Raw genomic sequence first — 56,875 nt, forward strand, 5'->3', positions numbered from 1 at the left:
ACTAGAAGAAATATGACCTTTAATGTCGGTTGTAAAAAATGGAAACGGATCTTTAATGTCGCTTTTTAAAATACGGATGTTTAATGTCGGTTTTAAACCGACATCAAAGATGAAGGATTAATGTAGGTTTTAAACCGACATTAAAGATCTGTTTTTTTCAAACCGACATTATAGATATATTAATAATTTTGCAAAAGATATATTTAGGGTTTCAAACCCCAAATCACCACTGCCGCTTTCCATTTCTCTTGCCCTTTCCATTTCCCTTTCCCTTCCCCTTTCCTTCATCTTCTTCAGCCGAAGGAAGACCCAGCGCCGTTCCCTTCCCCTTTCCTTCATCTTCTTCAGCCGAAGGAAGACCCAGCGCCAACACTTCTCCTTGCCATCGAACATCCGTTCGTCGGTCGCCGTGTCTCCCAACTGCGCTCAATCTGACCACATCGTCGAATCTGGCCATTTTTCTTTTTATCTTCTATCCTCTATATTTTCATTCTTTTTCTCCTTTTTGTTTCGATCTAACCTTTTTTTTTATGGTTTTCAATTTTTTTCTCAGCAAATAAGAGATTGGAAAGATGGTAGAAAGGAATAACATAAATGAAGAGATTTAAGAAGAAAGCAGAAAAGGGGAATTTAGAATGGAGGTTGTGGGTTTTTTCAACGAGTCACGGTCTCAACTTCTTCCCATTTCTTCCACTCCATCGCCGCCCCACTTCTGACTTGCCGCTGCCGGTTAGTTTCAAATCGCTCTTCATGCTCGTCAAACCCTTCCATAAACTTAACCTTCTCTGTATTCTTATCTTTACTTCATAGGTTATTTGAGGGGAAAATCTGGTTGTTTTTCATTAGAATTTAAGCAATGACTCCGACAGCTTCCGTCGCTTCTGATGGAGAGGCCAAATGGGAATTCAGCTGGTTGTTCTCTCTCTCTAAGTCCATAAATGTATAATTATAAATTTTCCTTTTCTTATATGGCATATACTTTGAAATCGATTTATTCGTAGATGTTTCGTGTTAGCACTTGGGTTATAACTTCGCCTCTTTAGCTTTATCTTAAACCGATTCTCCTGTGATTAATCACTTAAGCTCTTTATTTGGTTCTTTAGTCCTGAAAGTTCAATTTTTTGTTGCTGAATTATCCGGAATTTGTGGTCAGAGTAGTGTCGTGAAAGCTTATTGTTTGAATGCACGAGTCTCTGTTTGTATTTATGTTATTTATAATTTTGACGCTAGGTTTATATGAGCGTGCTATATGTACAAACTCTCTACTTCTAGAAGTTGTAATTTGTAATTTGATAGTTATCTCTGATATAATAAAAGTGCTCTCCATCTCTTTTATTCAAATGAAGAATGCATTGAATGGTGATGAGCATGGAAGTTTTTCATTTGTATTATTTTTGTTTCTATCTCCGTCTTCGTTTTCTATTACATATCACCTCGACTGAGTGATTATGGATCATTCTTGCTGAAACAAACAGGCTTATTCTGTTTTGGCTCTTCAAAATGAAATTATATGATCAATTTTATTTTTCTTCGACAGTAAATTCGAACTATAGTTAATTGTGTGGTTGCATGACTGTCCATTCGGTATTCTTTGATTAATTGGGTGTTTCGATTCAATTGTATTTACTTGTTTTCCTTTCTCTACAATGATGAAATGAAGTTTCTTCAAATATCATGTTTTCCCATTTTTCCGAAGATATTATAATTTTGTCCTATATAACTCATCATTCTAAAGGCTAGGTTTCCCCATGTTAAACTTTTTGTCCTCAAATATATCCGTAACTGAATGCTCTTTCTAATTGTATTACTCCGTTGTCATTCACTCCATTCATGAATTTTTAAGCTTTTTGTTGTTATTACTAATTAGGCCTTATCTTACTTGATTGAAGGCACTTTTTGTGAGTTATCCACCGACAATAAAGATGAACCGACATTAAAGGCCTTCAATAACACCTTCAAAGATGTCGGTTTATAACCGACATTGAAGGCTTTTAATGTCGGTTTATAACCGACATTAAAGATGTCTTTAATGTCGGTTATAAACCGACATTGAAGCCCAACCGGCATTAAAGCCCTTTAATAACGCTCGCAAAGATGTCGGTTGCCAAGTGACATTAAAGGCCTTTAATGTCGATTTTAAACCGACATTAAAGGCCAGATTTCTTGTAGTGAAGGTAGAGCTGAAATGGAAGTATGAGGTGTCTTAAGAAAAATTAAAGGTGGATTAAGCAAGGTTTAGGTGTCAAATAATTTGCATGCAAGGTTTTCTATAAATAGGCAACTTCAAGGAATGATTTCTCGCAACTCACTCGTGAAAATTCTCTCAAACCACTTTTAAAAGTTCAGTAATTGAATCTACTTGATAGAAGAGGGCTATTGTGAAAATTAGAGGTAAGAAGCTAGGCATTTTGATCAAGAAAAGACGAGAAGGTCATTTTAGAAGAGAATCTAAGCAGGGTGCACTTCTAGAGGGCTACAGAGCACGTTCATTGGAATTTGGTTCTGAACTTTTGAGGTACAAAATTTAAGTCAATTTGGATAAACTTTATAGAAGGAACATTTCAAAAAAGAGTTATACATTTAAAGATATAAGCGTTTAAAATCAAGTTATTTTTTTGGGCAAAAACATTGTTCTGGGTAATGGCCGAGTGACATATATGTGCGGGTGAAATGGGTGCGACGTTTTAGTTATAGAGGTTAGTTCACATGTTGTAAGGCATGCGGCAAGGCCCTAGCACAACCAAATGACAAGGCATGCACTCAAGTTGCATATATGACCTTCCAAAAAGAGGTTTGCAGGAAAGATGGGCGCGCAGCATAACACGCGCAAGGGCACGCGATGAACGCTGGTATGCTGCCATGTGCCTGTGTTGCACCTCACTTTGAGGTTAGCACGCAAGGCTCCTAGGCCATGTGCAGGCGACAAGGCCCATCCACCATGTTAATGAGCTCGATGCCCGATGGGCTATTTTTGGGCTATTTTGGGTTGTTTTGATATTTTTAGAAATTTTAAAGGGAGTTTTGGATATTTTCATGATCAAGAGATTAATTGAGGATTAACCATGGATTTTTCATATCAAGAAGGCTGTGAAGGAAATTCACGACCAAGGATCCATTCAAGTAGAGTAAGTAACACATTGTTTTATAAGCTATTATTTAACCATGATTTCAAGCTATTTAATTTATTTCCAAGTTATTGACCAAAGAAATGCTTCATGATAAATGTTTATTGAACTAATTTCTCAAAGTTATGCTATGTTGAATGATTTATTGACATGTTATGAAAGCAAAATATATGTTTTTAATGTTTTCAAATGTTTTCTCTTAGTCGAACATTCTAAGAGGCCTATTGTATACATGTGATTAACTTTGTATTGATGGTAGGGTTGACGAGCCTATTGTTTATGAGCCATCAGAAAGGGTATATTTTTAAGCCTTAGAGGAGGAGGATTATAGGGAAAGTTGTTTCCTATCGATTGTTTCATCTTCAAACGAAGAGGTTTAATATTGCCTATGGCTATAGAACATTGTCTTATAAAAGCTATGCAAATGTTCAAGTACCATGTTATGAAATGAATGTTTACTGATAAATGTATTTCAAGCTTCAGTTTCACGTTAAAAAATTTATGAAAGCTTGTTTTATAAAACCATTGCTCACTAAGTCTTTCGACTTACCCTTTCCAAATGTTTTCCCTCTTTCCAGGTACAAATTGTGAACCCCCCATGTGCTGAACATACTGCTGCCAAGCCAATTTAGTTTTCAATCACGAAAGGAATAGATTTGTTAAAAGTATATCTGTGTTTATTTAGAGGTAAATTTTTCCATGTTTTATACATTTTACTTGATATTTATAAAAGGCATTTCAAATGGGTTACATTACGGTTTTAAAGTATTTTCAAGGTTTAAAGACTTCTACTAGCAAAATGTTTTAATGTTTTCATGTCAAGGGTTAACTAAGACTATTCCAGAGGTGGATGGTTACGATTGACATCACGCCACATTCCATGATCATGCCTTAGTATTTGCTTCAAATCTACTCTTAAAGTCTTCTCGTTTTCAATGCTCACATAAACGAGCCCAATCTGAATCCCATGCCACTCGTTTGTCATGGTTTTTTCGTGCGTGAGCTGGAGAGTCATATTTTTTGTAGCTTTTGTGTAGTGAACAACGGAAATCTCTATACAATACACTCATCTTGTGTTCAAGATAATCATGTACCAATGGTTTATTTAAGTCTATAATGAAGTAATTCTAGCATTAAGAAATAAAGCAAGTTTATACTTGGTCTAAAACAAATTACATAATATTTCCTTAAAAAAAACTTAAATAGCTTACCGAAAGTCTATCTACTATCTCTCTCTTCACCTCTTAAGATACATCTAACCAATGTTCACATTCAAGTGGTACTATCGCTCGTACCTCTTTTCCAATTTAAGAGTTTAACTTGGAGAAGTCCTTACAAATTGGTTTTCTATCTTTAAAGTCAATTCTAATTGGAATTGGACAATTTGCTTGAACATATTTCTCAAGTCCAACCCCTCTAACGCTCCTCGGCCTTTTGTTTTTGTACTAGAACCTAGATAAGAAATGTTAATATCAATACATCTAATGTTGTATGAAAACTAGAAGATTTAACATAGAAATTAATACATACTTTTAATGTCTGAATCTATGGACACCACTACTTGCTCACCAATACTATTTTGATTAGAATTGTTTGCTTGGTTCACATTTGAAGATGACCTACTATGATTTTCCGATCCAAAATTTCTTGACGGCATCCTACAAATGTTTTGATGCATAAATATAACTATAAACATTAAAGTAAATGAACAAATAATGTACAATTCAAATATATGCATAAATAAAACCATAGTTAGTTATGTATAACCTTGGTAGTAGGATTAAAAGTTAGTAGTTGTCACAATCTTCATCACTCATTGACTCATCACTAGAATTATCTGAATCAAAATCTTTTTTATCAGCCAATGTTTCATCGATTGAGGCTTCTTCATTACTTTGTGTTGTAATGTCTTCTTGGTCTCCAATTATTGAAGGTTCAACATCTTCTCTATTAAAAATTTGTGAGTCTAAGTTATGTTCAACTCTAAGATAACATGTGGATATGGTTTCATCCGATGTTACTTTTAGTTCATTACTTTCTATTTCTCGAATATCCCACACATGTCTTGGTTGAATTTGTTAAACTATTTTCCAATCTTGACCAAGTTAGTAATCATCTACGTAGAAGACTTGTGCTGCTTGACTTACAAGGACGAAAGGCTCATCTTTGTACCATCAGTTACGAGTATTTATTGATGTAAAGCCATAAACTATGTTAATTTTGTTCTTCCTCAAACTAGTATCATACTATTCACATTTAAAAAGCACAACTACTTTCATGCAAATGTATTGTAGCCTTTTAACTTCATGTATTTTGCCATAGAAACAGATTTGTCCTATTTCATCACCACATGGCACCATTACTCCACTAATATGAATGGTTCGTCAACTGTCACAATCTTTAGTGTGAAATCGAACTTCATTTGCTATACACCTACTATAAGAGCTAGGACAAACATTTCGACCACAGGCAAGGGCATACAAATCATCAGATATGGATTTATCACAATGCAATTTTTTGGCCTAATCACAAAGGCAATGCTTAATGTAATAAAAAATTGTATAACACAAGGTACGACCACAAAAAAGACATACCTTTTCCTTTGAACCAAATAGGGAATTCTAATTGTTTCCTCTTATACAAATCACCATGTCCATTCCTCGACTCAACGATTCTCATATACTCCCTATGTTTTCCAAGTTCGTACAACTTTTTAGTCATATTTAAAATATTAAAAGTAAGTATACGTACTGGAGATAAGGTTCCACTTCATCACAGTTGTTTAAAATATACCAATGTGATTTCTCTAACTTATAAGGGGTTAGTTGTTGAAATACGGAACCACCTAACCACCTTATACATTGAGAGAAAATTGATAAATCACAATTGTTGATCTCCTCATCTTCAATGTTATCATTATTTAAATCCCCACTGTTAAACCTTTTTCAATGCCACGTAAATACATAGAACAAAAGTTCAAGGATTCATTTATGACATAAGCTTCTACAATTGAACCCTCAAGTCGAGCTTTGTTTTTAACATATTGCTTCAAATACTGCAAACTTCTGAGACAACATGAACCAAATTACATGTGTCGGAATCTTACATCATAAAAGTAATAGCAACAAAGAATTCAGATACCTTTCGATTGGATACATCCAACTATATCCAACAAGTCTAACAATTCTTGCTTCCCACGATAAATGGACAGCTAAGTGGACCATCACGTCAAAAAGGGCAGGATGATCTTTTCTAACTTACATAAGATAAGTACTATATCATCTAGCATTTTGTCTAGTTCTAATATCCTTAAAGTTTTTTTACATAGAACATGGAAGAAATTTGACAACTTCGATATAGTAGTAGAAATGTCCTTATGTACATAAGGTCGAATGTCGATTGGGAGAAGTCTTTGTAATAAAACATGACAATCATGACTCTTTACACCATATATTTTACCTTCCTTCAAATTAACACAACGAGATATGTTGGATGCAAAACCATCTGGAAACTTCACAAACTTCAAGAACGTACAAAAGTCTACTTTTTCAATAGCAGTTAATGTGTAGGAAGCATGGATGTTTTACACGTTTATTTCCAATCTTTTGTATGCGAAGCTCCTTTCTTATTTTAAACTTAACTAGATCCTCACGAGCTTTAATAGTATCTTTCCATCGATGTTCAATATCCTACCCACCAAGTTATCCCAAATATTTTTCTCAATATGCATCATGTTGAGTTTATGACGTAGTTTATGGTTTTGCCAATAAGAAAGATTGAAAAAAAAAAAAGCTTTTTTTAGTCAAATTGTGCTCACTATTTATCCTTTTTCGTTTGACATCACATCTTCTAAGATTTTTGCTCAACATTGGAAAACTTATAGAATTCAATTGATTTATAATATATTGTCCATATAAGATATTCGGAGCTGCTCCGCATTTCTTGCTTTCCATCATGTTGCCTACTTTTAGACCATGCATGTGCTAAAGGTAGATATTGACGATGTCCCATATAACAAATTTTTCTCTTTAGTCCCATTGAGCTTGTATAAACATTGCAAATTGGGCATACTTTATAACATTTTGTCTTCCAACCAGATAAATCACCATAAGCTGAAAAATTATTTATTGTCCATAACAGTGCAGCAGGAAGTTGGAAGAAAGAAGCACAGAAACTATCATACGTTTGAATACCATCCACCCACAACTCATTTAACTATCTACCAATAGTTGTAAGTAAATATTAATTTCTTTACTAGGAGACCTTGGACCAAGGATGAGTAAAGATAGAAAAGTAAATGGTGCTTTCATACATTTCCAAGGAGGCAAGTTGTATGGAATGAGTATAACTGGCCACATGTTGTATAATGTGCTCATGTTTCCAAGTGGATTAAACCACTCAGAAGAAAGTGCTAATATGATATTTCGAGTGTCTGAAGCAAAACAAGAATATTGATCATCAAAATGTTTCCAACCCTCGGCCTCAAAAGGATGTCGAAGTATGCCTTTAATTTCGCACCTCTTATCTTTGTGCCACCTCATATCCTTTGCGGTATGTTTTAAAATAAATAATCTTTGTAATCTTGACTTTAGTGGAAAATATCTTAACACCTCATGTGAAATTTGTTTCCCCTTTTTATCATTCAACCTATATCTAGACTCTCCACAATGAGGACATTTGTCAAGTGATGTATAATCTTTCTAAAATAAAGCGCAATCAAATTTGCATACATAAATTTATTCGTATCCCATCCCTAGGTCATGTAGTATTTTCTTAGCTTTATAGTAGGAGGTAGGTAGCTTTACACCATCCAGAAAGACTTCATTTAATAATTCAAACAACATATCAAAGGATTTGTTGCTCTAACGATTAAACACCTTAATGTGCATAAGTTTCACTAAAAAATTAAACGATGTGAACTTTAGACATCCCGGATATAACTCGTCTTCTATTTCAAGAAACATTCCACTTATTCTATCGGACTCATCTTGCTCATTTGATTCTCTTCTAGTTTCTTCAAATATTGGTCCATGTAGATCATGAATCATCTCTACCATCTCATCATCCATAGTATCTCTAACTCCAATGTTTTCTCTAGATTTACATTCTCTTCTCTACATTCACTTACACTAAAAAATGTTGCACCTAGAAACCTCGAATTAGACCTTAAAAATGGAAAAAGATCAACAGTATCTCCATGGAATATCCATCGCCTATAAGTCAGAGACATGCCATATTTATACAAATGACATTCTACTACATCTAATTGATGGAAACGAACATTAGCAGCGAAAAAACGAATCGAATTTTACTATAATAGAACCTAAACATTTTAAAAGTTAACATGGTTTAAACATAACCCTAATTACACTAAATTAGAGTTCAAAGAAAACATACCTTTGTAGCTTCTCGAAATCTCAAAATCTTCTACCAAACTTGAATCGGACCACCACTAGAGTTGACCTGCTAATCTCCAGACTTAGAACCGAGTTGTGGGACCCATTAATCAAAGGAATTAGAGAGCGATGTGAAAATTTGGAGGGAATTAGGTTGAGATGAAATAGAGGAAAAATAAAAAAAGGCAAAAAGAAATCTTTTTCAATTTGAAAAGAGGACTATTTATAACCTAATTACATGCAAAATTGTTGCATGTAATTAGTTGGCCAAAATATCAACGCATAGCATTCCACTAACATTTAGTGGAATTAATCACCATTTCATTTTCTCTTAGTGGGCTTGGTGTCATCACCATAAGCTCCCACATAAATATGAATTTTCATAAATATCCTAAAATAAGATTTTTTTTTTACTCAATTAGGAATCCACATATTTGTAGGACAATTTTAACTTTATGATTAACATTAATTATTTAGGTAATTCGAAATTAAGAAGTATATTTTGTCTTATTTACATTATATTTATCATTGTTGAATAAGAAATTTTGGAACCAATCACAAATTGCCACATCATTTACTAAAATAATTATATTTGGGATTAACTAAAAATTGGCATGTGTCCCAAATTAAATTTAAAGACAAATTGGACAATTCTAATGATGTCACGTGTCTTCATTATGACAATTGGGTCAAATTAATTATTAAATATTATTTAGTTGGGCTAAAATTCAATTGAGCCCAAAAATAAGCTTAATTTAGCCTAAAATAAAATATGACCCAAATCCATGTGATTGAGCCCATGGGTATGGTCCATGGACCAGAACAGGCTCAAGTCCATAAAAGCCCACCAGGGAACTCTATAAATAGAGGAGTTCTCTTCATTTGTGGGGGTTGGAAATTTTTGACTCCATAAGGTCTAGAGAGGATTCTTCCAAGTGATAGGAGTCTTCTCAACTCCTAAAGTCAACCAACCTCGAAGATCAAAGTTCTTTGAAGATACAGACTTTCTTTCAAGACTCCAACTTCAAGAACACCCTCGAAGATTGAAGCTTCTTTGAAGATACAAACGTTCTTCCAAGACTCCAACTTCAAGAACACCCTTAAAGATTGAAGCTCCTTTGAAGATACAAACTTTCTTCCAAGTCTTCAACTTCAAGAACACCTTCGAAGATTGAAGCTCCTTTGAAGATCCAAGCTTTCTTCCAAGTCTTCAACTTCAAGAACACCCTCCAAGATTGAAGCTTCTTCGAAGATACAAGCTTTCTTCCAAGACTCCAACTTCAAGAACATCACGTGCTTCGCTTCCTCAAATCAAGCGTAAGCATCAAGACGAGAGAGAATCAGAGGATCACATTCTACAGATCGAACCACATCGCATCAAATCAAAATAAATACAACATCAACACAAGTTCAACTCCACGAATCAAATTTCTTCGAAAATCTCGTGTGAACAATCATTATTGTGTAAATTTTAACTTTCTTAATTATGATCTTAATTAATATAAAATCTTAATTATTAATGAAAAAACGTTACTTTATATAATTTATTTTAAATTATCATCAAATAATATATCTTTGAATATGGAAATAATTTTTAAAATTCTCTTTCTTAATTATTCATCAGCCGCATAATTCTTACATCCTTATCTCCGTCGTCAATAGTCATTCTTTTTTGTTACATTCGCCGCCTGCAATTTATTCAATTTCTCCACCAATTTCGGTACATCCTCCGTCGAAAAGTTATCGAATTTCTTCACCAATTCCATCCAATTCCATTCTTCATTTCCTTATATTTCGTCCATCACCGATTCCGATTCCGTTATTCTTTCAATTCCGGTACATCCAGTTTTCTTATTCACGTAATCTTATTTCCTCCATCACCAACTCCAGTTTTGTTCTTCATCGATTCTTAGTTTATTTATTTATTTTTTTTGTTTTCCTCGTACTTTTGGTTAGTTGTCTTCCTCAATTCCTCATATTTTTCCTTACTCCATTATATCGTAGATTTCCTAAAACGTTTTAAACTTCGATTTCGTAATATTGCATTTAGATATATACAGTTTATAAATATATGTTGACATACAATTTTCAAAAAATATGATATATGGATTATGTTATTTAGTGTATATATACCCCTTCATATATACAATAATACATATAAATTGACATACATTTACTGAAAAATAGAACATGTTAGATTTATGAATAGTATATAAGAAATAATACATTGTATATTTTATAAATGAAAGGTTGTGTTTAAGAATGCACTAATCCGCGACCAACAAGTTTTCCGAAACCAAACTGAAGAGAATTGTTACTTTACAAAAATGCTTGTTGAAAATCATAGACTTTCTCCTTTCAGTTTCTCGTATTCAGTCTCAGGATAGGCTTTCTTCCTTTAAGTAGGTTCTTGGGAGAATCCTCATCCAAGACCCCACGGAGCGGGAGAATCCTTTGTCTGAAAAAGAAGAGAGCCTACTAAAATAGAAGAGGTAGAAGTAGTTTAATTAAGGAATGGAAGAAAAAGAAGAAAAGATAATGAAAGAAAACGGAGCGGTAAAGTCAGAAAAAGTGAAAGGACTAGAAAAGCTGTTAAAGGAAGTGAAAGGCTCCCCATAAGTTTGAGTGGTCCGAAGTCCTGTGGAAAAACAAAGGTCTAGGTTCTGCCTCTCCTTTCAGTCGAGCCCTTGTTCGCAAATTCTTTACACCTTGTTCATTGACTTCTTTTTTAGGAGTCTGAAATCCATATTAACCTGTGGTCCGAAAGACTATCTATAATGGTTCTGACTTGCACTCCTTCAAGCCTTTGAATAGAGATCAGTCTTTCTCAAATTCTCTCTCCTTTCAGTCGAGCCTTGTTCATTGACTCCTTAGTCGAGCTGCTTCGCACCTTTCAGTCTCGTAATTTGTTAAATTGAGTAAGAAAAGTTACAAAACATAAGAAAAAATCTATGTATGTATTATTGAATATATGCAGCAGTATATATGTAACAAATCATAAAACATAAATACATTATTCAGTAGCATATGTGAAAAATCAATATAGAAGAAACATTATCGAAATATATGCTACGAAACGGAAGAAGAAAGAACAAATTTTTGAAAGAAAAAAATATATACTACGAAACAGAAGAATAAATTAATTTTTTGTAATAGAAATCGAAGAAGAATGTCAAAGAAGAATGTAATAGAAATTGAAGAAGAATGTCGGCGCCGAAATTGATGATCGTGAAAAATGAATTTTTGGTTAGGCATGAAATTGAAAATATTTATTTTTGTAGGATAATTAAAAATATTATTATCATATAAGATAATAATTTATATCATATTTAAATCATTTTTAAGTTAATAAATATTACATTAATAAATACAAATATATATGTATTAATAATTAAAGAAGTTACAATTAATATAGTAAATATAGTTGTTGATAATTAAGAAAAATATTATTCAAAATTAATGAAATTTGAGTAATAAGGTAAATTCGCTCATTCTTTTGTGAAAAATGTTAGGCCATTAAGACTTCTATGTAATATATTAGAAAAAAAGATTTATTGTGTAATATCATATAGCAATTTAGGCTATTTTAGTTGTAATCCAATTTTTCTATATGGGGCTCGAATTGTATTGAATATAAGAAAAGATTAATTACCCAAACTCAATCGAATTATAACTATTACAACTTTTGGAATGATGATGTGGCAAGATTTAATTGGTCAAAAGTTTTTGTTGAACACCAACCATTATCATTGAATTTTGTTTGGACATTTTAAATAATTGTTTTGAAAAATAAGGGTGGTGGAGAAGTATCGTAAAAACTAGATGGCAAAGTATGTGTAACATACAAAAAAAAAAAAAAAAAAAAAAAAGAACATAGAACCGCCGGAAAAAGCGAAAGAAAAACATTATAAAAAAGAGGGAGAGAGAGAAAAAGAGGCCATAGATGAAAATTTTGGGGTCAAATTGAATTTTTTAAAATGAATATCACGTTAAAATGAAACTAATTCTTTCTTTTTCTATTTTTTTATTTTTGTTCAGAATCTTAATGTAAAATAGGAGAGAAAAATTAGATTTTTTGTTGTGGTGCTTAATTGATATATATCATATGACCAATAGATGGTGTAGAGTAGATGACTTATTTTTTAAAATCAAACAAAAATATATTCCAAACAAATTTGAAAGGACATTCAATTAAAAGTAAAATTTTAACCCAATAAAATATTTATATTTATTTAATATAGTTTAGAACTTCAGCTTATAGTTTTCAAATGATATACATATATATATATATATATATTTATTGCTAGGGTTTTCCGGTTCCTGTTTGCTCCACTATTTCAGCCGCCTAGGGTTGAAACAACTCATTCCTCCGATTTCAGGATTACTATCTTCCTCCTCGACCTTCTCCGGTAATACTTTCTCTTCACACCCCTTTTGTTGTTTGTGATTTTTAACTTCCTTTGGATTGAAATGCGAGATCTGTGTGTTTCTACCACTCTTCTTTCTTAACTTTTCGATAGTATTGCATGTTCCTTACTTATGGAGAGGATAATGTGTACTTAGGGATATCAATTTTCGTTCACAGTATTCAATATTCATGACTTACTGAGGTGTGAGGAGTTTTCATTTCATAGACCGACTGATGCTATGATCTCAAGCCGAGTTTGACCCCTGTTTTTCTTTTTATATTCTTTTTCTTATTTTTGTGTCAATATATTAGGTGATCAATGACATCCTAATCTATTATTAGTGAATTGAGTAATAAGAAGTAAAGTCTTGTTTATCCAATTTTTTGGTTTGGATTTATTACTATTTTGTTGGAATGCTTGAATGAATTCTAATGGAGTCCGTAGAAATTTGTTTCAGGCGTGCGCCTTTTCTTCTCACTAAATTTTTCATTAGGAATGGGTGTATTTATTTTCAGGAGAATTTGTCGATTGGCGATAGTTGTCTTGTTCTTTTTCATTTCCTTTATAAATTCTTTATGGAAAAAATGTATTTGCTGCAACCTCTGTCTTATTACCCCTATTTGAATCAATAGAGTTCCTGATCCTTCCTACGATGTGGTTTCTGGGGATTTCTCTCTGGGTTCGTGTGATAGATGGGTGACCGAGGGAACACCCTTTATTGGAAATGCTCCTATTCTTCAGAGTCGGTTTCTCATTTTCTCACCTTTACGCTTTGCTGCTGCTCTCATTGACAGTCGAACCGTTTTGGAATTCGTGATATTGTGTGTATTTTGGGGATGAAAGTTTTCTTTAATAAGACTAGTGACAGTTCATTATTGATTGTGGAGAAATTTATGACCATCTAATTTTAATTTGAACAAGGGAGGATGAAAATGATTGGGCGCATTGCATGTTTTATCCAACTAGTACTCATTTTTTCTTTGTTCTGATATTCTTCAGGAACAATGGCTGTTGAAGTTGATGTGGTTAACCAGGAACTGACCCAGCCTCATCACGATGTGAAGCTGTTCAACCGGTGGACCTTTGACGATGTCCAAGTGAATGACATCTCTCTGGTTGATTACATTGGTGTTGCACCTGCCAAGCATGCCACCTATGTCCCCCACACTGCCGGGAGGTACTCTGTCAAGCGCTTTCGAAAAGCTCAGTGCCCAATTGTTGAGAGGCTCACAAATTCTCTGATGATGCATGGAAGAAACAACGGGAAGAAACTCATGGCTGTCAGGATTATTAAGCATGCAATGGAGATTATTCATCTTCTAACTGATCTCAACCCAATTCAAGTCATTGTTGATGCGGTTGTTAACAGTGGACCACGTGAAGATGCCACTCGAATTGGCTCAGCTGGTGTTGTTAGGCGTCAAGCTGTGGATATATCCCCTTTGCGACGTGTTAATCAGGCAATCTATCTTCTTACAACAGGTGCTCGTGAGGCCGCTTTCAGAAACATCAAAACAATTGCAGAATGCTTGGCGGATGAACTTATTAATGCGGCAAAGGGATCATCTAACAGTTATGCAATCAAGAAAAAGGATGAGATTGAGAGAGTTGCTAAGGCAAATCGTTGAGAGGTTATTGTTATGTGTTACGGCAAGAGTTTTCTTTTATTTTTTCTTGTCTGTTTTACATTCTTAAAATGAACGCCATAGTCTAAATCTACCGGTTTTGAATTTCTTATTTGGACAAATCATATCTACTATCTGACTTAAAAGTTTTGGTATCAGTGTCATTTCATCAGAACAGCCGAATGCATGTGTTTCTTGAAATGGTGTCGCTGTAACTTTATCTTTCTTAAATTTAGTCTTTGTAGTTAATTTTTTAAGGCTAAAATGTATGTTATGTTTTGATACCTGTGTTTATTGGTGTTTTCCCTTTTAATACTTCAATTTCATCAACTTTAGTTGTCGTATATACCAAATTGATGAAATGAATAAACCGTTTGCTCATTGACCACTTCATCTGTGGATTCTTTCGAAAATTTTACTAGCCATCCATGTGATGTTAGTAGTTTTATTTTAGGTGCTAAAAGAATTTTCAAATATTATAATTGTAATTAATAAAATAGATTTTCATAGTTTGATTCTAATATTTGTAACCGTAGGATTAAATTATAAATGTTGATACTCTCAGACATGGGACAATAGGTATTGAGTTATAAAGCATAAGAAAAAGATAAACAAAGTACTTTTTTGATCTGGTTCTTTTCAAAGGAGAGAAGAAGCTGGGTTTCTTCTCCATTGTAGTGAAGGAAAAGAAACTAAGAAGAAACCCAAAACTGAAAACCAAAAATTTGATATGGTTCCATATGAAATTCTGGAAATTGGTAGAATAAGATGAAGTCAAAAGAGTGAAAAAGCTACGAAATGTGAAGAGGAAGACTGATGGGTGCTCAGAAGAAGTACCCAAAATGAGAAATAGATAAAGAAGAAAAAAGAATTCAAGATAAAGGGTAGAAATAAATAAAAACGAAAATTGAAAGATTTTCCAATTGTTTATCAATGTGACTGGAAATCTAACAATGGAGAGGAGGAGAGAGAATGAAGAGAGAAGAAGATGATAGAGAGAAGAGGAGTGAGGGAGATGAAGAAGGAAGAGAGATGGAAGAAACATTAAAAAATTGTTCTTTTTTCCAACTCAAGTTTGCCACGTCAACTCATTCTTGCCATCTCATCATCTAATCATTTTTTTTAATTCAATGGACGGGTTTTTAAAGTTATTTATACTAAATATATATGGACAAACTTTTTTTTTCTCTATTTTACCTTTTTTTTTCTTACCATTTTCATAATTAATTTGATGGTTAATTTTGTCATTTGTTATAATTCTTTTTTAGCTTTTTCTTTCTTTTATTATTTACCTTTTATTTAAATTTTATTACTAAAACTGATTTCTAATTATTAATTAATATTAAATGTAAGCAAATGTGAAAAACGTAGAATATGAAATGTCTTTATCTATTTTATTTCTAAACAAGAAAATCACTCTAGAATTTATGACTTTACCTTTAATTATATTTCATTGCCTTCAAATTTTTTTGAATTTTAGTAGTTTTGCTATATTATTTTTGTTAAAAAAGGAGTCTTTCCACTCATGCTAGCAAATGTTTGTGGAATGAATTTGGTTACAAGATCATTCTTTAGTCTTTGAGACCATCAATATTAATGTTTCCTTTGTTATGACATTTTCATTATTGATTTAGTTCTTTTTTTGTACTAAAAAAAGACAAGCATATTATGCTATAGACTTAATTACTTGGTAACTGGAAATGTGTTTTTTAATGTTTTCATTTTCTTTTAATTGATATATTCTTCTTCTTGCTACAATAATAATAAATAACGTGAAGCATTGTACTTTATTTTATGATGTATTTTAAAATCAAAGTAACCAACTTTTAAATAAAAGTATTTGTTATAATTTAAGAAATTTTGTATTAATTACAACCTCACTTTTCTTAAATATTATGTTTTACATAACTCATTAAACTTGAATATTTTAGCCTTCAAATACAAAAATCTTAACATTCTCAAATTCTCCCTCTAATTTTTATTTTAAAATTTTCAATGTTCATTAATTTGGAGTAGAAACTTTTTAGTTTATAATACGAAAAGTTTGAAAACTAATTAAAATTCTCACTCCTACAATTAATTACTATATATACATCAACAACTATGTTGGGTTTCTTTTTCTTTATTTTGAAGTTATGTTTTTTTTCGTCTTTATATTTTTTTTCTTCTATATTTGTATATAGAAAGAAATCTTTAACAATTAGTATACCTTTCTTCTATTTTAGCAATTTTTTTACTTCTTCAATTATCTTTGCCTAAATTTTCAAATAGAATCTAAAAAGAAAAAAAAAATCAAAGATGAATGTGATGGATCATGATATGGAAAAAGACTTGAAATATCACGGAAAAAGGCTTGAAATATCACGGGCATCGCATGTTGTAGGTACTAGTTATTGTAAATTCATGGACTAACCTAACTAATTTAAAACCTCATACACTAAACACATTAGTTCCTCGAAACATATGGACTAAAATTTGTTTTCCTCAATTATAATAAAAGTGATATACATAATTATGGGTTTTTTTAGATAGAACAAAACATGAAAATATTTACACCATATAGAATAATTTTGAAAACGACAAAAATCCACATGCCCATAGTGTGAAATACCAAAAATATAGCAGCCAACACACGACTAATCGACCACACACATGCAAGTAATCTTCTAAACGATCATAATATAAGATTGTGTAGATAATGATACGCGATCGTGAAGATCATTTTATTCAAGGGCAAAAAAGCTTCAAATTTAAACAATTGAATAGTAAACTCTAAACGATGGGGAGAAAGCTCCAAACATAAACGATCATTCGGGTTATACAAAATCGTGTAAATAATGATATACGATCATGTAGTGCAGTTTAGACAATGGGAAAAAATGTTTCAAATTTAAGTGATAGGATAATAAACTCTAAACGAAGGTGATAAAGTTTCAGATATAAACGTTCGTTTAACATATCCTAAACGATCGTTGGATTCGTATGCACGATCATCTATGTAAGGATAAATGATCTTTTGAAAAGTTGAATATAAGCCAAGCCCAATCACGCATAATTACAAAAATATCATCCAAATCAACGCGATATAAAAAGGCGAACCCTCCTCTTTAGACTTTCTCTTCTTCACACTGCTTCGTCTTCTTCACACCATTTTCGTCGTACATCTTCTTCTTCAATCGTTCACACCTACCTTCTTCAACCAAATTTCCAAAATTCTCCTTCATCCACTTCTTCCACATTCCATTCGTGATCTATCTTCCAAAATTTCTTTTTTGACATTCTGTTCGTTGCTTAATATTTTGGTTCCACAACTAAATCTATCTCCATTTATCTTCATCTAACTTTATCTATCTCGATCTATCTCCGATACAAAAAGGTTTGATTGTATCTTCGCTTCATTTAATTTAATAACCACTCTTATTCTATGTTACTTAACGTTAATTTTTTTTTTGTAAATAGATGATGAGCAAAAAGCAAACAACATCAACTAGCAAAGCAATCAAATCTAAAGGAAAGGCAAAAGAAAAACAAATGAAGAATGAAAAAGAAGTGAAGGTAACAAAATAGAATGCTAATATCTATCTATATAATGCTCTATCTTTGTCTATATTTGTCTATCTTTGCCTATCTTTGTCTGGTTGCTCTATCTTTGTCTATATTCGTCTATCTTTGTAAATGTTTATCTGTATAGTGTTCTATCTTGATCTATCTTTGTCAATGTCTATCTGTTAGAACAAACTCTTGATTTATAACATACTATTTATTATATCTTTGCCACAAGTCAAACACCATCCAAATGATTGAACTATGGAAGATGAATACAAAAATCTTAGAATTACTGTAAAATACAGTTTAGAAACATTAAATCTAATCAAATCAATAATAGACCAAACAATTCTTTATAGAATTTTAAAGAGCCCTTTTGGCCACTTCCTTAACATTGCATCTTTAACAAAAGCTAGATACCAAGACACATCAATACTTTTTTTATTTGCATCAGAGTTTGAACATTGCTTTTACAAAAATCTAGTAAAACATATAATTATACCAACTCATCCAATTGAATCTCTTCATATATTAAACCAACTTAAACAATTAAAGCTGATTCAGACATCTACCAAAGTTCCAGTAATTGAGTAATTCTCATAGATATTGTATTCTGTAAAAAGAAAATAGAATTGTGTAAGAAAGTAAATTAAGCATTCAATAGTGATAGAAAGAAATAGATAGCCATAGATATACATCTTTTTTAAAAGGTTTTTTAAGTACAACTTAAGGGTGGGGGGATTTGAACCCAAGACCTTTTGTTATCACACTATAAGAAGAAAAGGATTTGTCGACGCAGAGATGCGTTGGTAAAAGTCAGGGGTGCGTCGATAGAGGCTATGTTGACACAGACACGAACGTTGACAAGAGTGTCGTGAAAGATGCGTCCTGAAAGGTACTCCTAATGAGCAAACGAGATGACGTCGGGAAATGGTTACTGCCGACGTACTATTCGCCGACAAGGTCAACATGTCGGTAGTGAAAAATTATCGAAGTTTGGTAATGACGTTGCAAATAGGTTATTGCTGACATCATCAAGTACGTTGGCATAAAATCACTGATGCCACATTGGCAGTGTTATATTGAGATCGGTTTTGATTTAAATTCAATCAAATTCTAAAAATAATTAACGTAAAATTAATAAAAGATTATTAAAATACCAAATCGAATTTATATTAAAATTAATTCAAATATTAAAAAAGTACATGTTTGTAGCTAGGTTCATAAATTACATGAACAACAAAAACTAAAAACTAAAAACTAAAAACATAAATCTAAGCCTGACGCTAGTTTCCCCAACTTTTGCATATTGCCTCAGCATGACTGTAACTAGTATGATCATAGGGACATGGACAGAATGTGCAAAGAGGAAAGTCGAACATTATTACGAGTTTCGTTGAAGAAAATATGAGGTTGCTTCAAATAGAAACGACCCTTGCTTTGGTGGTTCCAGAAAACTGATTGGAAAGAGAGAAGTAAATGACAAGATCGAGAACCAAACAGGTAGGCCATAGAAAGTTTCCTACTTGCATATTAAGTAAATGTGATTGATAACCTTTTTGACAGTCAATCATATTTACGTAATATGCAAATGGGAAACTTTCTATTGCTTACCTGTTCGGTTCTCGATCTTGTCATTTTCTGCTCCTCTCTTACCAATCAATTTTTTGAACCATCAGAGTAAGGAGTTATTTTTGTTTGAAGCAACCTCATATTTCCCTCAATGCACCTCGTAATAATGTTCAACTTTTCTCTTTGCACACTTTATCCATATCCCTATGATCATACTAGCTACAGTCCATGTCAAATTCTTGACTACTACTATTTGACTTTCTAATTCTGATTTCTTGATGTTGAACTCCTTCATTGCATATTCGAGTTTTAAATTCTTGCACCTAAGCTCCTCTATAGACTTCTCATACTATTCTTTTTCTTTCTTTGCTACTTCAATATAGAGATCGTAATTCTGAAATATACAACAAATTTAATATCAAACGTACATACAATATATAATCTATACATTCAATTTATGTAATTCAATATCAAGATACGTTAATATAATGCTAACTTTATGACAATATATAGATGTAAAGATCGTGACAAATTCAATAAAAAACATACAGATTCAATATATATAACCCCTCCCCAAATTCAATATAACCCTCCCTCAAATTAAATATAACTCCCAAATTAAAATTAGAATTCAAATTGAAATTTTGAAATTCAACTTCAATCTCAACTTCAATCTTACATCCTAAAAACACTAAAGTTGAATGCAATACTAAAACCTACGACTAAATCAAAATCTAAATACTAAAACTAATTTGAAATCTAAAACCTTAAACAAAGTTGAAATCTAAATACTAAAACTAATTAACTAAAACTAAACTAAAATCAAACTAAAATCGTGTTTATGCTTGTGCGATGGTGTTTTGTTGACAATTTTAAAATTACCAAACCACTTGCTGGAATGAAGAGCGGCGGCAGCAGATGATGACGAATGGAATGGAGTAGCAACAATAATGGACTAAACAGAATCGAGTGGCAACGATTCCTCTCCTTCTCGGTCTCTCTCTGAACTCTCTCGGCCTTCTCCTTTTCAGTTATGTGAATTATAGAACTGAAAGTGAGTTTTTATAGGGGAACTCCCAATGCACTTTGAAGGCATCAGAAGAACACTTATTGTCTCTGACGTCATAAGTAAAACATCGGGAATAGTTTCACCTCTCCTGATGTTTTACTTATGACGTCGGGCATAGGATCCAACTCTCTCGACGTCTCTCGCATGGCGTCGAGGGAAGTTGAATGATTCTTTTATTGTATACTTTCCCTCGACGTACTCAACATAGATGTTGGCAGTGCCTTACCCTTCCCCGATGCTATGCACACAAATGTCGAGGACATGCAAGAATTAAATATTCAATTTATCTTGCACCGACGTCTTGAACTACGTCTTTAAAAGTATTTGTCTTGGCAAACGTGTATTTGTGAGCATCGGGAATGGGAATGTTTTCCGATGTTACTTTCACCGATGCTTATTTCTGCGTTGGGAGAGCTCCGATTTCTTGTAGTATTGGAAACATATAGATGCCAGTTAAGCTAAGCTCATGTTGGCCATAGACATACATCTATCACTGAATTAAAGAATAAAAAGTAAAAAATGATAATCATAAACACAATGCAATGATAGACGATCGATCGTGCAGTGGAATAATATACATTAAACGATTGTGTTAACCATGGTAAACAATTGTTTGACTATGATAAATGATCGTATTGAATGTAGTAAATGATCGTGTTGACATAAGTAAACGATCGTATTGATATTGGTAAATCATCATGTAGTTCAACGTAAATGATCGTGAAAAACTTCAAATCTAAAGAAAATAAAATATCTAAATCTTTTAAACAGTTGAAACGAAAATGAAATTTAGAATTCTTACCCGAGACAAAAGCAAAAATTATCTTTATAATGGAATATAGAATTCTTTATTAAATTTAAGGTGGCACTCAATAACAAGTACTATACACAAACATTCTACGATGAGAAGAGGAATGAGATTTTATAGCTAAAGAAAGGAAGTTTAACAATGACAAAGTGAGAACAAGTTTACTAAGTTATTCAAGTATGCATTGACTACGTGGACGGATGAGAGGGATAAGTGTGGAAAATTTGAGGAAGGACTAAGGGTGGAAATTCATACCCTGGTGATGGTAAGAGCTATGTGGGATAAGTTTTCAAAGTTGGTTGAAGAGTTGAGAGAAGTTTGAGGAAAGATAAAAACAAAAGAAACAAGTGAAATATATGCTTGATGTAGAATGAGAAAAGAATAGGTAAGGGAGTGGTGGTTGAAAGCTTAGATAAAAGGAAGTTTAAGCCAAACTTAAGTGAAGTTTCATAAATAAGATCAAAGTCATACGAAAGTGATGAGCAAAGACAACAATTCCATGTATGTAATAGAAGGCATTGGAATGGTATCATTTGGAACCACTCATCTGTTACAATTGTTGGGAAGGACATTACTGATAAGATTGTGTCCAGAAGGTGCATCAAAGTAAAGAAGAGAAGCAAGGATTACTCGACTCCCATTCTATTACAATGGTGGTGAAAGTTTCAAAATGGTAAACCTAATAAAGTTTTAGGGACAAAATTCCGAAAAAAAGGGAGAATTTGTATCACCTGCTATGAGTTGAGAATTGATGCTAAAGTGAGACAATAACAATGAGTTTCATAGTAGGGTAGTGATAGTGGAAGGACTAACTTCGTTATAAATATTGGTTAAGGCATTTAAAGCAGGCGATGAGTTGGGAAGTTGAGAATAGTTTGGTTAGGAAGTAAGAATAAGAAGTTGGTACAGGGGCAGGCGTTATGACGTAAAAAATATAAGTTTAAGTAGGTCGAGTACTAGGCATTATTGAAGACACACTATAAGAATTGGAGGCTATCCTGATGTCGAAACGTGTCGGAATATATAACAAAAGGCGTCGGAAAAGGCTTTTTCGACGTACATAGTGCCATTGAAAAGAGCATCGACGGTAGTACTTCAGCTTAGGCATTCTCGACGTGCAAATGGGAAGACATTGGGATGTCTTGCTCCTGATGCCTTACATGCTGACAGACAGTGTACGTCGGCAATAGGTATCTCCCAACCTCCCCCTCCAACGTCCATAATAGGTTGCTCTCGATGCGGCATCGACGAAGGTTGGCCCAACATCTTCCTCCCAACGTCTGGGGAGGGCCTCATTCCCGACACTTTACATGCGTCAAGAGTAGGTGTTTAATATATATTTTTTAATTATTATATGTAATTTTTATTTTCCGTGCGATATGACTAAATTTAAATTCAATCAAATTCTAAAAGACAACTAATGCAAAATTAATAAAAAAATATTTAAATACCAAATTGTATTTATTTTTAAAAAATATAATCCAAATATTCAACAATTACAAATTCAACAAAAAAAATTACATAAAAAAGAAAAAGATGTATGCTCCTAATCGCTGCGAACGTCATATTCCCACAAGTCCAAACCTACAATTTCATAAAAATAAATTTAGATATATATTACCAATGAAAAATTAAACAAATTAAAAGCTCAAAAATACGTTCCCCAAGTGTTCAAGATTTTCTCTGTGACCGACTCATTTCCCTTCATTTCTTCCATGTGTTAGCCATGCAACTCTGACATTCTTCGTTGTTCTTCAATTAATCGTTGAGCATTTTCAAGGCTAGCTCTTAGTTCGCTAACCTCCTTAAAGTGCATCTCTTGCTCATATGAAGACGAAAAATTGTTGACAGCCTTTCGAAGCCCCAACCGAGACCTTTTGAGTAGCCTGATCGTCTACCGAAAATAGTCTTGCATATATCTCGTCTCCGGAGAGGGGTTGAGAACCTTCTGGGGGTGGGTTGGGACTGGCGTTCCAGCATTTGATTATGCACCAAAAGTTTTAAGTCATGAATTGACAATTAAAAGTAGAAAATACAAGAATAGGTTTTCATAAACTTACATGCATTTGTCATCATGCATTTTATACACACTCACAAGCTCTCTACCTGGGCTACAACCTTATAGGACTAGAATTGAGGACCTTTGAGGGGTTTCGACTTTCATGCAGGCATATGAAAAATCGTCGCTCAAAATTTTTTTTTATTATTTCTTAAAATAACATTGGAATAAATAAGGTACATGAAAATCTTATTTACTTTTTATTTTTATTTTTATTTTTTATTTTGATTTTGATTTTTGATTTTTGATTTATTTTTTCATTTTTGATTTTGATTTTGATTTTTTTTCATTAATTGTTCGTTTTGCTACTAATGACAATAAGAGTGGTGGTCATTACCTTTTGCTAGTTTTTGGTTATATTTTTATTTTTATTTTGTTAGATTTTCGTCTTTTCTTAGTGTATTTAAACTTCATATAATAAGATTTGTTTTTTTCCTTTCTTTCTCTCTCTATTTCTCTATTTCTCTTTTACTTCAAAGTTTTCAAAATCATCAAAGGAAAACGTCCTACTTTAATTCGTCATTCTTACAATACGAGGCATTAAAGTCGAATGATGGAAGAACAAGATAAAGACATGGATAAAATGAGGCAAGAGATTAATATTCTTGGGGAATAAGTTTAAAAAAATACTAGAATTGCTTTCAATGGGAAAAGGAAAAGTCGTTGTAGATACAACACAATCAAGCAATCTAATTCAAGACACTGATGATCCCATTTAACCTCAGGATTCACGCCATGGCACATGAATGTTCCGCAGTCTCAAACCACTCAACACTATGTTGCTATGAATCCACTATTTGTTGTTCCACCTTCTGTTCCAGATATAGAACAATTGGAAGCTCAAGCTAAAATTCAAGACATGGGACAAAACAAGAACACTCCGGCTAAGCAAAAACTAGATGTTTTGGAAGAAAGGTTAGAACAATTGAAGGGACTAATTTATGGAAATATGGATGTAACACAATTGTGCTTAGTGCTAGGCTTGATCATTCCAGAAAAGTTTAAGGTTTTCGAATTTGATAAATATGATGGATCATCTGTCCAAGGAGTCATCTTATAATGTACTATAGAAAGATGGCAGCACATATTGGTAATGATAAATTGTTGATCCATTGCTTCCAAGATAGCTTAACTGGTACAACTAGTCGATGGTATATTTAATTAGATAATGCACACATTTATGTTTAGAAGGACTTAGCTGATGCATTTTTAAAGCAATACAAACATAACATTGATATGCCTCCAGACTGTTTAGACTTGCAATAGATGAATAAGAAGAGTTTAGAAAGCTTCAAAGAATATGCTCAACGATGGAGAGATATGGTCGTCGAGGTTCAGCCACCGTTAATGGACTAAGAAAGGACATCTATGTTTATGTATACTTTTTGGGCTCCATTCTATGATCAGAGAAAAAGGTAATGCAACAAACAATTTTTCTAAAATTGTCGTTATTGGTGAAAGAATTGAATATAGGATAAAGCATGTGAGGTTAGCAGAGGCTACAAATGAATATAGTGGAATAAAGAAAGGAGCAATATCTAAGAAGGAGAGGTTCATGTAATTGGTTTTCCTAATTTAGGGAAGCACAAATCGATTTTTTTGCCAGAGAAAACATGAGCAAAATTTTCTATCATATATAAGCAATGTTTCTCATATCTCTTATAATAGCTATGTACCTGTTCATACCTTCTCTGAAACTCCAAAACCCGTTAACTCAAATTCTCCTCTACCATTTGTACAAGGTCAAGGTAGCAGGACCAACTCAGATACAGAGTCTTTACCTTATACAGGTGATTTGTTCCAATTCCCATGACTTATACAAAGTCTTTACCTCAACTAATTCACAATCGACAGTTAGCTCCTATTCTAATGATCCTTATACAATCTCCTTATCCAAAATGGTATGATTCAAATGCTCGATGTGGTCATCATGTTGGAGGAGTGGGACACTCAATTGAAAATTGTTTGGCTTTGAAAAGAAATATGCAATATCTAATTAATGTTGGATGGTTAAGATTTAAAAAAGTTGGTAAGAAGCCGAATGTCAACGAAAATCCACTACCTAGTCATGAAAATTCAAAAGTAAACACTGTGGATTGTCTTGTTGAAAAGTGTAAAAATGAAGTTAATGAGATAATGATGCCTATGAAAGTACTTTTTGAAGGTCTTTTTGAAGCAGAATATGTTAGTTAGGAATATTTAAACCCCAACATAAAATATGAAGGGTATGATGAAAGTAGACATTGTATATTCCAGCAAGCAGATATTGTTATCCAACAGTGCTACAAATTTAGATTCAAAGTACAACTTATGGATTCAAAGATACTTACGGTATACGAAGGACAAGGAAAAGATGAGATGAAAAACAGTAAAATGTGTGCATTAATGGATGAAGTTTCATAAAAGGAAGATTCCTTTTTACCAAGGCCTCTAACAGCCTTTTATCAAGAAAGTCGTAATGAGTCAACTTTCTACAATCCTAAAAAACTCACGATCCAAGGGTCAAGTTCTTCCAAATTTAAGGATCTAAAAGCAGTACCATGTCATTATGATTGTCAAGTCATAATAGGTTCTTCAGTAGATAATATTACAAGAATCGGTGGTATTACTCCAAGTGGAAGATGTTATAAATCAGATAATTTAACAGCTCCTTCAGGTAGTCTGATATTGGGGCAAGGGAGGAAAAATGAGAAAATAAATGTGAATGGACATTGCAAAGAGCAGGATGTAGACATGCCTATCATTGTAAAAAAGATGTAGAGTACAAAAAGCCTGTTACGAATGAGAAGCAAATGAATTCTTGAAAATAGTAAAACAAAGTGAGTATAAGATCATACTCCAACTTGAATTTCTTTGTCTTTGTTTTTGAATTCAGAGTCTCATCGCAAAGTGCTATTAGATATTTTGAAAAAGGTACATGTTGGACATTACATTTCAGTGTTAAAGTTCAGTGAAATTATTGGAAACATTACATCTTAAAATTCCATAGTCTTCAAGAATGATGAAATTCCTCCCGAAGGTTTAGACCATACAAAAGCACTACATATTCAAGTGAAGTGCTAATACTGCATCATAGCAAGACTTTTAATGGATAATGGATCAACTCTTAATATAATACCAAAATCTGTACTATTGAAGCTTCCAGTGGATATGTCACACAAAAAATCAAGTACTATGGTTGTGAGGGCTTTTAATGGGTCACGTAAAGAAGTAATGGGTGACATTGAATTACCAATCAAGATTGACCCATGTACTTTCAATATAGTCTTTCAAGTCATGAAAATAACACCCACGTACAGTTTTTTATTAGGACGTCCTTGGATTCACTCCGCAGGAGTGGTGCTATCCACATTCCATAAAAAATTGAAATTTATTGTCAGGAATAAGATGATTTATTTGATGCAAGAGGAAGAGTTCTTAATAACAAAACTGGTCTCAACCCCATATGTTGAAGCGACAAAGGAAGCATTAGAGTGTTCTTTTTGCTCTTTTGAAATTGCTCATGCAACTATGATGGAAGCAGAAGTAGATGAAGTGATAAAGCCACACAGGTCTAAAGTTGAAGTTATGACCACTAGGGTAATGGGAGGTAGAGGATATTCTTTGAATCAAAACTTAGAGACACCTTTAAAAACATCGAGAAATGATGGAAGGTTTGGTATGGGTTATAAGTCATCATATATGATAAGATTAGGCTTTAAGAATAAAAGAAGAAAAATATGTTTGGCAAAGCTAGCAATGAGGGAGTTTATCCAAGTCTAAAATTTATACCAGCACTATATAATACTTTTAAGAGAGCTTGTATAAGTTACTCATTACATGACGCTGATTTGAAGATGGTCTATTAATGAAGATGAATAGTTTATCGATTGCAACAGTGGTACATGAAGCATCATTTGAAAGGAACACCGTTTATGCATGTCCCCCTGATTTTAAGCTTAACAATTGGGATTTGTAGATCTACCTACCCTTTTTAGAGAATTTCAAGAGTAATGATTAACTTTTATATGTTAAAAAATTATTTTTCGAACGACTCTATCCAAGACTATAATATTTTGTTTGCTTTACAACATGGATGTACTATTTTCTTGTTATTTAATAAAATTTTCGCATTTTCATTACATTCGTTGTAATTTCTTCTTCTCTCTACTTTCTTTCTTACATTTGCAAATTAAATACAAAAGTCCTAACCCTTTCATAGACAATATTCATTAGAATAAAGATGATAGCAATTCCAGTTCTACCTTTGATACCTTAATATACACTATGAAATCTGACAAGAAAAGTGACGATGAAGATGTTGTGGGAATACCCTCATAATTGTTAAGAATGGTAGAAGAAGAAGATAAGGTACTAGGTCCTTACCAAAAACTAGTTGAAGTAATCAAATTGGGTTCTCAAGAGGAATAAGAAAAGGTAAAAATTGACACAACGTTGACCAATGAATCTTGGAAAAATAATCCATTCGTTATGTGAGTACTCATATATTTTTTCTTGAAGTTATTCGGATATGCCAGGATTAAATATGAATATTGTAGTACATCGTGTTTCTTTAAAACTAGAATAAAACCTAGTGAGACAAAAGCTACGTAAAATGAAGCCTAATGTATTGATTAAAATAAAGGAGGAAGTACAGAAGCAAATTGAAGCAAGGTTCCTCACAGTCTCCAAATATTCTGAATGGGTGGCAAACATTGTTCCAATGTCCAAAAAAGATGAAAAAGTAGAATGTGTGTGGATTATAGAGATCTAAATCGAGCTAGCCCAAAAGACATTACAAGAAATCAGGGGGTTTTCGACTCATAAAACGGTGTTGAAAGAGAGAACATTAGGACAAATGCCTATTCCCAACATTGTTTTGCATATGTTGGGACGCGGTGAAAACATTATTTTAACATTACCTTGTCCCGACGTTTCATGAAGGATATCAAGAAACAAGAAGTCATTTTCGACGTCAGGGTCTAGCGCGTCGTGAATAGTTTACAATTAAAATAAATATATAACATTTCTTGACATTCCATGCATGGAATGGGCACACCTATTCTCGACGATTCTCGTCCGACGTCGGAAATGGGAAACATAGTTCCCAATGGCTCATATAGGGCATCGGTAAAAACTCAAACATTACTTATGTGAGAGCAAGGTTCCCAATGCCTTAGTGATTCTTTGGGAATGTTTCAAACTATTTTCAACAAATCACTAAAGGCTCCGGGTACTGTGCGGAACTCTCGATGTCTTGGTGATGCCTCGAAAGTTCCCTTATATATTTCGTTTCAGTTATGTGAAAGACAAAACTAAAATTCAAAGAGAATGAGAGGAGAAAAAGGAGAAGAAAAAACTTTGTCGCACCCGTCGTGCTTTGTCCTCACCATCGTCTATCTCGTCGTTGTCGTCTCTCTTGTGTCGTTCTTCCATTTTTGGTAAGTTTTAAACCATTTGTTTTTAAGTTTTGAAGTTAGTTTATGTTTATAGTTTTGTTTGTTTAAAGTTAGTTTTAGATCGAATATTGAATTAGTTTTAGGATATTGATTGAATATTGAATGTGGGTTGAAAATTTGAAAAGGGGAGGGTTATTTGAGAAATTTGGTTGGGATATTTAAATTCTGAGTTGAAAATTTGAGGGAGAAGGGGGTTTAATTGAATATTTGAAGGGGATGGGTTCAGAAATAAATGGGGGTTGAATTGGAATTTTGAAGGGGAGGGTTGAATTTGAATTTTCAAGGGGGTGGGGTGAGTTTAATTGAATGTTTGAAGGGGATGGGTTGAGAATCAGAAGGGGATGGGGATGAAATTTAGAAGGGGGGTTGAATTGGAATTTTGAAGGGGGGTTGAATAGAACCTTAGAAGGGGTGGGAGGTTTGAATTGAAAATTTGAAAGGGGGGCAAGTGCTATTATTGTTTTTAAAAAATTGTAATTTGTGCTAAGATTCGTTTTGGCTATTTTGTAGTTATGGTATCCTTTAGTTCAATTTTAGTTGTTTATTTCTCAGTAGTTTTGAAAAACTTTGTTGTTGATTTGAGACGGCTATCCTACAGTTATGGTAGCCTTTGTAGTTTGAAGTTAGTTTTAGTGAAAATTATGGGAGAATGTTTATTCAAGGGAGTAAGTTTAGGATGTGAGAGAAGGAATATATTTCTAATCAAACTTATTTATGTTTTAGGGGCTTTAACAACGGACAAGGGTAAGATGAAACTTTGGAATAGATTTTCCATTGAGTATAGAGAGGGAGTGGCGTAATTTTTAGAAGTTGCCAAGTTTCATGTTAATGCCTACGGACAAATAAGATGTCCATGCAAGAGATATATGAACTCAAATTGGAACTCATTAGAGGGTGTGGAACGACATCTACTTACTATTGGAATATTCCCATACTACACAGAATGGTTGTATCATAGAGAGTCAGTTAGCTTTAAAGGTATAGAAAACTTTGATGAAGAAACTAATAGTAACATTTTCGATGAAGGAACTAGTAGTAGCCACTTTCATGAAGAAGATGATATGTTTGGTATGCTAAATGATTTACAAGCCTCGATTAAATAGAAAGAGGAAACAGAGGAAGATCGTTTGGAGGATGAAATGCCGAGGAATATTGGGGTAGATATAGAACACGATAAAACAAATATGTTTCAAGACTTATTAACTAAAGAACATAATGAGTTGTATCCCGGTTGTTGTGAATTTTCCTTCTTAAAATTTTTGGTTAAGTTGTGCACGTCAAGGTTCTAAATGGTTTGAGTAACAAGTCCTTCGACATGTTATCAAAACTCTTAAGAGAAGTGTTTCCAATGTGTAGTAGTACTATCCCTAGTTCATTTTATAAGCTTGGGATACGAGACTATTCATGTAAGCAAGTACAACTGTGTATTGTATTGGAAAGAATTTACTGATTTGCAATATTGTCCTGCATGTGGCGAGGCTCGGTACAAGGTTAATCATAACAGAAGGAACAAATTTTCACATAAGGTATTGCACCGCTTGTTTGTTTGTCTCAGAGGAAGGGTCCGCTGACATGAGATGACACAAGGATAAATGTGTTGAAACAGATGATGTGTTGAGACATCCAGCTGATACAGAGGGATGGAAGCACTTTAATTGTGAATTTCTTAATTTTGCTTCTGATCCACGGAAGTTAGCTTCAAATGGGTTTAATCCATTTGGTCATATGAGTGCCTCATATAACATGTGGCATGTAGTGTTACTTCCTTACAATTTGCCACCATGAAAATGAATGAAAGAGACAGATGTGATGTTCCTCGAGTTCTCTAAGGATCTAAATAACCCTGCGAGAGGGTCATCTTCAATGGGCAACAATTCACATGAGTTTAATGGTATGTTAACTCACAATTATTTGAACTTTTTTCTCACATTAACTTGTTGTTTTAATTTATTCAGCAAGTACTGCTCAACCATCTCTGACTCCAACTCCTATGAGACGTGCGCGGTCTCGACCCCTGAAGTTGGAGCACTAAGTTCACACCAATGGGAGGATTCCAATGTCGATCGCCCCTAGCGCGGAGAAGCTTATTTTTCCACACACTATTCACTTCAGCCAGACAATAGGCATGTGTGTAAGAAAGACATTTCCAATCTGCTGCCTTCAGTGGGTAGACATAGGCAGAGAATACATCGAGGTCGTCAAGGGCAACCTACAGGTATGTCCATTACACATTTCTGTTTTCATTTGAAACACATTTAAGTTAACCAAGCTAATGTGTTGTTTTTTGTAATGTGTAGCATTTTTTCGTCCTTGATTTTGATGAACAAGCAATGAATAGGTTCGTTGAGCATCAAATGCTCAGTACCTTTAAAGAGTTTAGGGACCACTGTCACATGTACTTCAAAAAGTACAACAACCATGAGGAGGCACGTGCCAACCCACCACATATATTGGTGAGATGTATGAAGGATTGACACTACCTCTGTGATCATTACATGAGTTGCGCATTCCAGGTGAGGGACAATACGTTTTGTAATGGTTAATTCTGTTTTCAACTTTTAATATGTATAAGAAATAAATAATATAATTGTTTCATGTAAGAGCAATCACAGACCAACAAGGCTACTAGACAGAAGCAAGCTTGCAATCATAGTAGCGGGTCAAAGTCATTTCTACAACGACAGAACGAGCTCGCTAAGCAAAGAAAGGAGTCGATCAATCGTGTGGAGTTGTTCCTGCAAACACACGTTCGAGATGAGACTTTTGTATCGCAGGTCGTAGAGGATGCGTATGTAAGTTATCCAAGCAATACTTCTGCCCTTAATTGTCCTCTTTAATTTATTTGTGACTTACTAACTTAGTTTCTAAATTTGTCAAATGTTGGAACTACAGTCCCAGCCTACCCCAGAGAGTTCTTAGTCACTCTCTGGGGATGAGATATGCGAGACTATGTTGGGTAGACGATTGGGCTACTCAAAAGGCCTTGGTTGGGGACCCAAGCACAAGGCCCGCAAGACAGCCAATGTGATCAATGCCACGACCTTGACGCAATCCATGATAGAGCTTCAATTATGGGTCAAGCTTGATGAAGAAGCGATCGATTGAAGAAAAGAGCACAAGATATGTTAGCTTCACAACTGGAACAAATGCAGAAGCTCATAGAAGACATGACTCGGATATAGTAAGGACCACCACATGATCCCTAGCCTTGCAGTACATATATATGTTTCCATTTGCAGTACATATATGTTTCCATTATTCTTAAGTTCTTGAAATGACATTATTGAGTGATGATATGCATATGTACTAAACTTAGACACTTTTGTATCATTGTAGGTCCTGCAGTGTAGAATGGCGTACGAGGCTCGTTGTGAGACGTACATTATTTTGTATGGATTTCTGTGTACTTTTTTGGAACATATACTATTTTTTATTTGTATTATGAACTTTGTTGAAAATTTCGAACTTTGTTGTATTATAAACATTTACTATTTTTGATTCCGTAATCATATTTAAATTTTTGTTCACTTTGATATTCTATATTGGTGTTTACTAATTTATTGTGAATTATCTGTAATTTAATATTGCATAAATCATACTAAAATCGAAAACGAATACGAATATTATAATTGAATAAAAAACATTTCAATATATATATATATTTAAAATATTTCCAGATGCACCACATATGTTGAGAATATGGTCTATATCCTGACGCACCCAAGAAAGCATCAAGAACATGGTTTCCAATGTCATGTCAAGGATGGTTATTTTCGACGCACAAATAATGTCGGAAATGACGCTATCGGGAGACATATAATCCCAACGCCGTGTTGGTGACATGTTGGGTATCTGTTTCCCAATGCATTTCTTTTAACTCTCTTCCCAACGTCTCTTGAAGCATCAAAAATTTACTTCCTGACGTATTTTACACGTTTTCCGATGTTTTTATGTGTCGAGAGTGACCCTACTTCTTGTAGTGAGATAACTTTCTATTACCTCATAACAACATGTTAGTGGATAACGCTGTAGGATACTCAACTTTCTCCTTCATTGATGGTTTTTCAGGATATAATCAAATCAAAATAGCTTAATAAGATAGAGAAAAAAGGACATTCATTACCCTTTAGGGAACATTCTGCTACAAAGTAATGCATTTTGATTTGAAAAATGCTGGGGCAACATATCAGTGAGCAATGGTTACACTTTTTCATGATATAATGCATAAGGAAATAGAGGTGTATGTTGATGATATGATTGCAAAATTTAAGGTAAATGAAGATCATACAACCACACTCCAAAAATTATTTGATCGGTTGAGAAAGTATCAATTGAAATTAAATCCATCCAAATGTACATTTGAGATTCATTGTCAGTGAAGAAGGGATTAAAGTAGACCCAGATAAAGTGAGGACTATCATGGAAATGTCATCCCCTAAAACAGAAAAAGAAATTTGAGGTTTTCTTAGAAGATTGAACTACGTATCCAGATTTATCTCGCATTTGACACCAACATGCGAACCAATCTTCAAGCTCTTACAAAAAAACAACCCGTGAAAATGGAATGAGGATCGTGAAGAAGCTTTCAACAAAATTAGGCAGTCTTTGCAGAACCCACCTGTACTAATACCTCTAGCTCCAAGGCGATTATTAATCTTATATTTAACAGTATTAGAAAGTTCTATGGATCGTGTTCTAGGACAACATGACTCATCAGGTAAGAAAGAGCATGCCATTTATTATTTGAGCAAAAAAATTCTCTGACTATAAGTCTAAATACTCAATGTTAGAGCGAACTTGTTGTGCTTTGGTATGGACTGCTCATCATTTGAGGCTATACATGTTATACCATACAACATTGCTTATTTCAAAAATGGATCCAATAAAATACATTTTTGAGAAACCGTCATTATTTGAGAGGATTACAAAATGGCAAGTTTTGTTGTCAGAGTATGATATTGTTTATGTTATTAAAAAAGCAATAAAGGGAAGCGCACTTGCTGATCATTTAGCTGCCCAACCAGTAGCAGATTACAAGCATATGAAGGTTGATTTCCTAGATGAAAACATATTTCTAGTTAAAAAGAATGCTACAAATCATGAGACATGGATTATGCTTTTTGATGGTACCTCAAATGAGTTGGGACATGGGATTGGAGTTGTACTAATTTCTCCATAAGGAAAGATCTTCTCCCTAATGGCCAAGTTATGTTTTGAATGCACTCACAATATCGCTGAATATGAATTTTGCATTATGGGACTTCAAGTAGTTTGCGACATGAGTATTAAAAAGTTGAAAGTTTTGGGTGACTCAATGTTAATAATACTTCAAGTCAGAAAAGAATGGGAAACAAGAGATGCTAAATTGGTGCCTTACAGCCAATACGTTACAAAAATTATCTCAAAATTTCGAGAAAATTTCAATTGACCATGTTCATAGGGAAGACAATCGAATGGAAGATGCATTAGCCACCCTGGTAGTGATGTTTGATCTTAATCTTAAATTTGAAGTTCATTCAATCCAAGTTACCAAGCGAGATATGCCAGCATATTGTATGAATGTTGAAAATGATAGCAAGCCATGATATTTTGACATTAAGCAGTACATAAAAGGTAAAGAATATCCATAAAGAGCTTTAGAAAATAACAAACGCATAATTAAGAAGGTTGGCCATGAAATTTTTCTTAAGCGGCGAAGTTCTTTATAAAAAGAAACCATGATATGGTGCTCCTTCGACGTGTTGATGAGGAGGAAACAAAACAAATTATGACAGAAATTCATGAAAGAATATGTGGAACACATGCTAATGGACATATGATGGCTAGACAAATACATAGATCTGGTTATTATTGGATAACAATGGAATCAAATTTATGCATAAAATATGCAAGGGAATGTAAAATGTGTCAAATTTATATGGATAAGATCTATGCAACAACATCTCCATTGCATGTCTTATCAACAACCTGGTCATTTTTTTTATGGGGAATGGATGTTATTGGACCCATTGATCCTAAAGTCACAAATGGCCATCGTTTTATTCTTATGGTCATTGATTACTTCACTAAATGGATAGAGGTGCATCTTATTTCAATGTTACAAGAGGAGTAATGCTCAAGTTTATCAAGAAAGGGCTAATATGTCATTATAGTCTCCCATAGGGTATTATTACGGATAATGCCAAGAACCTTAATAACAAAATGATAGACAAACTTTGTGAGTCGTTCAAGATCAATCACCAAAATTCGACTCCATATCTCCCAAAGATGAATTGGGCAGTTGAGGCGGCCAACAAAAATATTAAAAGAATAATTAAGAAAATGACAACAACATACAAAGATTGGCATGAAATTCTACTGTTTGCACTTCATGGATATCGCACGTCAGTTCATACTTCAACAAGGGCAACACCATTTTCTTTGGTTTATGGTATGGAAGATGTCCTACCTTTAGAAGTTGAGATATCTTCCTTGAGAGTTCTCATGGAAGCTAAGTTAGATTAAGTTGAATGGATACGAGGTACTTATGAGCAGTTGAATTTCGTTGAAGAAAAATAGTTGGTAGTATGAAGTCATGTACAACTTTATCAAAGAAGACTAATGCGAGCATACAGTAAAAAAGTGCACTCTTGAAGCTTTAGAGAAAGAGATTTAGTGTTAAAAATGATACTTCCATTTCAAAAGGATCATCGAGGAAAATGAAGTCTTAATTATGAAGGTTCCTTCGAAGTGAAAAATCTTTTTCAAGTGGAGCTTTGCTTTTAACTAATATGGATGCGTTGAATTAAAAAAATCTTGTAAATTCAGATTATGTTCGAAGATATTATGCATGAGACCTTTTCTTAGAAGGTTTCATAATGTTGAAAGAAGTCAAGAGTATTTCTAGGAAACTTACATTTAGTTCTTAGAATGTTACTTTCAAATGTATAAACTTTCTCTCACCTCCTCACGTTGCCTTTTTTGTTTTTTGTCATTTCTTATTATATTTATCAAACATATGTTTATTTGTCAATCCTTTCTTTTATCTTTTCTAAAATGTTATCAAATTATAGTAAACATCCATGATCCATCAATCTATTATTCTTTATGTTGTTAATTAACAAGAATTCAGTACAACTTATTGTATTTTCAAACCAAGTAAAAGCTATGATTTTCTTTTGATAAGACTTGAGGAAATATAAGTGTCTACAAGTCGAGACAAATTTTGCTAGGATTGTGAGTTGCCGTAATTGGAATTCTACATCCTAAAGGGATTTACATTTTGTGAAGTCCAAGACTAAAACAACATTAGGTCTTCAACATAGTACAATCTTTTGCACTTTTGATTCGTTTGTTTGATACAAAGAGTGACGAATTTGGCAGCTTAAAAGCTTTCATGATACATGTGTCTTATTCTATACTGTAACCATGCTGATCAATTTTTAATAGGATTGGTAAAATGGAGTAGTGAGCTATTTATTTCTTTGAAAAGAAAAATATTTTATTAACCTAGTTCAAAAGAGTATGACGAGTCCACTTTTTATCAAACCTAGCTCTGGAGCTACGGTTAATGTCTTTTCAAATTTGGTTAAATCGAGCCCAGATATAAAGCTGAGGTTGAAGCCTGTCTATCAGGTCCTTTGTTTATCAAACCTAGCCCCGGACCTAAGGTTGATGACTTTCCAAATTTGGTTAAATTGTGCCCAGATCTGAAGCTGAGACCAAAGTTTGCCTATCATGTCTTTTATTTATCAAACCTAGCTCTAGAGTTAAAGTTGATAGTTTCTTTCTTTCTCTCTCTAAAAAATAAGAACTCGGCCCAAATACTTTATTTATTTCCTTTGTCCACCTTTAAATAGTTTCAAGATGGACAAAGGGGGGAAGCTGTAGATACCGTATTTTGTTCTTTAATTTTTATTTTTTATATTTAATTATTTTATTCTTTTTATTTTATTTTTATTAAAGAAAGTTAAATTTAAATTTGAATTTAACTTTAAAAAAAACAACAAAACAACAAAAATATACAAATGTCACGTTTCTCCTCCATATTTTCCCTCAACCACTCCCTCCACAACTCACACGATTTTTTCGCCTCTCCCTCTTCACCATTCTCCTCACCTTCTCTACTTTCAAGACACGATCCTCTGTCTTCTCAACACTTAAAAAAAACTACTAACCCACTACCCTATAAAAATAAAGGAAGATTTTGTTTTAAAAGGCGACGTTAGATTTTAACAAAGGAAGATTTTCTTTTTAGGGGAGGTCCGTTAGCTTTTCCTTTCTTTATCGTATAAAGGGGATTTTCTTGAAGGGGAATACAATGAGATCAATTGGGAGGGTTGAAAAAAGCTAAGGGAACTTTTCTGCCAAATTGGTCTTCAAAGGTATTTTTTTTATGAATTTCCTTTTTTTCATTTTCCATTTGAATGTTGACTGTGATCAATTCCAATGAATTTGGTGATTAATATGTATTTTTCATATTTGTTTTTGTTGAATTGATTTTAACTATAGTGGCTTTAAATTTGTTAGATTTAGGCCAATTAAGTTTACTGCTTCAAATTTATTAGATTCAAGTCAATTGAGTTTACTATGGTTCCTGTACTATGCTTCAAACTTAGTAGATTTAGGTCTATTGATTTTATTGTGGCTTTAAATTTGTTAGGTTTAGGCCAACTGAGTTTATGGTGCTTCCAGTTTATTGTATTTCAAATTTAGTAGATTTAGGCCAATTAATTTTACGGTGGCTTTAAATTTGTTAGGTTGAGACCAATTGAAGTTTACTGTAGCTCCCAATTTACTATGTTCCAAATTTAGTAGATTTAGGTCAATTGATTTTACAGTGGATTTAAATTTATTAGGTTTAGGCCAATTGCATTTACAGTTGCTTCAAATTTAAAGGCCAATTGATTTTACTATGCTTCAAATTTATTAGATTTAGGTCATATGAGTTTACTCTGGCTCCGCTTTACAATGTTTCAAATTTACTAGATTTAAGGTAATGTGGTTTTAAATTTATTATATTTAGGGTTTAATTTAGTTGTTGTTAAATCTGTTAATTTTGTTCACTGTTTGATATTAATTGATTAGATTTGTGAATGACAGACTAGTTTGTTAGGTTTGATATTTATTTCATAACCTGTTTATTACACTTTGTATTTATTTTACCACTTGTATATTATTTCCCAATATATTATTTCTTAACTATATTATTTCTCAACCTGTATTTCTAATATTTCATACTGTTTTGTTATTATTATTATTAGGAAAACTTTTCTAAATATAACAAACTACTAAAATATTTACGGCCCTTGTAACAAAGCCCATAAAGTTAGCCATTTTTCAATTATTCCAGGTTTGTCCTTCCATCTTTTTCTCTTATCGTCTTCCTCCTATACTCACTAGAAGAAATATGACCTATAATATCGGTTGAAAAAAATGAACACGGATCTTTAATGTCGATTTTTAAAATACGGATCTTTAATATCGATTTTAAACCGACATCAAAGATGAAGCTTTAATGTCGGTTTAAAACCGACATTAAAGACTCCATCTTTTACAAACCGACATTAAAGGTACATTCTAAACCTATATCCAAACACCCCAAAAACTATCCCATCAAACCTAACTCCCAATAACCCCTACATATAAATACCTTCTTTAGGGTTTTTTCAAGCTCATACACTCTCAAACTCCTCATTATCATTTTCATTGCAGCTTCTTCAATAACACTAATCATGGCTGAATGAGGAGGAGATCGCAGCGGCTTTGGCAGAGGCTTCGGTGACAGAGGTCGTGGTAGCGATGGTGGCTGTGGACGCCGTCGTGTTGGCTGTCGTGGCGAAGAGGAGAAATGGGTTCCAGTCACCAAGCTATTCATAGTCGTGGAGGAGTGGGTTCTAGTCATGCTGGCCGTCGTGACGAAGAGGAGACTGTGGCCACGACGACAGTCTCCTCTTCGTGCTAAAAATAATAGAAGCTCTTTCCGTGCTGGTCGTGACGAAGGGTGCTAATAATGGAAGCTCTCTTGTGGTGATGTCAAAAGGTTCGTCTGCTTCAATTTTGTAAATATGAGATCTATTGTGCTTTGGTGATGGATAATTTTGCTCTTTCCTGTCTCCTGTACTTCGTACTCTGTTCGATGATAAAGACCTTGTTATCTTGGTTTTCTTACACAATTAAGAAATGATTTTATTCTTATATTTCCTGCCTCTATCTCTATTGGGCCCAACAAAACAATAGGTAAATAAGATTAAGAGAATAAATTAAACTACAAGGCGTGGGCATTTTATTTTGTGCAAAATCTCAATGTAAATTTAAGTCTATTGGATTTGATTTCAAGATGCTACCATTCTGCTTCTTCAAGGACACAATATACCCAAAAATCATACAAAGTGAGTGATTCTTTCCCCTTCAAGTGGATAAGCAAAAAATGGAGAGAAGGGTTTCATGTGACCTCAATGACAACTGCAGGAAGCTGATGGGGTGTTGTCATGTGATGCAATGCTGGTTTTAGTGACCAAGTTGAGTTTTGTTTATGTTTTTAGTATCCGCAGTCAATTAAATATGTTAATATTATTATTCTTGTGAAATTTGTTTTTGGTTGGTATTTATACCTCAAGTCTTATTCTCTATTCCAACTTTGTATTTGATGTGTTTTTTACATCTCTTTGGACTTAGACATTTACTTTTTCCGCATCAAGGGCTCTGATTTCTCACTTATGTATTTTGTGGTCTTGCCTTGGTATAGTTCCCTTTGTGTTTATGGTATAGTTCCCTTTTTCCACATCAAGAGGTTTAGGTTCTACTGGTATGAATTGCCTCCTCTTCGTGCATTCATAGTATTGTATCTTCTTGGGTTACCTTTCCTTTGTAGTTCATGAATTGGGTTTCAACACTTATAATTTGAAGAACGGGGCACTGTAGAATTGATGAAAAAGGAAGGGGAAATGCTCTGCTGCTATGTGAAAAGAAATGGGTAACATTCACTAGGAAGTAGGATTAATTGCTAGAGCTGCGGAAGTAGGTTCGTAGTGCTGAAAATACTAAAATATGTTAACATGTTAATTGAGCTTTTGTTAGAAGAACATCTTGCTGAGTAAAAAAGGCTTATCTTTGGCTGGTGGTGCATCCTCATGTTTTACTATTATGATTGTGCAGAATATGAAAATGGTGACACTAAGCAATGCACAGATCAGGAACTTGAGAAACTTTTCTACTCAAACGGGTTGAATCCGAATACGTACATTCTTTCGTCCGGACGATGGGCCATAAACCACGGTAATAAAGACACCTTCCATAAGATAAGAATTTTTATGAATTGAAGTAAATCTGAGTTCAATTGCTTTTTTCTGATCTTCTTGAGCTTGCCATTTACTAAATCACATCCATTCTCTTAATGCAAAGGCTCAATCAAGAGCTAGAGCCCCGACGATTGATCAAGAATTTGAGCAATACTTTTCTATGCTGATGTTGTAACCTATTTCAGCTTGTATATATTTTTATGAATAAATCTGTATATCAGGCTCTCATCCTTTCTGCTTAGTATTCGTAAGGAATTGTACTGAACTAACATTCGGAAAATTGAGTCGATGGCAATGAGATGTTTAACTCTAAAGTAAGTTTAATTGTTTATACAAGACAGTGGGTGAAAGAAAGAGATGATAGAGACAGAGGATTGACGAAATGAAAGACAGATTATTCGTTTGGAGAATAATATGTTTTGGTATTTGGTATGTTTTGGTATTATAGTATTTGGTATCCATTAATAGTTATGTTGTAGTTCTTTTGCTGTCTTATGTTCTTACATTTTCATTTCCATCCCTACCCATCTTCTCCAAAATTTTCACTAAAGTTTCCTTATGTTTTGGTTTCATTTTTATCTTCCATTTCTCTCTCTCTCTCTCTCTTGACTTTTTAATTTTTCTTTTCATTTTTTTTGGATGGTAGTCTTCCTCAACCACAAGGAATTTACTTGGAAACATCATGGGAGGTAAGTGAGCTTCTATTCCATAAAAAAAATTCTATTTCGTGGTTTCACTTTTTAAGAGTGTAAAATAAATTACTTTATAACTTGTTTTGTTCTAAACAATAACAGATATTGTTCAATATAGAGGGCAAAGTTGTCAATTGCTCAGAAAAGGAAGATTGTTGATATCTCTTTTTTGCTCCTCAAGGAATAAGTACGAAATGTGGAATTCCTGATTATAGAAGGTTTTGAATTCCCTGCCTTTTCTATACTAACATTTCCCCTTTTATTTGTTCTTCATCTGTGTTTGTTTTAACTGTGTGATGATTAAACATGGGCATTTATCACTATGAAGGCCGTTTATAACTCTCACGTTTGTTCATAAGCAGCTTTGATACATAGAAGGAAAACTTTCGTGCATGGCATATTACAGTTCAGAGACTTTGTTATTGTATGCTGTGTTACTTTATACGGTTTGTTGTTTGCCAACTGATCAAAGCAAAGTTTTTCTGCTTTAGAATTTTATTACTATATAGTTTTTGTAGCATGTAATGGCTGCTTGATTGACAGGTCTGTTTGTTGATAGGTGATGAGACAGCTACCTACTCTTCACATAATGAACTCTGGGATGCATGTTGAAGAAGTCTGCGGGACTGAAACTTTTACTCTGATTCCAGGTTGCACCACCGTGCTGGTAGTGATCCACTTGAATTACATGGAACAGTGTATTCTGTAATTTGTTTAGAGTGCGGCTTTTCCATTTGTAGGAATTCATTTCAGGACCAAGTGAAAGCTCTCAACCCAAAGGTTTGTTTTTGTTTTGTTTGGTCTTTGAGTAACGATCATCTGATTTACTTATCTTTCCAACTCAAAAAGTACGAAATGAAATGTTTGCTGATCCTTTTCAGATATTTCTGCCAATAGGCATATGAAGTAGTATAACTTGAACTTTGACGATGAGTTTGGGATGACTTTTGGAATTGTGAGAAGTGGCTAAAATCACTTAATGGACTATGGTCACAAAATCAAAAGTGATTTTGAAAGCACTTAAGTATTTATTCTCCAAAAGTGCTTGTAAGAGAAGTGATTTACTCCAAGAAAAAAAAAATCTAAAAGTTTATAACAAACACATTTTATTATTGTTATTTGTGATTGGCATCAAAGCTTGTTGCTTACTGCTTTTCACCCTATTTATTTTTCATCCTTCTCTGCAATTTTAGTGCTTCAAACAGCTTTGTTATTCTATATAAATGGTTTATTTGGATATTGTTTGTAGATAATTGAAGTCATATCGGGTTGAAAGCTAAGCGATTGTGCAGAGATGGCCAAGCGACCCTTGAAAATTGAAGACTGAGAAGGCATTTAGGATTTTTAATTATTTAATTCTTGTATTAGAATCTTTTTTCATGTACTATTGTAGAATGTATATATAAACATAATATTAAGATTTTATTTTGTGTATTCAAATGTAAAAGACAAATATTATAGTTTCTAACATAATATGAATTTCATTGATTTGTTGGCGTGTGAAAACATATTTATCTACATTGACTCAATGTCGGTCTATAGAACAATAATGTAACAATTAAATAAAAATAAATTTGTAAAAATGAATCCAACAACTAGGCTTTAATGTCGGTTTTAAACCGACATCAGAGTTCAACCGACATTAAAGGACTTCAATAACACCATCAAAGATGTCGGTTGAAAACTGACATTAAAGGCCTTTAATGTCGTTTTTAACCCAACATTAAAGAGGCCTTTAATGTCGTTTTTAAATCGACATTAAAGCCCAACCGACATTAAAGGCCTTTAATAACGCTCACAAAGATGTCGGTTGCCAAGTGACATTAAAGCCCTTTAATGTCGGTTGTCAAGTGACATTAAAGCCCTTTAATGTCGGTTTTAAACCGACATTAAAGGTCAAATTTCTTCTAGTGACTCTTCTTTTTTAGCTGCGATTTCTTCCATCTTTTTCTTTTTTTTTTAGATTTGGGTAACCAAATCTATTTCTTTCTATTGTCTTTCTTGTTTTTCTCTTTTTTTAGGTGCATGCATGTCTTTCTTCTTCTTTCTTCTTTTTCTTTTTTTTTTCCATTCACAGAATGCATCTTATCGTCTTTCTTCTTTTCTTTTTTTACAATTTTTAGATTAGGTAACCAAATTTAAAGGATGATGTATAAAAAATCTTGGAAAAATTGGTTAGACATTTAAATTAGGGTAACCAAAACTAAAATATTGTGTATAAAGAATATTGAAAAAAATAGTTTATACCAAATTTTGAAAAAAAGAATCGTTTAGATTTGGAACCCAAATCTAAATGATCGTGTAGCCAAAGTTAAACGATTGTAGAACCAAATCTAAACAATCATATACCAAATTTTGAAAAAAAAATGCTTTAGATTTAGGGTAACCAAATCTAAACGATCGTGTAACTCAATTAATTAAACAATCTTGTAACCAAATTAAACGATAGAATTGAAAAAACAAATATAAATGATCATGTACTAAAAAATAGTAAAATCTAAAAACGATCGTGTAACAAATCGCATTACCAAATATATTATGTGCATTGTTGACGGGACATTTTTGGTATTTTACACGGTGGGTCTCTAGGCTTTTTCTATTTTCGAAATTATTTTATACAGTGTAAATATTTTGCCACTTTTTTATATTCTTTAAAAGGCCCCTTATTATTATTATTATTATTATTATTATTATTATTATTATTATTATTATTATTATTATTATTATTATTATTATTATTATTTATTTTTCAATTTCTATAATTTCAAAATGTATGAAAAAAAATTCATTTGTTTTTTCCATATGAATATAAAAATTTGAGACGAGAAAAGTGAATGGATAAAAAGCCCTTTACAGCGGAAGAATTACAGAGACCCAATTTTAATTGGAACCTTAAAAATACCAATACATTGGCAAAAATTATAAAACTAATTTTTTATGGTTAAACATGCTTTGAAGAAAATATAGAGAAGAAGAACTTACCCTCATTGACGACTCTGAATCTACCAAACACCAACTTGGGGCACCACCACTTGGAAACCTTCCTATTCTCTGATTGAGATGGTTTGTGGGAACCAAATTAGATTGAGGAAATTTTTCTTTACAGAGAAATTTGTTTTCAGAGAGAATAGGAGAGCAACTCAGTCTTCGCAGAACTCACCCCTCAAAATTTTTGTTATCCTCTTCTTCAGATGGAAGAAGTGGGAAGTTGAGAGAATATATGGGAACTTGGGAAAACCACCCACGTTCTCTATTAATTTAATAAATAAATATTAAATTAATATATATTAAAATAATTAATTAATTAAATCATATTTAATTAATATTTCATTTAAATCATATTTAAATGAATATCTCTTGCATAACCTATAGTTTAATTTAAGTAATTTAATTAAATCAAATTTAACTAAATCAAATTAAACTAAACTGTTAATAAATTCTCCAATTAATTAGTTTCTAAATTGAATATCCTATATTTAATTTAATCCAAAATTTGAATCATATTCAAATATAAATTTCTCTCATAACCTATAGTTTTAATATGTATCACATACACATTAAATTTTAACCTATAGTTTTAATATGAATCTAATTCACATTAAACTAATATTTGAACTCATTCAAATATTTTATTCTCTCGTAATTTAATTTTGAATCATATCCAAAATTAAATTTATATAATAAAGTCTAATTAAAATATAAACTTTATATTATAATGTATCAATATACATTATATTAATTCCCAAAGTAAATTTGAATATTTCAAATTACAACCAATATAAATAAATCTCATTACTCTTTATGAGCTAGGAAGGGGACCTAATAGACCTACAGATCAGAAGCTACAACGATATGAGATTAATTAGCTAAACTCATTAGCTACATTAATCAATATTCGTTAACTGTGTGTACACTCCACTAAAAACTCACAACTAAACTCTTCTCACTGTAGATGTGTTTCTGTGTCCATGGATATAGACCAATACTAGTAAGTTAGTCATTCACAAGTGTTCGTAACACCAGCTAGGTCAAATTACCGTTTTACCCCTGGATTACTTCTAGTCCTTAAATATCAATGCTCCTCTAATGAACAACCTGTTTATGGTCCAACCACTAAACAGAAACCTCTCTCGTGCCATAGAGAGGGTAGGGCCCTTTGTTCAAGTCCTGCAGACACCAGTTAAGGGAACACTTATCTACTTACCCTAAAGGTAGGAAGGAATGAATTTCATCTTGTGTGATTATGTTCCCAGCTCCTCACTCGGTCTTGTCCCCAAAATGATAAGTATATTGAGTCGACAATTTGGCTACTCTCACCCGTACAAATCAAAGGAAAATCCCTCGCAAACAGGAGTTCATAATACACCCAAGATTAAGACTAAGTCACCTAGGTCATTCTAATGAAATAGAAATCCAACTAGTTAACAGAGTTACATCTAGTGATTACTATTTCGTGGTTTAGTCTTATGCAAACTCATTGCATAGGATACCCTCACTCGCATGTCGCATACATGAACGCATTAGATCAATGTGTTTGTATCAAATACAAAGTGAGCCATATCCATAGTGTTAACAAGATAAGGTACCCAAACTAATAATATAATCAATAACACTTATTAAAATTATTATAATAAAACACTTTATTAATAACGATCAATTGATTTTATTTACTATCTACAAGTTTTAGGACATAAAATCCAACAGAAAGAAGGAATGTTTATTTATGGATTTTATTATTTAAATTGAGGTCTTTTCAAAAATATAACAAAGATGTACAATATTTACACTATATAAAACAATTCTAAAAACAGAAAAAGCCCACAGGCCCACAATGAAAAATACCAACAATACCCCATCAACAACGCGCATAATATATTTCGTAACGCGCGTAATATATTTGGTACACGGTCATTTAGATTTGGCTATTGTTTGGAACACGATCGTTTAGATTTGGATAGCCAAATCTAAATGATTTGTTTTTTCAATTATATCGTTTAATTTGGTTACACGATCGTTTAATTAATTGGGTTGCACAATCGTTTAGATTTGGTCATTTAGATTTGGCTACACGCTCATTTAGATATGGGATAGCCAAATCTAAATGATTTTTTTTTTCAAAATTTGGTACACGATCGTCTAGATTTGGCTAAACGATTTGTTACCCTAATATGGAAAAGAAGAAAGACGATGCACATCGAAAAGAAAAAGAAAAAGAATAAATACAAAAGAAATAAATAAGATTTGATTACCCAAATCTAAACGACGTAAAAAAGAGAGAGAAAGGAGAAAGACGATGCACGCAGCAAAAAAAGAGAAACGATAGAAAGAAATCAGATTTGGTTGCCCAAATGTAAACGACGTAAAAAAAAAGATGGAAAGAAATCGTAGCAAAAAAAAGAGTAAAGGAAGAAAGACAAAAAAATAATCGCATAGAAAAGAAGAAAGATGAAAGGGCAAACCTGAAATATTTAAAAAATAACTAACTTTATGGACTTTGATACACAGGCCATAAATATTTTAGTAGTTTGTTATATTTATGAAAAATTTTCATTTAAATTCCATAAATATACGAAATTTCTCATTTTAAAAAATTAATTATCAACAATTTTATATTTTAAAATAGGTTTAAGTATTGTTTTTGTGGAATTTATTAATTTTTTAAATACATGAAATTTCTCATTAAACATCAATGATGGAGATCAAAATACCAACTTTTGATATTTTAATATTCTTGAGGTGAATAAAAAAATCATCTTTTGAAACAAAAATAAATAAATAAATTGCATTTTTCTAATGGCTCTACCCATAATTATCAATTCATTCTTATGGAATATTGAAAAACAAACAAACAAAAGACTTTGTTTTATGAATTCCTGTAATTTAGTTTAAAAGATAAAATTTGATAACCGTTTTATGGGTGTTGTAGGGTGCTAACACCTTCCCTACACACAAATATGAGTTTATGTAAATCAATATTTTTTCACAATATAAATTAGAATTTACGTAGACCAATGTTTTTTCACGCCTGGTTGGTGACAACTCCGAACCTATTATTTATTAACATTAAATAACCGAGGACGTTGGCCGCTCTGCATCGCGATCACATCGCAACAATATCATTCTCTAAAACTATTTTTTTTTTAATTTTAAATATCATACATAAAATCTCATATTATTATTTTAAAAAAATCAAACATAAAATCCACTTACGAGCTTGTAAACCAAATTCATGAACTAAAGAGATATATTTTGAAAACTCGTGGACCAAATGAGACTATTGTTATAAACCTGAAGACCAAAAATATCAATTTTCAAAACGCAAGGACCAAAAGTACATGTTCTTCGAAACTTGGAACTAAAAATAATTTTCTTTATATTCTCGTTACATACATTTTAAAACACTAAAATCTAACGTCTTTCTTAGGTCATTCCTCCCATGGATGTAAATTCCTCCTTGGGAAATTGACGGGACCTAACCATGATTTTCTAAAAAATATGAATTCAAGCTCATTGGTAATAATTTTGCCGACCATTGGGTTAAGTGGGTTAGTACTAGCTATAAATTTATAAATGTTTAAAAAACTCATTTTTCATATTTATGGCCATTTAGGTTCTCTTCTTCCTCTTAACTACTAATTCTTTTCCATCTTTACTCGATGATCAAACATATATCAATTCAGATAGTCACATGCTCTTGCATGGTCATTTCTTTTCCAAATTATTATTAATGATTTCTGAGTTCTAATGGATCAAAAGGAATAAGCCTTAGATAGATGGTCATTACTAATGAACAAAGGTAAGAACGAATTACATAAAATCCATACCATAATCATTATACTTTTATTTTGTTTTTCAAAATTATCTTATAAACACTAGTTCAAATCTTAACCAATGATTTAAAAAGGAAAGCAACATTTTGAAAACAGACAGTATCTTTTAAAAACTAATTTGGCAAGATGAATATAGTGGTTTAAAAAAACACGAGATACAATAAATATATAAAGAAAAAAGAAAAAAGAAAAAGAAAAACAAACAAACACAAGATTGTTCTGAAATTTATGATCTAAGGCGTCCACATTAAAACATTGGAAACTAGTAAAACAAAAAAAAATATATATTTTTGATAACTGAAACGTACATATGAAGTCAGAACATTCAACCAATGAAGTATGCAGTTGGGTCACCTCATGGCATTGGCCGTGGAAGCTTGCGTGACCCATTCATTAATCATCAAATAAATTGGCTTTCAAAGTTAAAAACCCATTTTGGGATATGATACAGAATAAGGATCCAGATGGTCGATGAAAGAGTGGAGCCAAGAGTATTTCCGTTTTGAGTTTCGGTGCTTCACCTGTAAATCCGGAAGAACGAAGTATGGGGTGTCGACGGCCATCCAGATGGACGCGTTGATGACTCTTCAAACCTTATCGTCTTCGTTTCAGTGGGAGACAAGGTATTAGTCGTTTTGTGACTTGTGGATTTACTGGTTTGACGTTGTGGCCATTTGATTTTGTTTTTCAATAATCTGGCGCATTGTTTGGACTAACCTTCCTTCAACTTCTCAAGCAGGCAAGCAGTAACTTTAATGCACAATGGAATCCCCTCAAAAACCCTATTGGCTTCATCTGGCTTTACCATCTTGTTGTAACATTGCATCAAAGTGGTGTAACACAATGCATCAGGAGTGATACCTAATTGAAGCATTTCTTCAAACAGATTAAGGGATTGTTCTAATGAACCATTCTTAGTTGCAGCAGCTATCAAAGAATTATAAGTAATCACATTTGGACTAATACTAGCTTCTCTCATTCTATAAAGAACAGAATAAGCAGCATCCATGCACCTAAATTGACAATATCCATGAATCAAAAAGTTGTACGTTACTACATTAGGTAGAACTCCTAACCGAATGGCGTCTGTTATTGCAATTTCAGCTTTCTGCATTTGCTGAGATTTACAAAGGGAGGACACACAAATATTCAACAACCTCACAGAAAATTTGCAAACCATTCTTCAAATTAACCTTGAGATTTTAAAACCTGATGGAGAGCTGAATCTGAGAAGGAGGCGGCGGCGGCGTAGATCGTGAGGTGGGAGAAGGGAGGGAGGCGCAACGCAACTAAAAAAGTAAAAGATCGGTAACCCGACGGAACTGAGATTATTAGGTTTTGTCGGTTTAGAATGCTTATTGGACCCAAACCAATTCATCACATACGTTGGGCCTTTACAAAATTTCCCAACTTTAGGCCAATTTCAAAGTACTTGTAGAAGCCCACAACTAAAATCCCATGACCTAGCGTAATTGATTTAAAAAAGATTTAGAGAAAAATAATTAATTTGACAGAATATTTAGGGCCCGTGTAATGAAGCCTATAAAGTTATTTCTATGCACTCTTCTTTTTAACTGGGATTTCTTTCAATATTTTCTTTTTACGTACGTACATGTCTTTCTTATTCTTTCTTCTTTTACCTCTTTTTTTTTTCTTTCACTGCATACATCGTATCGTCTTTCTTCTTTTCTTATTTTACGTTTAGATTAGGTAACCAAATGTAAAAGATGATGTATAAAGAATCTTGAAAAAATTGGTTAGACATTTAAATTAGGGTAACTAAACTAAAAGATTGTGTATAAAAAATATTGAAAAAAATCGCTTATACCAAAACCTGGAAAAAAAATCGTTTAAATTTAGGTAGCCAAATCTAAATGATCGTGTGGCCAAATCTAAACAATCGTATACCAAATTTTAAAATTTCAAATCTAAACGATCGCCAAATCTAAACGATAGTATACCAAATTTTGAAAAAAAAAAGATTTAAATTTGAGGTAGCGATCGTGTAGTCAAATCTAAACGATCATGTAGCCAAATCTAAACGATCGTATACCAAATTTTGAAAAAAAACTCATTTAGATTTGGAACCTCAAATCTAAACGATTGTGTAACCCAATTAATTAAACGATCGTGTAACCAAATTAAACGATAGAATTGAAAAAACAAATCTAAACGATCGTGTACCAAATCGCGTTACCAAATATATTACGTGCATTGTTAACGGGGCATTTTTTGTATTTTACATGGTGGGCCTCTAGGCTTTTTTTCATTTTTGGAATTGTTTTATATAGTGTAAATACTTTGCCACTTTTTTATATTTTTGAAAAGATCCCTAATTTGACTACAATTTTATACCATTTTACACAAATGTCTTAAATTTTCAATTAATTAATTTCAGTAATAAGATTTAGCTAATTTTATGGACAGGTTTGATTTTATCATTAATTTTAAATATTACATCAAAACAAATATTGTATACTATTTAGGTTAGGAGATCTATATAACATCAAAGATAGGCTGCATAGCTTAGATTACTTAGAATACTTAGAGGGTGTTTTGGGGGAGGGAAAGGAAAGGAGTTCTTTCCATGTTCGGGACAAGGAATAAAAGGGAGAAATGAATATGTTTAGTTCTCATTATTCCTTTTTAATCCTTCTCTTCCTTCTTAATTCTTCTCTTTCTTCCTCTCAATCATTCTCTTTCTTCCTCAAAATGTTTGTTGTTATTATTATTATTTTAAATTAAGAAATTTATTATTGTTATTATTATTGTTATTATTAATATTTTTATTATTTTAATACTATATTTCAATATAAAGTTGTACGATGTAATTGACGTTCATCATTTAACTGCATTCGAAAAAAAATTATTTTTCGTATTTATTTCGTTTCAATGTTATTACGTTGGTTGTCATTTTTTAAAATTGATTGTTAGCGATACTTAATTTTCTGATATTGCACTTACAACATCAATTTAAAGAAAATACATGTAATCTCTTTTGCACGTAACGCATCAATTAATTTTTTGGTACGGAAAGCTTGCGTACAACACATTCAACATTGACATCATTGTTCACACGAGATTTTCAAATAAATTTAATTCGTGGAGTTGAACTTGTGTTGATCTTGTATTTACGTTGATTTGATGTAATGTGGTTTGATCTTTAGAATTTGATCATCTGATTCTCTCTCGGTTGAATGTTTACACTTGATGTTCTTGAAGTTAGAGTCTTGGAAGAAAGCTTGTATCTTCAAAGAAGCTTTAATCTTCGAGGTCAATTCTCTCTAAGCCTTCTAGAATAAAAAAATTTCAATCCCACAAATGAAGAGAACTCATTTATTTTATAGAGTTCTCTGGTAGGCTTTTGTACTTGGGTCTAGATGGTCCATAGACCAGACTCATGGGCTTTACCACATGAATTTGGATCATATTTAATATTTGGGCTAAATTAACTTAGTTTCGGACTCAATTGAATTTTAGTCCAAGTAAATAATATTTAATTGAACCAAAATAATTAATTTGATCCAATTGTCATAATAAAGACGTGACATCGTTAGAATTAGCCGATTTGTCTTTAAATTTAATTTGGAACATATGTCAATTTTCAGTTAATCCCAAATGCAATTATTTTAGTAAATGACGTGACAATTTGTGATTAGTTCCAAAATTTCTTATTCGACAAATGCCCATTTTCGAGATTTATGCATGTATGTGGGTGGGTGAATCTCGAAAAAAATTGATCTGAAGTCCAAATACGAGGTTTTTTTTCTTCTTTTGCTTAATTCAACATATCAAATTAACCAAACTATGAATTTACTACATGAATTTGATTTCAATTTGAAATAAGGGTTGGAATATGATCGATTCTTAATTTGAAAAAATTTCAAAGTTTTATCTTTAGTTTACTTTGATTTGAGGATAAAAATTTAAGTTTAATATTTTTTTTTATAAAATTTGGAACCAAATTTTAATTTGAGATGAGGATGAGGCTTCTACCTTACCCTAATTTGTCTTTAGGATGCACAAGATTTTGTAATGACCAATTTTAATTTTGAGATAAATAGGAGACCTCAATCTTAGGATAAATTTAGATTTATGGCTCTGATTTAAATTTGAGATAAAAATAAAGATAAAATATAAAATTTAATTTTAATTTGGAGGTAAAATTTAAATTTTGAAATATTTAAATATGCTTAATTATCTCAAAAAGTGGAATTCGACATTTTATTCCAAAATAAAATAACATAAGATAATTGAATTTTAATTTTATTTAAAAAAGTTAAAAAATAAAAAAATGTTTAAATATCTCAAAAGCGAAATTCGAGATTTTATTTCAAAATAAAATAACATAAGATAATTGAATTTTAATTTTATTTAAAAAAGTTAAAAAATAAAAAATGTTTAAATATCTCAAAAGCGAAATTCGAGATTTTATTCCAAAATAAAATAACATAAGATAATTGAATTTTAATTTTATTTAAAAAAATTAAAAAATTAAAAAATGTTTAAATATCTCAAAAGTGAAATCCGAGATTTTATTCCAAAATAAAATAACATAAGATAATTGAATTTTAATTTTATTTTATTATTTAAAAAATTTAAAATCATTCCAAATCTTATTAGGAATTAGACTTGTTGGTAGTATAAATAGACTCACACCTTAATCATTCTTTCCTCATCAAACAGAACAAAGGTATGAGAGGAAAAAAAAAACTTCTCTTCTCCAGCTCTTTTTTTTTCTTCTTTTCTAATTTTTTTAAATTTTCATCTTTTTTCTTTTTTTTTTTATAGGAACTAGAGTTGTCATGCATCTCTTTTCTTTCCAATGTATCTTCAAAAGATGAGATATTATTTTTATTATTACTATTATTATTATTATTCGCAATTGTTTGTAGGGGATACTCCACCATCAGCGAGCCAATTCTACTAGGGGATGATCGAGCATTTGCCGTCAGATCCACCGTCCTAATTGAAACGATCGAAAATCTTTGTTCTGCTTTGTCGTTAGTGATTCAACTTCTACTAGGGGACGATCGAACATTTGCCGTCAGATCCATCGTCCAGTAGGAGCGATTTGCATCTTCGTTCTACTTCGCCGTCAGCGATCCAACTTCTACTAGGGAACGATCGACATTTACCTTCAGATCCACTGCCTTAGTAGGACGATTGGGCATCTTCATTTTGCCATCGTTTTGAAGAAGCAGAACTGCGCCATCTTCATTTTGGAGAGGCAGAGGTAAAGCTGCACCATCATCATCATCTTGGAGTGGTGGAGGCAAAGCTGCACCATCGTCGTTATCTTAGAAAGAGCAGAGGTGAAGTTGCACAATCTTCGTCATCTTGAAGAGAGTGAAATGAAGGTAGAGTTGCACTATCATCATCATCTTGGAGAGGCGGAAGTAAAGATGCATTGTCATCGTCATCTTGGAGAGGCGGAGGCAGAGTTGTACCATCGTCGTCATTTTGGAGAGACAGAGGTAAAGCTGCATCGTCGTCATCTTAGAGAGACGAAGGCGGAGCTGCATTATCTACGTCATCTTTGGAGAGGTGAAAGTGAAGCTGCACATCTCGTCATCTTAGAGAGGCAGAGTTGCATCATCATTGTCATCTTAGAGAGACGGAGGCAAAGTTGCATTATCGACGTCATCTTTGGGGAGGCAGAAGCAAAGTTGCACTATCATCATCATTTTTAGAAAGGTGGAGGCAAAGCTTCCTCGTCGTCGTCACCTTTGGAGAGAGCAGAGGTGGAGTTGCACCATCATCATCATCTTAGACAGGCAAAGGAAGAGCTCCTTCATCGTCATCATTTTGGAGAGGCATAGCTGCACCGTCGTTGTCATCTTAAAGAGAGGGAAATTTCTAGGTGTATTAAACCATTTAATTTACCTAGTGACATCTTATGCTAATAGGAATAAGGTTAATTCAATGTCGATTCCGAGTCAGTTCCTAGGTAGGAGGTGTTCCGTAAACCATCAACTTAAGTACCCCCAACCTTAGACAGAACATTACCGATGGAGTTCCCTTATAACTTTAAATCCTATTTGTCCTACTTAGTTTCATTAAACTAAAATAAGACTTAATTCTAATTCTATTAGAATTAATGTGATCTTATGTCAAGTTTATTTTAAACAAGTTAAAATTAAAATAAATTAATCCTAAGATCCTATGTTTGCATGCAACTCTTAGATTGATAGTTTCTAATTATTAATTTTTATAACTATTATAAAATTAGTTAATTAGCCATATAATCATGCATACTATGATTTAATTAATTAAAATCAAATTATAATTCAATAAAGCCATATTACATGCAAAACAATACATTAATATAACAATTATATTAGACTATGGATGTAATACGCTCAATGCAAATTGATTTCATCTTAATTAATATAACACTTATAATAAGAAAATGAAAATCAATCAAGCACGCAAGAAATTAATTTAAATATAATAATTATATTTAACTAAGTAATGTCATGCATCATGCTTATCCAATTTCATATATTTAAAATATCAACATATTTTAAATTACTCATGAAATAAAATAAAGCAAAAGTTACAATAATAAAAGCTTAAATTTATCTTAAAAGCTTCTAAAGTTCCAAAATCTGTCTCAAGACCTTCAAAAAGCTTCAAATCGGGTCAAAAAACCTTGAACCAGTAAAAAACAGCACCAAACCGCCCCAAACACATGAAGAACCAGCTCAAACCAATCTGAATCGGTGTGAAACCGTGTGTTAGACATTGAACTAGAGTCGAACCATCGCCAGATGCTAAATTGTGTCGAACCAAGCCGAATTGACAGCCTTAGTGCTTGCAGACATCATGCTGAGGTCAGCCATTCTTCAACCTCCATATATGTTTTTTTTTCCGCTTCGGTTTTCATCCATTGGCAAAACATTTATCATTGGAGGCCTTTCGATTGTTCGTTTTGGACGGATTTGGTATAAAAAAAAACTCAGAAAAACGCCACGAATCCAAATATGGACTCTAATTTCAAGATTTACAGTAAAAAATGCCCAATAATGCAAATGCCATTTGATCAAGATTTACAGTAACCAATGCAAATTTTTAAAATTTCCTATTAAATTGAGATGGCTCTGATACCAATTGCAAGGATCAAAACCCTTGCACAACGAAAGAATTACAGAGACTTTAACTCAATTTAATTAGGAACCTAAAAAGACCAATACATTGGCAAAAAAAAATACAGAAACTAATTTCTATTATGGTTAAGCATGCTAAAAAAATACACACTACTACAAAATCTACTTTACTTGACACTAGCTACTTTTACATACTTGACGTTAATACAATGTCAAGTAAACGTATACTTGATGGTTTTTTAGTGCCAAGTAAAGGTATACTTGATGGTTTTTTAGTGTCAAGTAATCTGACTATACTTGACACTTTTAAAAATGTCAAGTAAAGGTTTACTTGACGCTGTAGTAACATCAAGTAATCCAATTTCTTTAGTAGTGATATTATTAGAGAATTACAGTAAAAGAGGAAACTTATGAGTGGACGACTTTGGATCTAAAAACCACCAAATTTGGAGACACCATCACTTGGAAACCTTCCTATTCTTTGGGTTATTTGGTTTGTGAGAACTAAAAATGGAGAAGGGAATTTTCAAAGAGTGTGAGAGAGAGTTTTCTTCTTCTAGAGAGAATTGAAGTGTACGCAAAATCACATAACTATTCTTGTTACGTAGAAATTTTCTTCTTTTCTTTAGACGGAAGAAGTGAGAAGTTGAGAGAAAAAATGGGAACGTGGGAAAACCACCCACATTCCCTATTAATTTAATAAATTAATATTAAATTAATATTAATATTACAATAATTAATTAATTAAATTAAATAATAAATATATTAATAATTAATTAAATGATATTTAATTAATGTTTCGTTTAAATCATATTTGAATGAATATCTCTTGCATAACCTATAGTTTTATTTATTTAATTTAATTTAATTTAATTAAACTAAACTATTAATCAATTCTCCAATTAATTAATTCATAATTAAATATCTTATATTTAATTTAATCCAAATTTGAATCATATTCAAATATAAATTTTTCTCATAACCTATAGTTTTAATATGTATCAAATTTTAACCTATAGTTTTAATATGAATCTAATTCACATTAAATTAATATTTGAACTTATTCAAATATTTTGTTCTCTCATAAATTAATTTTGAATCATATCCAAAATTAAATTTATATATTAAAGTCTAATTAAAATATAAATTTTATATTATAATGTATCACCATACATTATATTAATTCCCAAAGTACTTGGTCATGACATTGCTCTTGTTTGTGTGCGACTAAACTTAAGATTTACTTTAGGTTGACTACGTACCCTTATAGGGGTCAAGTCATAACATAGATCAACAATTTTTTTTTTTACTAGATTGAACTTAAAGTTTCCGTTAAACTGCCTATGTACCCTTTATAATATAGGGATCAAGTCATAATGAAGTTCAACTTTGTTTTTTGTTTTTTTTGTTTTTTTTTTTTTTGCCATTCACCTTTTAAGCTCTTGTGGCTAGGAGCATCAAGAACTTTAGGCTCTTGCGATAAGAAATTTTGCATATTTAACAGTCTGTATTTTTATTAAGGATTTGTTCACCTCTTACGTTTGTAGGATTGGTGAACATAATAAGTCTTGGCTTCACCGTCAAGGAACCTTCTGTATTTATGTCAATAGACAACTTCCTTCTTCATGCGTGATGGAACACAATTGTGAATCTTATCGTCATTATTTTCTTCATGAAATGGTTTTGCCTTTAAAGTTATCATCTCTCTTTGTTGTTGGTCGTTTGTTATCTTTAGACGATCAAATGTAGATGTTGAAGGTTGATCTTTCTTCGATGTGGATATACTTAGTCTTTTGAAAGCTGAAGTTCGAGTGGAAGTAGACATTGGACATTGGTTTTCTTCTTCTTTCATGGCCATACTCAATCTTTGAAAGACTGAAGATCAAGTAGTTGAAAGCTTGATACAATCAAAGACAGA

The 56,875-nt window shown here is 32.6% G+C and overlaps 2 protein-coding genes and 1 long non-coding RNA gene across 4 annotated transcripts; 2 read left to right on the forward strand and 1 right to left on the reverse strand.

Moving 5' to 3' along the window:
- Positions 1-12,492: 12,492 nt before the first annotated feature.
- LOC103496679 (40S ribosomal protein S5-like) lies at positions 12,493-14,756 on the forward strand. 2 transcript variants are annotated; one of them, XM_008458642.3, is made up of 2 exons: positions 12,493-12,930; positions 13,930-14,756. In XM_008458642.3, the coding sequence occupies exon 2, from the start codon at positions 13,935-13,937 to the stop codon at positions 14,556-14,558; it is 624 nt and encodes a 207-aa protein (XP_008456864.2). In that variant the 5' UTR covers positions 12,493-12,930; positions 13,930-13,934; the 3' UTR covers positions 14,559-14,756. The 2 variants fall into 2 exon arrangements, with proteins under 2 accessions (XP_008456864.2, XP_050946708.1); XM_051090751.1 differs by having other exon boundaries at positions 12,837-12,930; positions 13,563-14,756.
- A 3,292-nt stretch (positions 14,757-18,048) lies between these two features.
- On the forward strand, positions 18,049-31,554 carry LOC127151282 (uncharacterized). Its single transcript, XR_007824137.1, has 3 exons — positions 18,049-18,110; positions 31,003-31,262; positions 31,345-31,554. It is a non-coding gene; the product is annotated as an uncharacterized LOC127151282 (long non-coding RNA).
- Positions 31,555-48,114: 16,560 nt separating this feature from the next.
- Positions 48,115-49,188, reverse strand: LOC127151283 (putative pentatricopeptide repeat-containing protein At4g17915). The gene is made up of 2 exons (XM_051090752.1): positions 49,058-49,188; positions 48,115-48,965 (listed from the first exon to the last, which is right to left on the reverse strand). The coding sequence occupies exon 2, from the start codon at positions 48,960-48,962 to the stop codon at positions 48,561-48,563; it is 402 nt and encodes a 133-aa protein (XP_050946709.1). The 5' UTR covers positions 48,963-48,965; positions 49,058-49,188; the 3' UTR covers positions 48,115-48,560.
- Between the last annotated feature and the right edge of the window lie 7,687 nt (positions 49,189-56,875).

Source organism: Cucumis melo, chromosome 10 (assembly GCF_025177605.1).
Source record: "Cucumis melo cultivar AY chromosome 10, USDA_Cmelo_AY_1.0, whole genome shotgun sequence".
Taxonomy (NCBI): Eukaryota; Viridiplantae; Streptophyta; class Magnoliopsida; order Cucurbitales; family Cucurbitaceae; genus Cucumis; species Cucumis melo.

Bases quoted from the DNA above. Each gene is read 5' to 3' on its own strand.
- LOC103496679 (XM_008458642.3), top strand. From the start codon at position 13,935: ATGGCTGTTGAAGTTGATGTGGTTAACCAGGAACTGACCCAGCCTCAT.
- LOC127151283 (XM_051090752.1), bottom strand. From the start codon at position 48,962: ATGCAGAAAGCTGAAATTGCAATAACAGACGCCATTCGGTTAGGAGTT.